Below are 70,949 nucleotides of genomic sequence, written 5' to 3'. Positions count from 1 at the left end.
CTTCTTTACTTCCGCTAAAGCTGTTCATTTCAGGAGAAACTCCCTCTTGTGGTGTAACGGAGGAATAACTACCCTTCCAGGCCTGTCTTATTGACTATGTGCACGTTAGCATATGCTACTTCCGGTGCGGAAACTCCTGTGGGGAGCTTTGTTTCCGGTGACCTATTCGCGCCCTGTTTACGTTCCAAAACAAGTTAAGCAAATGAATGAATCAAGCGGCGATTTACATTTCTATAGATGTCTCGGGCATTTACCCAATATATCTGTAAATGATGTTCATCGACTTGTCGATATTTTTCCCCCGCGCCTCAGAGCAAAAGAGAAAAGGGATTCAAATGTTATATTTCTCAGCTGTCCCTCGTTTATCACGGGTGTTATGTTCTAAAAATAACCAGCGATAGGTGAAATCAAGAAGCCAATTTTATTTTTTGACGGTGCAAAACGTTTCGTGGACATACAGCACTGCACTTCAGAGTCACACTGCTAGCATCGATGCAGCGATTCTGTACTGTACAGGAGAGACGTCACGGAGGAGATCGTCTGCAGCGATCAGGACGCAGGACACAATGTGACGTAAAAAAAAGCATGCAAACTTGCACTAAAAAACTCTGCGAAACAGCGAGGTGAAAGGTGAACCGCGTTATAGCGAGGGACCGCTGTAATTTTGAAGGTAAGTCACATCATTCATTTTTTGTGTGGCTTTTTTCACGGTTTGTTAACATGCTGTGTAGGTGTGTACTGATATCGACATAACGGGGAAACATCTGGTTTGACTATTCTTCACCTGTAGTTTGAATGCTGAACATTTGCCTGTTTAAATCATGAGACCAGTCACTATACAGAGATGTGCTTCTGAATGTGGACGATGTGTCTTCTGCTGCAGTGATGCAGTTCTGCTTGTGTTGAGTGATGTAAACAACTGATCGATCTAAACTCTTTAAACGTCAAAGTTGATCATTAGATTTTTTTATGACACAACAGTGGTGAGTGTTCCCACCTTCTCCTCTTTGTAACTTAACGCGATCTTTCCGTTTTCGAGTTTTGGACATGATTTTGGAGGATATCTTCGCAGTAGCGATTGACCGCAAAGTAAAGCTACCGGAAATGCACAACCCCACATCCGGTCTCAAACCAGGAAGTTAGCATTGTCTCGTGCACAGGGTCAATTGGAGACTGGAGCACACATTATTTTACAACAATCAAAGAAAATAACATATTTGAACAATCAGAACATTTTAAACAAATATATTATTGTAAATAAAAGATTATGGGGGTGTCTTGTTTTTGTCAATAATGCCTTCTTGTCCTTACACTTTCTTCCATTTGTGCAACATCTCTAAAGTTAGAAATATCCTGTCTCAGAGTGACACTGAAAAACTAGTTCATGCATTTATTACTTCCAGGCTGGACGACTGTAAATCATTATTATCAGGAAGTCCTAAAAACTCACTGAAAAGCCTTCAGCTAATCCAAAATGCTGCAGCAAGAGTCCTGACAGGGACTAGAAAGAGAGAGCAGATTTCTCCTGTTTTGGCTTCCTGTTAAATCCAGAATTCAAAATCCTGCTCCTCACATACAAGGTCTTAAATAATCAGGCTCCATCTTATCTTAATGACCTTGTAGTACCATAGTTCAAAGCTGAACTTAAATACAGCTTTAATGCTGGACGGCAAAACAGAAAACTGGCTGAAATAGAATACAAAACGAACTAACTCGGCAGGCTGGCAGACAAAACACACAGGAAGATGAGGGTAGATCGCGACCCGGACACAGAGAAACAGAGGGCTTAAATACACAGAGGGAGCAATCGGGGAATGGGAAACAGGAGGGAAACACAGCTGGGGCAAATCAGGCCTAACGAGGCAGGAGAAGCAAAACCAGATACATTAACACAAGACACGGACCTTCAAAGTAAAACAGGAAACATAACACAGAGATGCAGACTAGACACGGGGTTACAGCAGACAGGGGAGACAGCAACTATGGAACACAGAACAGAAAACAGAAGGCACAACTCTGACAAAGAAACCAAAAGACTAGAAATGATAAATACAGGCAAAAATCAAAGTACAATAATAATGAAAACTCAAAACTCTGGGTCAACGACCCAGGAACCCCAACATTGGCTTCCCTTCATTGGCTTCCTGTTAAATCCAGAATTCAAAATCCTGCTCCTCACATACAAGGTCTTAAATGATCAGGCCCCATCTGATCTTAATGACCTTGTAGTACCATATCACCCTATTAGAGCACTTCGCTCTCGCTCTGCAGGCCTACTTGTTGTTCCTAGAGTATTTAAAAGTAGAATGGGAGGCAGAGCCTTCAGTTTTCAGGCCCCTCTTCTGTGGAACCAGCTTCCAGTTTGGATTCAGGAGACAGACACTATCTCTACTTTCAAGATTAGGCTTCAAACTTTCCTTTTTGCTAAAGCATATAGTTAGGGCTGGACCAGGTGACCCTGAATCCTCCCTTAGTTATGCTGCAATAGACGTAGGCTGCTGGGGGATTCCCAAGATGCACTGGGTGTTTCTTCTTCACTCACTATGTGTTAACAGACCTCTCTGCACTGAATCATACCTGTTATTAACCTCTGTCTCTCTTCCACAGCATGTCTTTATCCTGTTTTCCTTCTCTCACCCCAACCAATCACAGCAGATGGCCCCGCCCCTCCCTGAGCCTGGTTCTGCTGGAGGTTTCTTCCTGTTAAAAGGGAGTTTTTCCTTCCCACTGTCACCAAAGTGCTTGCTCACAGGGGGTCATATGATTGTTGGGTTTTTCTCTGTATGTATTATTGTAGGGTCTACCTTACAATATAAAGCGCCTTGAGGAGACTGTTGTTATGATTTGCTGCTGTATAAATAAAATTGATTTGATGCAGTGAGAGTCAGTTTCAGATGATTCCAGGAGGATGGAGCTGCTACCGTGAGCTCCGTTTCTAAATGTAGTGCAAACTTCCAGGACAGGCAGAACAAAGACCGTAACTTCCCAGGCCCCGACAGCAAAGCAAGAGCAGACAAGCACACAGCTGAAAATGAATATCAATCAAAGGGCTCTGAGAACAAGTCCGTAAAAATCTGGAGCCCTAACTGAGACACCAGAGAGTCTGTTAGTCACGTCCAACATAAAGACAAAGGTCAGAGCAGTCCGAGAGTCACAGCCCTCCCGTACAGAGATGGATGGATTTGATGCGGTGGACAGACACGAGCTCAGAAAAGCAAAACAGGTTTAAGTAAAAACAACTTCCTTTCTTTGCTTATTAAAAGCTGTTAGTGTCTAATTAAGTGTGACAGGGCTCATGTGAGCTAACAGCAGCCTCAGGTTTGCAAGCACTGTGTGAGGTCCCAGGACTGGAGTGTTTCCCAGCTCAGACACACCATCCACTATCACAGCCACACATTCAGCCAGTTTAGGAGCAGTGATTAACCAGTCAGCTCACAGAAAGGCTCAGCTGAGCTGGAGGTGTAACTCAGATCCCGTTTCCTGTTTGGTGACGTCACTGACCGCTGCACCGACCTCGTCTCGGCCCAAATACTGCATTTTCTCCTTACTGAGGAGGCAGCCACACTGACGCTTTTTAGGAAACCCTGCCCCCTGGTGGTGAAAGCGTTTGTTACAGTTACACCTGTCCGTTACTTTCAGTTTAAAATAAAGGATTTTACAGAAAAGCTGCTAATAAACATATAAAAAATACATGTCATATCCTAACAACAATGCTTATGTCTTCATGTCGCAGCAGGGCTGGATGTATTCTCATATTTAGACTCCAGTCTAAGAGTTCAAACCCCAAAGATCCAGCACGGCGTCTTTCATTAGAGCCTCTGCCTCCAGTCTGTGACACAGGCTGCATGAAGGTTAACGCTGGAGGCGTGGACAAATCACGTGATCGGGATGCAGCAGCTTCCTGGCAGCCTGGCAGGGTCGAACTCTGAGCATACGTGTGGAGCTGTGAGATACCTGACCTCTGCCAGCAGAGCCAGGCCCCGTGATGCTGAGAGCAGGCTGAACATTATCTCCCAAACCCGACCTCACCTGAACCGAGGCTTCACCTTACAATTTTATGAATTTCATTGCAGCTGCCTGCCAAAAGGGAGGAGTTCTGTCCCTACAGCAGGAGTAGACAACATGCTCACAACACCATGAAGGCTCCTTATCCCAGAGGAAACACAGCTTCACCTCAGTTTGGTGGTATTAGGTGAAAATCATCCCGTCTGTGGTCGTCACACTTACATAAACGCACACTCAGCTTCTCTGTTGCTGTCTGGACCTCAGTTACACGTTCATGTTGTTCTTCTCCATCAGACAAGCAGCAGGAAACATAAAGAAGATCAGACTGAAGGAAAGTGACATCTGACCCATACCCAAAGGTCAAAGCTGTGAGCTGTGATGCTCGTCCTCTAAAAGTCCCCATGGAGGTTTAGGTCCTACTTACAAGAAGTTCTTCTGTTCAATAAGTCGCTTTCCTGGCAAACCATTCACCAGAACACTCAAAGACTCAACAGCTTAATATTAATCAAACTGAGGAACGTAGCAGATGAGAGCAGACAGGGTTGGGTTATTGCTCCACCTGGCCAAGGCTGCATCCATCCAAATAACTCAAAGAGAGAAATACCCAGTTCTAGTCACAGAGATCTGGTGTCTGAGTGGTGCAGCAGAAGTGTTCCTCTCCCAAAATCTAACAGTTGGTAGATTGAAACCATCCTGTGCTTATAGTTCCAGTACAGAGAGATGGAAAAATACAAGGACGATGGAAGACCTGCCCAAACTGCTCTGACTGCTGGGAGAAGAAAATAAAGAAGAAAGGGTCCTTCAAAGAAAAGCTGTTGGTGCAACAGGTGTGAAATAACTCCAAACTGACGAGCCTTTGCTCTTTGCTGCTTCTGTGCTACACTAGCTCTCTTGCTAGCACGTGCTCTCTGTGGAACGTGTTGTTACTGTAGCAGCCGCCTTCAGCTGAAGAATAAGTGCCCCTCATGTGTGGCTACAGCAAATAAAGAGTTTAAAAGAAGAAGCATCATCATCACACAGATGAGTCTGGTGTACAAACCACGTATGCAACACTTATGCCCCCCAAACCACCTTACCCCCCTCCACGCATCGAGTCGTGTGATCCCAGTGATTCCCACCATAGCTATGGGGTCGACCTCACCTCAGTGACGGTCAGTGTCATAGTATAGTTTGATTTGCTTAGAACCACAGCCTAAACCAAACTTTGGAAGATGTGACCTCATCTGACATCACATGGCCACTCTCTGGCCATGTGAGAAAGGACCAGAGCACTACTATTATTATCATTATTATTATTATTATTGTTGTTGTTGTTGTTGTTATCAGTGCTCTAATCACAACCAGCTGCTCTTAGAAGAAGTTGAGTATCAGTAGAAAGTAGTAGCTGTTTAACACCAACCTGAGCTTCAACCACCAAGCTCAGGTCGGAGGCAGCAGAAGTTTGCTGGGACCGTAACCCAGAGGTTCATGGATACAAAGGTTGTTGAGTCTTCAGGTTACACATCTCGTGTAGAATGAACCTTTAGTAGTTCAGTTAGACCGTGCCACGCCTGCAGCATCAGCAGTCACAGAAAGCGTGCTGACTATCAGACTTACTGGTCTCAGAGTGTTGGGCTGGAGTCATGGGACCAGAAGAAAAACAGATTACATCTTACTTAAAAGCATTCTTCAAAACTAGCAGTTTATTTTCCATATGCCAAACATGTCCTGTGTGAACGTGGCCGGTGAATAAGTCCACATGCCCTGGCCTCTAATGGGTAAGGAGCTGGTCTCATACATACACACTAATGTCTAAAGCCCATGAGATGAGTCCAGGATGCTTTTCGGTGTAGGCTGGCACTGTCCACTTATTAACTTATTAACTCACCTGTGATAGAGTCATCCTGAACCCAAATTTAACTCCTCACTTTAGTGTTTGCCTTATATTTGCTTCATAACGTCTCTATTATTTTTGTTATTAATATTTAAATAGTATAACTGTCTGTTATTGTGGTGATATGAAAACAAAGACATGAAATATGTGAAAATTTAGAGTCGTGAAATTCGCCTGAACCATCTCCAGTGTTGATGTTTTACAGCTGAAACTGTCTAAGTGAAAATATGTGAATAATATTTGTGCATCAGTGCCTGTGGTATGATTCTTGGCACAAATCACTGCTTCCTTACTGAAAATCACCCTTCCCGAAACATTGAGAGCGATCCTGTCGGTGCACATTCATCAAACAAGTGTGACCACTTAAACTGTCGCGAAAAACTTTTGCTTTTACTTTTAACCGATCCCACACTTCTAACATGCAGAACCACGCTCACATTTACTCACTCACTGTTTTTTTCTTAAATCATACATAGCTGCCCTGCAGGGAGGAGCAGCATAACAAGAAAGAGTGAAAAAGGACAGAAACAGAGTGAAGAACAACTGCTGCATCTGGAAGAAAACATACGATAAAATCTTCCTCTGGGTGTGTGTGTGTGCGTGTGTGTGTCTTTACAAGTCTTTACAAATCACCAAACACTGCATCTGTAAAGCTTTCCTGGCAGGTCGAGTGAGCTGCAGGATCTTGTATTCCAGCTGTTCTGGCATCAAATCCTGCAAATCTTTGTTGGCTAATGTTTGTTCCTCTCCAAAGGCAACATCAGCAGAGACACATCGGTGAGGTATAAAAACTTCCTCAACAGCAGAAGCTCTTTCTTTCATCATATGCTGTCCTCAGATCTAATAACAAAAGACGAATGCTGACTTTGATGACTTTGAAACATTTAATTAATTATTAAATGGTGTATGTAATTAATTCGTTTTGTCACTCCTGGCCCTCCATATATACATAGGTGTTTATATATAAAGCACTTATGTAGCAGGTTTTGTATAGATGCTCTTCCAGTGACTGACCAAACAGGTTCACGGGTATGTATGTACGAAAACTAGTCGGTTCTGGCTATAACTTCACTGGAGAAATAATGAGTTAACCTCAACGTATCAGTTAGAGTTAACTTTAACGCGTGAGGTGAAGTTAACAATATGTATCTTAAGGAAAAAAGAAGGCATGTCGCTGCGAGCAGGGTTCGAACCTGCGCGGGGAGACCCCATTGGATTTCAAGTCCAACGCCTTAACCACTCGGCCATCGCAGCTCACGTCACTTATGTCCTTCCCAATCATACTTATCCGGTATCAGCGAAAACATCACACGTGAACTACTGGAGAATGGGTCTTCTTAATATCAGCCAGGTGACATGAACCTTTCACGCGCCTTATCGAGGATATCAGGAGGGTTTAAAGTGAATTATTAGGCCTGTTTTTCGTCATCATCTTATCAGGTTTTCCGCAACGTTTCATATTTCGCTGTCGTCACATGCGTGTATTTAGAGCTCTTTGAGTGTGTTTTCACCGTTTAAACATTTAGAATAGTTATTGTAAGGAAAGCTTCAGATATTTAACATAGCTGAGGAAAATTTAAGTAGACCGACCTCCGATACCAGTAAATACTCCTGTCTGTCCTATGTGATCACACGTGTGGGGATGTAGCTCAGTGGTAGAGCGCATGCTTCGCATGTATGAGGTCCCGGGTTCAATCCCCGGCATCTCCATGTTTGTTTTAGGTTTTAATCGTTTGTTTCTCGTCTCACTGTTGAAATACTTGCCACAGCGTGCGACAGATTACAGGTGAACTGACTCTTCTGGTTTTCATGTCTTTATTCATGTCAACCTTATATTTGTTTTACGAATATTAAACAATAAATAAACAAACTATAAACAATAAAAAACATTGGTTTCAATTTTTACAAATCTGAATCCTTTCCTTTGTGCTACGTTAGAAAAATACGATTGATAGTCTTCGCTTTTATTTTGAAGGTTATCTGTCCAAACCGGATGTTATTCTTCATATCCTTTCGTTTTGTGTAATGAAATTACCGTCATGTAGTCCGGCAGGTATTAGAATATCTAGCATTTAATCTTCTTGGCGTACAGTTGTTTTGATCAACAGTCGCATTGATAACCTAAAAGCAAAAAACAATGATGAAAAGTGAGTGGTTCCACTGGGGCTCGAACCCAGGACCTTCTGCGTGTAAAGCAGACGTGATAACCGCTACACTATAGAACCCCACATGCAGCCGTTGTTCATATTTATGTTAATATTTGAAATGATACTTGAACAAACGATAGCAAGACATATATTTACACACTTCATTTAAACTTTAGTATATAATGTTATTTACACGTTTATGTAAATCTTGTTTATTTGGAATGCAATCGTAAAAAATGTTGTAATTATTGTTGTTAATATGTGGTAACATTTTTGTTTTTCTCAGTATTCATCCATAAGTTGATATGTTATATGCTTGTTAAAATGTTTAAATTAATCAGTTTACAAAGGAAACAACGCGGGAAAGCAGTACCTGTTATTCAGGTGTTGTTTTAACCCAATAGGATGTGCCGTTGACTTGATGGGCGGAGCACTAAACAGAGAGCTCGGGTGAGAGAGAGAGACCCTGGGAGAGAAGCAACTCCTGGGCAGCCCAGCCGGAGCAGAGGAGGCTCACTCTGCAGGTATGTTTACCTGTGTGTTTCTCTCAGCCAGTCAGCTTTTTATTCACATACTTTAGTTTTTCTTAACACACCTGCCTCCAGTGTTTGTCTCCATCCCTTTAACGGCCTTCAGGTGTATACTCTGTTTTGCTTGTTCCCTAATAGTTTCTTTTATGTTCCTGTTTTTCATGCAGATATCTTCCAGAACATTACCAGAAACCAGAATCTTCTGACAGGTAAACAAACACTTTTGTTTTGTTCATTTTGTAGGAGCAAAATTCCCACTGCAGCAGAGAGACCCCCCCCCCCAAACCACCACCACCACCACCACCTCTGGGGTCAAGAGGGCAAATTTTTCCTTTAATCTGGCCCACCAGTTGAAGCTGACCTGACCGTCTTTCTGTACCAAAATTTGATTCATTTGCTTCACTCATTCATACAAATCTGACATTAAAAAACAGTTGCTCCAACTTTAATTTGAATCTAAATCTGATATTTTATAAGTTTTATTTTCATTTATTTTATTTAAAAATATACATTTTATTTTATTTTCTCTAATTGTTTTTACTCAATTTCAGTTGAGTTTTTGTTATTTATAATTCAGAACAGTAATATATTTCTTCCTCTCATGTAGCAGTTAAATGGCATTCAATATAATATTATCACATTTCCGTTTTAATTAAATTTGTCATTTCACGTTTTTATTTTTTGTTTTATGTTCAATTAAAATCAAAAGTCCAACGAATACGAGGATTGAGTGAAGACTAAATAAGTGCAGAGTTTATATTGAGTGGATTTTTGCGCTGACTTCTTCATTATGGATTATTTCTAGGAAACGAGGCCTGCTACCCAATAAACAAATGATTTGGTTTTTTAAACGTACCCTCGGGTCAGAGCCGCTGTAGATAATGTAACTCGTAGGCTCATCTCTAACATGCTAAAATAGGAGGAAACAGGAAAATCAGCAGCCGGTGTTTTTATGGCTGATTTCTGTGCCGATTGTAAGCACGGAGCAGGAAGCTTCCTCGTCAGGCTGACAACGTGACCTTTAACAAGAAAGAGAGCAGTGTTTACTGCTTGTGGATCTGTCAGGAGAAGCCAGTGTGTTAGCTGGAAGCCCACGCTAACTGTCCTTCATTTCCAAGGCAAATGTGAGCAAGGTAAACAAATAAGCTGATGTCAGCATCAGCGGGAGTCCTGCACAGCACAAAGACAGAAATGTGTTTGTAAGAGTCGTTTTTGTTTCTAAGATAAATGAAAGCTGAAAGCAACGTAGTTTCATTATGAGTTTCACAGAGATGTAGCGTAACATGTGAAGCATTCTGGGAATTTTTCTCTGTGTCATGGTGCATAACAAAGACAGCAAACATGGAGAGAAAATAAGAAACTTTCCAACAAAATAATCAAAGTGTAACGTCTTTAAGGGCCTCGCTGTAGCCTTTCTCGACCTTAATGCAGCTCTGATGGTCCTGAGATGATAGTGACACTGACAGTTATGGTGGCGATTCTCATCCTCACAAATAAAACAGGAAGTGTGAGCTTCAGGTGAAACCTCAGTAAAGACTCTTGAAGCGGCCGTTTCACCACGTGAGGCTCTGATCATCGCTCCAGCCAGAGGTGAAGTGTCTTTGTGTCTGTCAGGTGATTCGGCTTAAACAGCTTAACCTCCTCCATCACAACATGTCTTAAATATTAATTTGCGGGTGAAAGGCTCACAAACCTGCACTCTGGCCACCAGGTGGCGCCGTCCAACTTTGTGCCCATCTTGCCCAACATAATGGCTTCCTGTCAGGAGTTTGAAGTGACCGTTCACACCTCACCTGGCCCCACCTGTGGAACCTTTAGCCACCTGTGGCTTAGCCTGATTGGCTCTGAGGGCGAGACTCCGCCCATCCGTGTGACCGACGGCAACAGTCATCTCCTGCCAGGATCGGTGAGTTTTGAGATTCATTCATTTGTAGCGTTCGCTGGGAGTACTGAAGGGCATGGTTTATGGTCAGTACTTGGAGTTTTATTTTGACGGTGTCTTCCTGTCATGCTCACAGGTGTGTCCAGTCCGGGTTCAGGCCAGCAGTCCTCTGGGTCGCCTGATTCTGGTTCGGCTCCGGCTCGAGGTTCAGACCAGATTTCCAAACCTGGACTGGCACTGCAGCAGAGTGGAGGTCTGCAGGCTGTCTAAAGGTCAAGGGTCAGACTCAGAAACACAGGTGTTCCTGTGCGACAGATGGCTGCGGCCAGCAGATGGCGACGTGGAGCTCCGGAGTGGAAAGTGTGAGTGACGTTTAATGACCGTTAGGAGGAAACAGAGACATGTGGACCCAAGCACAAAAACCTCTTTATTTCCTCACATCACCCTGCAGGTGTGCCCATGCAAATCACTTCCTTTGAATCTAAAAGCAGTTCTTCCTGTTGTTGGTCCACAGTGTGTTTGCTGGAGGAGGAGACAGAAGAGAAGCTGAAGCAGCAGAGGCTCAGACAGCTGCAACATCAGCAGCAGCTCATCAGGTACCTGATGTCACAGTGTTAGCATGCTGGTTTACCTTTGGTCCTCTTACAGCGCTCTGACTGGCCCCATCCTGGAATCCTGCAGAGGGGCAGCACGCAGTGTTTGTGAGCTGTACTCTGTGGGTGGCCGGTGTCATCCAAACACGATAACATGTTTACAGCACACTGATATCTGACCTTTGATCTATGACCTTGAATGCTAAAATGGGGTATTATATTATCTTTACCCATATGACTGGAGCAGAACTGGCTGAAATATCTAGAAGATCCTGCCGTTAATTAATTCTTCGATCTTAAATATGATCAACCTATCTCTAATAATCAGCTATGTACCACAGGCCTTCAAGCTGGCTGTAGTTAAACCTTTACTCAAAAAGCATCTCTAGACCCAGCAGTCTTAGCTAATCATAGGCCAATCTCCAACCTTCCTTTCATATCAAACATCCTTGAAAGAGTAGTTGTCAAACAGCTAACAGATCATCTGCAGAGGAATGGTTTATTGAAGAGTTTCAGTCAGGTTTCAGAGCTCATCACAGCACAGAAACAGCTTTAGTGAAGGTTACAAATGATCTTCTTATGGCCTCTGACAGTGGACTCAGATGGCCCCGCCCCTCCCTGAGCCTGGTTCTGCCGGAGGTTTCTTCTTGTTAAACGGAAGTTTTTCCTTCCCCCCGTCACCAAAGTCCTTGCTCACAGGGGGTCATATGATTGTCAGGGCCTTCTCTTACAATATAAAGCACTTTGAGGTGACTGTTGTTGTGATTTGCTGCTGTATAATTAAAACTAAATTGAATATGCTATTTCTGACATCATAGAGTATCATACTGAAAAAAAGAATGTTGCGCAGCGTCTCCATGCCTGCTCGTGTGATATATATATACATATATACAAGAGGCTAAGCATATGTATATATTAGGGGTGCAACGATACTCATATCGATATTGAACCGTTCGATACAGTGCTTTCGGTTCGGTACGCATATGTATGAACAATACAAAATTTTTAATTTATTTCATCAACTTTCCTTCTGACGATGCTGTCTGTGTTGAGCGCTCAGTGGATCTGCGTTTGACTACTCCGCCTAGGCTGCACTGTGGAGCGCAGATCCACTGAGCGCAGGGTAAGCTAGCAAGACAGAAGCTAAGCTCGTTGCAACATGGCAAATTGAACCTCCCCCACCCTCATTCAGATCTGGCGTTTGGAACTATTTTGGTTTTCATGTGACGTATGACCCTGAAGGTAAGCGCGTCATGGACTAAAGTAAAACAGTATGTTGGATGTGCCACGCAATGCTCAATTACATGGGTGGGAACTACTGCGTTAGCGCAGTTAGCTCGTTAACATGTTGACGCCGTCCAGCCCCACGCACGGGGCGATCCGCGGTAGCTCGTTAACGGAGATTTGCTGTGTTATGGCGTTAACGTCATTTCAGATTAACGCTGACAGCACTAGTGGGAACACAACGAATATGACAGCACATTTACTCCGACATCATCCTCGTGCAAAGACAAGTGGAAGCAGACAAAAACAACAAGCACGCATGCTACAAACTTTACCCGAGTCATTTAGACAGCCGTTAGCACAGGATTCTCCTTATGGGGACCTGATATGTTTAATATGCTGCTGAGAATATAGCCCAGAAGAAGCGCATAGTATAGCTTTTATTTTGGAAAGAGACATTTCTCTGTGATAAACTCTCTTTTCCAAAGATGAGTGATTCCTCAATCAGATAGATTTATTTTTGTTATTACTTTGTTGTTTCAGCAACATTAAATTTAAAAACTGTACTTTTGAGTTAAAATATATATTTATACTTTTAATAAATGACAAATTAAAAAAGCATGAACATTTTTTTGTATCGAAAAAATATCAAACCGAACCATGATTTTTGTGTATCGTTGCACCCCTAATATATTTATATATATATATATATATATATATATATATATATATAATATATAATATATGTGTGTGTGTGTGTTTGTGTTTTCTAGAATGATTCAAAAACACAGGGATGAATGAGATGTGCCATTTTTGGTGTGTACCATCCTACAAAATTTTAAACTGACAGCTTGAAAACTGGTTGTCTCTCGTTCAGGTGGCGAATCTTCGTTGATGGCGCTCCGCAGTGCGTTGACGTGAACAGTCTGTTTGAACTCGGGCCAAACCTTCTTTACACGCAGAAGAGGTGAATGGTAACAGTTGGTGCACATCGTGAATGAAATGTGGTCTGAACCAGCTGGCTTGAGCTGTGTTTGTCCCTCTGTCCTCAGTCCGGCTACTAACCTGTACTATCTGAACGGCTTCACCACCCGAGTCGAGTCCTGGAAGAGTTTTTCAGAGCTGGAGATGATTTTCACCTACAGCGCACAACAGAATGGCATTGCCAGTAAGAAACAACGCAGCACATCTCATTCATCTTTGTGTTTTTGAACCTTTCTACCTACAGGACATCTCTGCAAAGTTTTTATTTCCCCTTGTGGTTATTCTGGGTCTTTATTCTTGTATTTACTGTATCGTTCTTTCATCATTTGTATTTATATTTTAGTAGTTTTGTGTCTTTTTGATTATTTTGTGCTTTGTTGTAGGTTTCTGTGTTTTGTGAGCATCTGTAATTGTTTTTTTTTTTTAGCGTTGTGTCTCTTGTAGTGTGTTTGTGGGTAGTTCTTCGAGCCCGATCGCCTCTTTGGCTCTTGGCGAAGGCGATTGCACTTTTCTCCTCTCCCTTATCTTCCCTGCTTAGCCTCTTGTGTCCTTGTCTCGTGTGTGTTACTTTCCCTGGAACACTCTCTCACAGTCTCTTCTCTAAAACCTAAAGAGAATTATGGATTTGATCAACTGGTCTCTGAATGCTATTGACACCCTTTTCTCAACGAGAAGTCTGGGCTCGGGAGAGCCCGAGTGCCCTGGAGGGACTTTCCCTGCCGGATACACGATGGACGGGTGGCAGAAATGGAGGATCGTGTGCCTGGTGGGACTGTTGAGCAAAGACGCTGAAGATATCTACCTATTCGGAACCATGGTAACAGGGTTCTTGCTGATCGGAGCTGGCTTGGCCCTGGCTTATCGGAGAATTAAGAAAGCGGAACCGGCTGTTCAAACCCCCACAAGGCTGCCCGCTGGGATTGAAACGATGGGATGAGGTGTGGCTTCTCAACATGGGCTCATTGAGTGCAGCACGGATAAGATCTTCGAGAAGCTTACGGCTGCCGTGAATACTCAGAATAAGACCTCTGAGCGTACATTGGATCACATCTTGGAGCAGCTCACTGCGATCGTGAGCTCTCAGAATCGGCTCTTTGAGCACAAGAATGACAACATCACGGAGCGTAAGTTTGATAACATCGGGGTGGCTGTAGCTCAGGTGGCAGAGCAGGTCAGCCACTAATCAGAAGGTCGGTGGTTCGATCCCAGGCTGCCTCCTGGCTGCATGCCAAATATCCTTGGGCAAGATACTAACCCCATGTTTGCCTACTGGTGGTGGTCAGAGGGCCCGGTGGCGCCTGTGTCCGGCAGCCTCGCCTCTGTCAGTGCGCCCCAGGGCAGCTGTGGCTACAATGTAGCTTGCTATTGCCAGTGTGTGAATGGGTGACTGAATGTAGTGTAAAGCGCTTTGGGGTCCTATGGACTAGAAAAGCGCTATACAAATGCAGGCCATAACATCATGGAGAAGCTCGCGGCTCTCCAACGGGAGATTGAGAGACCAGTGTTGGACTGTTAGAACAGCTTTGAAATTCTCATGAGTTGTTCGCACTAAAGTAAAAACCACCATCATAATGCGGCTATCCCTTCGGCGCCAGCTGTGGGCTCAAGGCTGGAGCTGAACAACAACACCCTGATAACGACTGTGTTTAGTCTGTTCTTCCCATCCCATGCAAGGTTGGCTGGAAGACTGTTTACTTAGCCTGGCAGGGCGAAGGACACTGTCTCAGCTGAACTCTGGACACGCACACACACACACTGATAAGCACTCATCCCTCCCTTTCCAAACGCCTTCGATGCTTGTTCCCTCCTGGAGAACACGGCGGGTCTGGGCAGGATGGCTGTGTGTGCCCCGGCTTACACCCCCTACCCGACCCTGTTGCTGGTCATGTGCTCTATAATGTTCTGCTGTGGACATTTCTGTGCTTCCTGTGCAGAGGAGTTTTTTTGTTTCCTGTTCTCATGCTGTCCTCCCAGGAGCCCAGCATGAGTAGAGGTCTCTTTTTTCCCCTCCTTGTAGTCTATATTTCAGTGTTTTTCCCTAATACTACCGGTCTCCGACCTGTCTCCCCATGTGATGTCTGTGTTGTGTATATAATGTCGGGGGGGGGGGGGGGGGGGGGGGGGGGGGGGGGTCCCATTTCACTGCAGGGCAACTTGCATGTGACAAATAAAGGCTTCTTGATTCCTGACTCGGCGATCGGGCTGCGTGACACAGAATAATAAGGCGGTTGATTCTGTCTCTCAGGGTTCGTTAAGGCTCATTGGATGGAGGATTGGTATTTTGGCTACCAGTGTCTGAATGGCAACAACCCTCTCATGCTGCGTGAGACCCGCCACCTCCCTCCAAACCTGTCTGTCACCTCTGACATGCTCCGCCCCTTCCTGCCTGAAGGCTCCTCCCTCGAAAAAGAGCTACAGGTGTGTGCTGTTGTGACTTTCAGCTGTGCGTTATTTGCAGCTGCCCTTTTTAATCAGTGTGTTTGTTCGCTGTGACAGAAAGGCAACATTTACCTGTTGGACTACGAGGTTCTAGACGGTGTTCCAGCCAACGTGATCAATGAAAAGCAGACGTATCTGTCCGCCCCGCTGTGCCTTCTCCACCTGAACCAGCAGGGGCAGCTGCTCCCCATCGCCATCCAGGTTTGCTTCATATGTAGAAACCTGACTGTGACGATTGTCTTCAGTTGGAATCCTGTTGTCTAAGTTCAGTCCATTCACCCTGGGAATGTGGTCCCATCCTTCAGCTGCAGCAGAAACCTGGCCCTCAGAACCCGGTCTTCCTGCCCTCTGACTCTGGCTACGATTGGCTGTTGGCTAAGATGTGGGTTCACAGTGCAGACTTCCAGTGCCACCAGCTGATCTCACATTACCTGCGGACTCACATGATGGCAGAGCTGTGCTGCGTGGCCACGCTGCGGCAGCTCCCAGATGCACACCCGCTGCACCAGGTAAACCCCGCTCACCTGCAGCTCGCTCGACTTCACCCACAGGAGACCAGAGAACAGAATTGTTGTATCCAATCATTTCTCCTTTTAAATGGCTTGAGCTGTCTTTTCTCTCATTTCTTTTATGGACAGCTGCTACTGCCGCACGTCAAGACATCTTTAAAGATAAACTTCGGGGCCAGAGCGTCGCTGCTGGCCTCCAAAGGACTGTTTGATCAGGTAAAATGCAGAGAGTAACAGGAACCACAAAGAGGAGAACAAACAAGCATAGTAAGATCTGTTGTGTTCCCTGGTCTTGTCCTTCCAGGCTGTCGGTTCTGGTCTGGAGACATTACCCCTTCTCCTCTCCAGGGCATCGGCCAGGATTTCCTATCGAACCCTGTGCGTCCCTGAAGACTTGAGCGACCGCGGTTTGGACAAACTGCCGCAGAGCTTCTACGCCCAGGACGCTCTGAGGATCTGGGACACAGTGCACAGGTAAACGAGCACACCTGAGAAACACGAACACTCGTGCAAATGTTTTATCCGATGGCAACAGGAGATCCTCTGTGATCTGTGTGTGTTGCAGGTTTGTAACCAGCTGGGTGGATCTGTATTACCATGGAGACGACGCGGTGCAGCGTGACCCTGAGCTCCATGGTTGGCTCACAGACATCAACGCTCACGGCTTCAGTAATGGTGCGTTTTATGATGCTAAAACGTGGCACGCGAGCTAAACGTACAGCAGTTTCTCCAAATCACTTTGCACCGTTTCAAACGATTCTGTCAGCAAACTGTGTTTACACGTTAAGTTAGTTCACGATAATATAATAATGATAATGACTGCTAGTTGTTATTAGACAGAGCTGTGTCTCCTTTCATGCTGCAGTGGAACTTTTAAAAGCAAGCGTAAAGTGGAGATGGCTGTAGGTATAGAGGTGTAGGTGGGGGGTTGAGCTGCTGATGGAGAGCTGCACGCACTGGCAGAGCTTCAGTCGGTGGATGTAAGAGTAACAGGTCAGCTCACAGCATCACGGGGCTCTGCAGAGACGAGCAGAGTGACCCGACATCAAACTATGTCGACCTTTGGATCTGTGCGGAGGAGGATCTGAAAAGTTGCACCAATATAAAATTATATTGAGCAGATGTCTGTTTGACACTGTATGGTATTAAATATTGATAGTTTGATGTAATGATATAATGTTAAAAGCAAAACTTTTGGATTTTAGTGGTTAAATAATTAGAGATAAATATGTATATGTTATTATATAAAGATGACCACAGGATAGTGCTTGGAACACTGAGCAGCTCTTTTTGACTCCGCCCTCGCCCACAGCACACACATGTGCACGCATACATTCACCTGAACATTGTGACTATGATGCCTCTGCACAGGTTTCCCTCAGCGCTTTCACACCAGAGCAGAAGTGGCCAAGTTTGTCACCGCGCTCATCTACTCCTGCTCTGCTCTGCACGCTGCCGTCAACTTCTCCCAGGTGAGTCGGCCACTGCGAGAGACGGGAAAAGCTCGCAGCTTCCTGCTGAGGATGTCCCGCCGCCTCACGTTTGTCTCCTCTCTCTTGCTGTCCTCCAGCTGGACTTTGCCTTCTGGGTGCCAAACTGTCCGGTCGCCATGTTGCGCCCTCCTCCGCAGGTCAAAGGTGCCGTCACAGAAGATGACATCATGTCCTTCCTGCCAGATGTGAACACGACGTGCCGCGTCCTGATGGCGCTGAATGGGCTGTCGCAGCCAGCCATCGACTTTGTGAGGCTCCGCCCACTCCTCATAAAACATTTACACTCACTTCTTCCTCAACTCCTCCTCTTCAAAATCTTTGTCATCTTCTTCTTTTTCATCATTTACATTTTTTCTTCTTCATAAGCTTTTTCTTTTGTCTTCCTCCTCCTCCTCGGACACCACAGCCAATCACTGCCTCCATCTCCTCCTATCCCACCATCCTCCTGTCACTCCGACCCTCTGCACCTCCTCTGAGGTTCTTTTTCTGATCATTTTCATTTCAAATCATTGTAATGCGTCTCGTTATTTGTCACGTTTTTGAAGATTAAATCTGTGTGTCTCCCCCTGCAGGTTCCTCTCTGTCACTACAAGGAGGCTATTTTCAGGGACGACGCTCACCGCAGGCTGTTGGAGGAGGTGCAGGCACAGCTCCGGGACATCTCTGACGCCATCGCAGAGCGTAACAGCCAGCTGGAGCTGCCGTATCCGTACCTGAGCCCCGAGCGCATCGAGAACAGCGTGGCCATTTAGTAACTGTCATCGTCCTCACCTGCGATCATCATTTCCAACAGGAAAAAAAAAACCTCTCCATGCACCTAATTATCATAATCGTTCCTGTTTTTTTAAAATCTGATCATGTGATGGACCAATCGTTTCTGCTGGGATACTTCTCTTCAAACCGCAACATTTTTCACGTATTAACTTGTTTTTTTTCGAGGTGACTGTAACGCGCCTTAAACTCAGATGTTCTCCGACTCTGGTGAAGGACTCACGATGAAATTAATGTCTTGCTTTGTGAGCTCACCAAATTACTTTGTTTGGCGTCAATGAAGTGACTTGGTGTGAGCTCACACTGTGTTACATGAGTACACGAGTTTAAATATTAGAGTAAGTCTCTATTCTAATGTCTAAGGAGCTTGGAAAGAAATCATCTTGACCTTAAGAAGACGTTTCACCTCTCATCCGAGAAGCTTCTTCAGTTCTAGGGTCAAATGATGGAGAGTCCTAGATTTAAGCCCAGTGGGAGTTTCCCCCCACAGAGGGACAAAGGACCCCTAATGATCCTCTACCTAATCACCTGAGCCAAGGTGTGAAAACGGGTGTGGGTCACAATCAGCCAGGGTTTCAGGTGAGCTCATTGTGAAACCTGGCCCCACCCTATCATGTGATTTCCTGAGGTCAGATGGCCCAGGATGTGAGTGGGCGTTAAGGCGTCTGGGGAGGATCTCAAAGCTGGATTATAGATGGCAGACAGTTGGTGTCGTAAACCCCGCCTCTGTTCAAAGATGGTCGCTCACAGTGGACATAAATGGCCTCTTTTACTCCTCTTTCAAACCATCTGTCCTCTCTGTCCAAAATGTTAACATCGGTGTCCTCAAAGAGTGACCTTTGACCTTTAGATGCAGATGGACAACCAATCACAGCAGATGGCCCCGCCCCTCCCTGAGCCTGGTTCTGCCAGAGGTTTCTTCCTGTTAAAAGGGAGTTTTTCCTTCCCACTGTCGCCAAAGTGCTTCCTCATAGGGGGTCATATGATTGTTGGTTTTTTATCTCTATGCATTATTGTACGATCTACTGTACAATATAAAGCTCCTTGAGGCAACTGTTGTTGTGATTTGGCGCTGTGTAAATAAAATTGAATTGAATGGGCCCCTGAGTCTTGTCTCGTGGAGGTGGCTCTTCCATGTTGTGCCATTTGTTTATGAAGTCTCTCCAATGTAAAGGTCGGAGCATTCCTTGGTGCTCTCTGCTGCATACACTACGTTGTTAAGTTTGTGTTTAGGACAATCTTGTCGGAGGAAACATCTTCAAGGAAACTTAAAGAAGTCCAGACGCTTTTCTTTCCAAGCTCCTGAGACTACGATGACCTTCACAGGCATCTTTGTCAGCTGGAAATGAAGCTAGTCAGAAACAGAGGAGGCGCTGTCAGCTGTACTCCTTCTCATGCGCGTGGCTGAATATTCGACCAATAACGTCAGGCTTTGTGCATTGAGTGCCTCGGTGCCTGTTTTTGTCACAGTTAGATTTGTGGATACTCTGAGTTTATTTCTCCTTCAAGTACCAACAGAAACTCAAAGAAAGCTTTGAGTAAAAGTCCTGCTCTCAGAATTATGTCCAGAACTACGAGCATAAGAAAGAACTGAAGGTAACAATCTTTATGTAAAATGAGCCCTTTCAGGATTTTACATGCAGCCTGTTTTATTCTCAGGGGTTTATATGATAAAAGCCAATCCAAAATAGAAGCTAATCACACATCATATACATGCTGTTACAGGTCAGGATGTCACATGACGTCGGGCTTCACACTGCTCTAAAAGTCAGGTTTCACATTTTTTTTCTACTGTCAGCTCTGTGTGATGTCACAAAGAGCGGCGCTCCACTGAGGCTCAGTACAAATAAGGATTACTTTGAACTGTGAGTCATGAAACTCTACTCTCGTCCAATCAGAGAATAAAGGCGTGGACTTTAAGGATCCACATCCTGTTTTTGTAATCGATCTTCTGAAAACCAAATCCATCCACAGACCTGATGTTTCACTCATGTATTAAACACACTGTTCAAACTTTGCTGATGCTTTTCCACTTTTGTCTATCTTTACCCTCTGTATCTGTGTGTGTGGTGGCGGTCAGTACTGAGTGTCCCTGCAGGACGTCCACTGGTCTAAAGTCTTACTGCACGTAAAGGGAAGGCTTTTGTTTTAGTTAGTCTGTCGTCCATCACTGGAAGTCACAAGCTTTGCAGATTCTGGTGAATTCGATGGAAACTATCACACAGAACATGAAGCAGCAACAAGTACTAAGAAACAGCTTTTATCTCTTTTTGTTTGCATTATTTTCCTGTTTCAAACAGGCAAACGTGTGGTGTGAAGTGACAGTAGTGTAACAGCCAATCATCACAATGATGTCCTAACTGAATACAAATAGATAAAATTGTCAAACTTGGAACCAGAAGGGAAATAGAAGGAACACGTGTAAAGAAACATGTGGTTATCCCAACGGGGCTTTCATCAAATCAGCAAAGACGCACAGAAAACAAGATCAAACACCAACGAAGGAGGATCAGAAACAAACTGAACAATATTGTCAACCCCTAACCCATCTGCATCTAAAGGTCAAAGGTCACTCTTTGAGGATGCCAATGTCCACATGTTGGACAGAGAAGACAGAGGAGTGAAAGAAGCATCAATGGCTGTATCCCAATTCAGGGTCTGCAGCCTTAACGGTCCACAAGGGCCGCGTACTCAAAGACCGCTAAGACCGGAAGTGCGAGGCTTGTGAAATGGGCGGTCTAGCCTCCGTCGCGCTGCCCAGGTTGCCTAGCAACCATGATAGTAACAGCTGGAAACGTTTCGTACAGCTTTGTTTGACATTTGTTCATTTGTTTCTACATGAGCTTTGATCATTCGCTGTAAGATTAAGCTCAGCTATTGAACGGCGTATATTTTAAAGTAAAGGCTTTAAAACCAAGTTAGTACAAACGTCACTAATGTCACATAACTTTGCTGACATGTGGCCAACAGGAATGTTTTAATGTTCTTCGTTAGTAAACATTTGCACATAAATAAGTGACATACTATTCAGTACTTACTTAAAGTTTACTCTTCGGGCGCCCCTCATCCCGTTTTTTTTCGGCAAAATTATCCACACCCACCGCCGCGCTATGCATTCTGGGATATGTTGGGCCATGAAGTCTACACCGCCACGTCCTTAAAATTCAGGGAAATGAAGGACGCATTTGAGGGCCGCATTTCGAGCAGCCTTCGAGTTGGGACAGCCTTCGTCGCGTCGCAGTGACGTAATCGGCCTTAAAATGCGGCCTTTAAGGCTGCAGACCCTGAATTGGGATACAAGCTGTGTCCCAAAACGTCGGCTGCATCCTTCGGAGGACCCGGCCTTCCTAGTCTACGTGGGCCGGGTCCTGCAAAGACCAAGAAGGCCGGAAGTGCGAGGCTGTGAAATGGGACGGTCTAGCCTTCAGATTTGCGTCACCGCTGTCTCGGTGGAGTTTAATAAACTCGGCCGTCTGCTCCTTGCTATCTAACAGGACACTGGCGAAAATTCTCGACCGTCTCACACTTCTGTTTAATCAGTTTTCTGTTTAACGTTTATTCAGCTGTGTGAAAATCCCGGAGGAACCCACCCGATGGATTAATAAAGTTGTATTTAATCTAACAATCTAATAACTTTGATCTCAGCCAAACCGATTTACTCCGGAACAAATAAAACACAGAAAAAAGGCAAACAATAACAAGTTATCCGAGTGACTTATATATCACGTTTAACCTGAGTAGCGAAAAAGCGGGGGTCTGAAAACGATGAAGCCGGGAGTCCGCTGCTCTCGCCGGCTGGAGTGACCATTGAACCCCCCGGCTTGCTATCGAGCAGGTGGGTAACAGACGTCTCCGAAAACGTCGGCACACTTTTGCAAATATGCGATGTCTTGATAAACCAAGCAGATATTTGAAGTTTACACAGCTACTTTCTCGCCTTAATATATGTTAAAAGTTTATTTTGTGACCCAGAAAGATTAATAAGACTAATTTTAAAACTTAGTAGCGGCCGCCATTGTTGGCAGCTGAAATTTGGCTGGGCCGCGCTATGAATTCTGGGATATGGTGGACCACGAAGGACACACCCGACCCATCCTTCAAATTCGGAGAAATGAAGGACGCATTTGAAGGAGTCTACGAATTTGGACAGCCTTTGTCGCCTGGCTGTGACGTAATCGGCCTTCAAATGCGGCCTCCGGAGGATGCAGCCGACGTTTTGGGACACAGCTACAGCCTATGTCCACTGTGAACGGCCATCTTTGAACGGAGGCGGGGCTAGTGACGCCAACTGTCTGCAGTCCAGTTTTGAGATCCTTCCTGATCTGCAAAAGCTTCTTGGATGAAATGTCTTCAAGAACGTAGAAGTACACAGAGAACAGAGCAGAGCCAATCAAATGCCTGGGTGCATCATGTGACCTCAGACGTTAAAGAAACGCTCATTTCTTCTCATGTGTTGATTTTTAGCAGTGAGACAGCAGATACACTCTGACTACATCTGTGTCCTCGCTGGTAGCTTATTGTTTCACTAATGATAAACCAAGAACTGTGATAAATTAACGCAATGATGGTCCCTGTTATTACCTGGAGTGGGAGGAGCTACCACTGAGGCCCCAGTAGCCCCTCCCCTAAAAACATCAAGTATAGCCAGAGCCAGAAAAAAACAGTTTTCCCAGGTTGAGTGCTGGAGATTCCTGCCTGCATCCCAGCTGAATTCCTGAGTTTTCATGAGTTTGTCTTGCTAATGTGCGCCAGTTATAGTGATGCGCTAATCATGAACGAATCGTTCAATACTCGAGAATCACTTTACTGACTCATGAATCATGATTCACAAGCCCAACTGACTCACTGACTCATCCCTGTTGCTGTTAGCAGCAATGTATCTAGCTTATAATTAAAATTGTGGAGAAAAACACAACATCCAGTATCGTAACAAAAAAAATTCTGATCTGAACTGGAAGAAAAAACCCTGAGTAGAAGCTCACATCAAGACAATAGCTCCTCAGTTCACAGTAGCATCGCTCTGCTAACATGCTAACAGCACATTTGAGCTACTCACCCCCTCCCTCCTGGCTCACAGCTTCTTCTTCTTCTTGGTTGGCAACCAATGTTAAGGCGCATTACCGCCCCCTGGCTCACAGCTCAGTGGACATTTAGATGAGAAAATATATATTTAACACATTTAAAGAAAATACTAATAAAAATAAAAATAATAAAATAAAAATAAAAAAATGTTTATTAAGCAATTTTGATAGGAAACTGCTTAATTTTAGAAATGTTTTTGCTCTTTAAAAAATATATATATATTTTTTAGAATCATTCATCTTAGCAGTGGGATTTACATGACAAGAGAAACAAATTAAGCTTGAGTGAAAATGTACATTTTTTGCACTCTCTGGTCAACTGACTCAGTGAATCAAATGACTCAAAAAACCCGATTCACTTTGGTGAGTGACTCATTAAAACTCGATTCAGTAAAAAGAATCAAATTTAGTTAATAACCAGGATGAACCAGAACACCGTGAGCAAGGCGGCAGACTCATGCTGCTCTTTAATAAAAGGCTGAGTGTCCTCAGAGGGACGCTGTGAGGGAGCTCCGGGTGTCTGCAGACTCACAACAACAGCCTGGACCATTACATTCATTTTATTAGCAACATTCTGCTGAAGTTACCGTTTGTGACGCGATGGAGGAAATAACACTGAAAGAAAACGTTAACTGTGACTGTCCTCAGGTTAATACGTTTTTAACCTGTAATGTCTTTTACTCTGAAAATAACACAGAAGTAAAAAGCTAACACTTTATTTTGCAGGTTTGGCACTTTCCAGCTCATTTCCTGGAAACTTTACTAAACAATGTAAAATAAATTCTCAGTTCTTCAGCTCTTTGTGGAGCTGAGCTGCGTGTTTGCAGTTTTCATCCTGTAAAACACACCTGGAGCATAAAACGATTCAGTGGCTCAATCTGGACGATGCTTTAAAGATAAATATAAGATATAATTTTAAAGAACGCTTCCAGGAAACGAGCTGGAAAACCCAACGTGTCTTTAAATACAATAAAACATGAAATATTTCAGCTGAAGGATGAACTTCTTCCTCGTTGTTCTGATTGGTCAGCTGATCAAACACAGGAGTGTTTCCTGCAGTAACATGAAGTCAGGTTCTTTGTCATCTCTTCTCGTGAGCGTTTCTCTATCAAAATAAAAGCCTCTCCTCTCGCTGCCTAGCTGACAGGATCCACCACCAGGACTTTGCACTCCCTCTTGGCGATCTTGTCCAGCGACAGCAGCGACTTGTCCTGCGGCGGCAGGTAGAGCGGCCGACCGACCGGAGAGCCAACGGGAGGCGTGATGGCCCGTCGCTCCATGGCGCTGCCCGTCCTGTCGCACACAGATAAGATTAAACGACATACTCGATGTGATATGAAGCTGAAGTTACTAAAGTTACCTCATGATGTGGGACCGAGACGGCTGCTGGTGGGAGAAGGACTGAGAGCGCCCCAGACTGGCCTGGTGTCGGTCCAGGAGGTCTCGAACCGCCGGGCTGGACGGGCTGTTTTTACCTGGATGGTTTTGACACGACACAGAAATCAGAACAGACGCAGGTCAAAGCCTTTTGTGTTTGTTTCCTGCTCAGAGCTTACGTGACAGGGGCCGAGCGTCGGGTGGAGGGTTGGACACCGACGCTGTGAACTGGAGCTTTAACTTCATGTGCTGACTCAGCTGCAGAGACAGGAGAAAACATGATGTCCCGTGTGAGCGGGCGAGATAAGGAAGCATGCGCTCAAAGCTCGGCGTACCTCGTAGAGTCCTGGTTTGAGGATCTGGAAGGCCACGCTGAACGACAGAGTGCTTCCTTTGCGACAGTGACCCAGGTTACTGAGAGGGGTGTGACAGACCACGGCAGACAGCGCTGCGTCTTCCCCCTGACCTCGACCTGAGCGAGCAAGCAAACAACACATTACTCGGTCTGAACCACGACTGGCGGCGCGATACTCCTGAAACTGGTCCAGAGAACCGTCTCCATCCACGAGAAGAACACAACCAGAACCAGCTGGACAAAGCACCATCAGGGCCAAAGAGCCCAAACCTGCACTCCCCCTAACGTCCACTAGAGGCTCAGTCCCCATAGACTGCCATGCGTCCCAGAAATAAACCAGCTCACAGGTTTCCTTTCAAACAGCTGCAGGGTGGATTTTTTCAAAACATCAAACATGAATCAAAATACTCGCTGACCCTCTGGAGTCCAGACGAGCCGCACAGCCAGGAAGTCCTGCAGGTTGTTGAGAAGAACGTATTTGACCTTGAAGTGCTCCTTCACCCTGACGGTGCTCGGACAGCTGGCCGTCATGACGAAGCGCGGCCGGTCCAGACGGATACTGGGCAACCTGAGTGGAGGGGAGGGAGGACGGCGGGTCATTTAGAGAAGCAGCAGGAAAAAACACTAAACGCTGTGTCGTCCTGCTGCTGGACAGGAAATATGTCCGGATACACGGAGATATTTCCCGTCGCTCCTGGTGGCCACAGCAGAGGTCTGCAGCCCCGAGCCTGGATATCTCTTACCAAGACTAACACAGCACGTGTGGAGCGTTTCATCCAGCCTTACCTGTAGTGGGTGTAGATGCAGTTGGTGAAAGGCATCTTGGAAGTTGACCACTGCAGCACAGCGACCAGAGGAACCTCCAGCCCCTGAACACAAGCACACACATGCTGACAGCAGCGAAATAAGTAAAGGACGCATTAATCCAGGAACAAAGTGTGTCCGCCCTCAAAGTCGTAATAAAATCCTGCGTTGACACAGCTGTTCACAGAAACACGTCGTTTACTTTTCCTTCTTCAGGAAATCGTGAGGAGAACACAAACTGTCACGTCACCAGAGCGCACTGTGCACCAAACTATAAAACACACAACGCAACACGAACGCACCTCACTGGAGTCGTCCTGCGGCATGTCGTTGAGGTGCAGCTGGAACAGGAAGTCGTGCTCCTCCAAAGCGCTGAGCATGCTGGGAAGACGGCAGGCCAGGCTGTCCACCCGGCAGAAGGACGCCATGCCGACCTCACCGGACTGATGGCTGCAGAGCGAAGAACAACAAATACAGACATTCAGGAGCAACGCACAAACACACAATCTGACTGCACAACAACTCGTTTACGACTAACAAAGTCCCAGAAACTCAAAGTAATCGAGTACAACACAAAGTAGCATCATTACTAAAAACTATCTGCAATGATACAAATGACAAAAATCCAACACAGTGTAACAAGGTATACACAACACACTGTCATTAAATACAATGTAACAAACACAAAGTAATAACTAACATGCAGAGACAGGAGCAGCCACGGCAGCGCCTTCTGAACTCTGAGCAGAAACCATTTGAACGGGTCTCACTCGTATACGCACCACACGTTGTCCACCAGCAGCACGGAGCCGTCGGGCATCACGGGAAGGTAGGAGGCGTTGAGGTTCGGTAAAATCCGAACATCCCGAATACTCACCTCCTCCTGAGAAGACTCGTTCAGCACTGACAGTGGGACAGGAAACAGAATCACAGTTGGAATCAAACCACTGCAACCAAGCAACTGAATCTATTTTATTTTATTTACGGATTCGTTTCGGCCTTTAACGATGATTTAAAAAACAGCGCCCTCTGCTGGTGCTTTTAGATTAAATACCAAAATATTCCTACATCGTCCTGCTGATCAGAGTCACAACCACGGAGCAGAGACTCGACAGTTTCGGCCTTCACGGGGCTCAGCGACGCCTCGGCGTGCCGGCGGTGCGCTGGCGTGCTGGACGTCAGGTTAAAGGAGGTGATGCATCTATTGCTGATCGCCGCCCTGCTCAGCTTCATGTCACAGCACACAGCTGGGTTTATGTCGCTTAGCTTGGAGGCTTCCCTGACATGCAAACATCTGTCACCACAGTGACATCACAGTGATGATGAAGAGCGTTCTGTACCTTTTAAGACCGCGAGGTGTTTTCCAGAAACAGTCATCTGCTTGCAGCGGACGGTTGGAGGCGGCAGGACGGTCAGGGTGGTGCTCACTGTGGATCAGAAGCTGTGTTAAACCTCCCAGAGGACAACGTGACATCTTATAAAATCATTAAAATTCTGTTTATCAGGATAAAACAGTCCCGCCCTCAGTGTGAGAACCTCAGCGAGGCTCTCAGAGGCGAGGACGGAGAAGAACAGGAAATGGGTCCCACCCCATCTCAGGCGACTCAGGAGCCGAGGAGGCCGGAACTGAAGGAGCTGATTTAACTCCTGACTGATCAATGAAACTGATCATATGTCCATAACTGACCTCCATCATGGTTGGATTTATTGTCTTTTACTGTTACAGCATTTATCTTGATTTACTGAAATCTAGACGGATGCTCTGCTAACGACTCTGCGTTCAGGTTGTGGCACCTCGAGGAGCTTTACACTGTCAGGCAGAGCCTACAATAACACCCCACACTCATGTGACCCCCTGCTGTGGAAGAGAGCCAGACATCAATAATAAATAATAAATAAACGTCTCGTCATTCCGTTACTTTGATTCATAATTGTTCAGTACTTCCTGTTTTATTTTGAAGGTTACTTTCCTGTTGCATCTTGTTTGTTCTGCTTCCTGAGTGTCAAACCTGTTCTCATCGTCACCTGTGTGAGTCACTGTCAGGTGCGCGCTGTTCCCAGCTGTTTCCTCTCAGCCCTGGTGTAACAGCAGTTCCCTGGCTGTGGCTCATGTTTAATGGAGCGGTCTGTCTACCCACGGCGTTCCCATGAAGCATTCAGTGCCTACCCTGAGCCTTGAAGGTGTTCAGGTCGTGTCTGAAGGTGTGCGTCGGCTCTCTCTGCTGCAGCACGCTCAGGTAGCCGAGTTCCTGCACCTCCACTTTCTCCGCCTCCTTCTTCCACACCGTGACCATCACCTGAATGCACATGGAGCAAAATTACTGAGCAAAGCAGCTACGACTCAAAGTCTTCACACAACACCGGATATCTGCATCCAGAACAAGGCGGACCTTGACTTTAAGGGTGCTGACGGGCAGTTTGTCCAGAGAGACGGTGAGCGGGAAGATGACCTCATCCGTCAGGACCACCGGCTCATCTAGAGGAGACTGACAGGGAGGAGCAAACACATCATCGCACCTGAGAGGAAAGCATCGCCTCTGAGGACTGATCTTAATCTAACAGCTGGAGAGAGGAGCGCCGTATCAAAGACAATAAAGGTGCGCGTCTACCTGGACGGGCGCCCTGCGGAACTCCCTCGACGCCGTCCCAGAGGAGTTGTGGATGAGCAGAGGTTTGCAGTCCCTGAAGCTCCGGCACCGGGAGTCCACCCTGCTGCCGAGCGCAGCGATGGCGGCCTCGGCCGCCGCGATGTAGTCCTCTTCGCCGTCCTCGTTGGCCTCGTCCCCGCTGCTCTGGTAGTCGTGGTGATGCTGATGGTGGTTGCCCCGGTGACGACTGCTCTCACCCGGACTCACGCTCGCCACGGCGCACAGAGATCCGGCCAGCTCCCTCCACGCCCGGCTGCTGGCCGATTCCGTCCCAAAACCTGCCGCGGTGCCATCAGCGCCCCCTGCTGGAAAAGACAGCTCTGCTCCAGACTTAAGGAAGCTTTTTTACACCCAAAGAAACATTTTTAAGTACAAAAGTCTGAAGAGTTTGACTCTGTAACTCAGACTTCTGAGAAAATGACTAACAAAGTTAAGCGAAAACAAATTCCCCAAACGGTTCTTTGTTTCAGTGGCAGCGCTCACTCTTTGAACCTTCACATAATTTCCTGTTTCAGTGCTTCAGCCGTGTCAGAGCTGTGGGATTTTATCCCTGGAGGTGGAGCTGTGGTCCTACAGTAGCTCATGTTTGTGGCCCCATCTGTGCAGGTGTTTAAGGCAGGTATGGTCCTGTTTTATACGATATTTTATTCTATTTAAATGTGTTTTACTGCATCTTTTTGCTCCTTCGTTTCCCAGTAACTGAACTTGCTTTTTGTACAGTAGCATTTCAGCCCTGCGTTGATCCCCCATCATGGCTGCTGGGATTTTACCGTCTCAGCTCCAGTTTGCTGAGTACTGAGCGATCGTTCTGGTCCTGTATCAGTACGTGTCCCCCGGTATGGGCAGAAATCTGTGCCATCAGAAACTGAATTTGAATAAGTTAAATTTGAATCGCTCAGATTGAATCTGAATTGTAACTTGAATAAATGCTTTTGAAAACTGAATTTGAATTAGTCTAATTTGAAATTGAATTTATGGTTTGAAAATGATCATCACTAAATTGAAATTGAATTTTATATTTTGAAAATGAATTGATTTGCTTTGAAACTGCATTTTATCCTTTAAAAATTCAGCTCTTGAATAATTTCAGTTTCACTTCTCACCATTCAGTTTCACTTCTCACCATTCAGTTTCAGTTCCAAAATTCAGTTTTTTGGAACTTACATCCGGTTCCGGTTCAAGCGCAGATTAATAGAACTACGTTTTACTAGCGGACCGAAAGTGTTACTGACGGGAATCTACAGCATCTTGAGCTGAATTAAGACTTCAGAAGTCATTCGTCATGTCGAATGACCAGCGGATAAACTCTCAGGTTGGTAATAAATGTATTACATGTATAAGAACAAGCGTCATGTTAACAAATGATAGCCGTACAGTAACTTTTATGCTTATTGTAGCTGTTAGCTAAAAACGCTAATTTAGCGTAGTTTGCCCTGGATTCAGCTTTGACAAACAAATATGATCGACTGTTTCTAGTAGAATTCCAAAGTTGTCATCTTGGACCCTCTCAGAGTACCCCCTCTGTATGCTTGCAGAGACCCCTACAGTAGGGAAACATGCAAAACGGTGTCCAAACCTTTGTGTTTTAGCTTTATTTATGTCTTACACAGCATCCCAACTCTTTAGCTAGCTTAATAACTTTAGCTAAAGTGAATAGTCAGTCTAATTCATTAGTGCAGCATTACTGGATCACCTCTGTTTGAAGTGATATAATGTGATATACAACTATCACCGAAACAGCAAACTTTGTAAATAAACAAACAACACTTCTCATTCTCTAAACGTTTGGCCACAGCTGTAGATTACACTATCAGTGCTTGTTCACTCTTGACAATAATAACATTTCTAAATTCTCTTTGTGCATTTACAGGTAAACAATATCTAATATTTTATCTAAATGACTGCTTTGTCTTTGAAAAGGGTGAAGAGCCTGAGGCCAGTGACAGTCCAGTTCTACTCTAAGTACATCCTTACAGTGGCTCACAGGACAAGGCCACATTCCTGTCCTGCCAGAAGAGAAGAGAAACTTCAGAGTCTTCATGCAGTTCAGTCTCAATCTCCAGTCCTCAAGGGCCAGTGTCATGCAACTTTTCCATGCCCTCGAGGACTGGAGTTTGAGACCCCTGCCGTATGGTGTTCATGCTGTTTTCTACCCCACAGTTACAGCATGTCTGACTGCCTGTTCAGCATGAGATGACTAAGGCCTTCCATTATGGTGTTTGTCATCACATGTCACAGACATCTGGATGATCATTTGGAATAAACAAAAAACTAAAAACTTGTTACTTCATCTTTTATCTTTATTATTATTATTGTTCTTATTTTACATTGTTAGGCATTGGGTTTATTTGTAGTAGTCCTTTCCAACTTCTTTCCCTCTTCCATGTTACTGTGTCAGCTTGTCAGCATCTATTTGGGTTTGGAAGTGGAACAGAAAGTAAGGAAATCCAAAGTGCCATTAAAACCAGGAGAGGTTCTTATATTTCAGAAGAAGGGATTAATTCAAAAGAAATGACCTCAATGCCATATTTTATTTAGGAACCCTAGAGAGCACTTTGCAAAATAACACATTCTTATAATTTCACCCTCAGATGAGCCAAGCTACGACTGTCAGGGAAGGTGATGTAGGTACAGAGCATATGAGAGTGGTTAAGTTAATGTCTCTTGTCTAGATGAAGGCACAAGAGGGATCAATGGCAAGGCGTAGAGATTCAGTATCTTCAGTCTTCAGTGGACACTCCATTTCTGGCACAAAACACCTGTGAAAGATGGTCGATTTAGGAGGTGACCCGACAACTTCAGCCTATCAAACATAGCAATGGAGCAGTATGTTTTTTTTAAAAAAAAAAAATCTAATTAAGCACTCAGTACCCTAAGAATTATTATGGTAGTTAAACACAGTTATAGTTGTATATCATATTATATCACTTCAAACAGAGGTGATCCAGTAATGCTGCACTAATGAATTAGACTAACTATTCACTTTAGCTAAAGTTATTAAGCTAGCTAAAGAGTTGGGATGCTGTGTAAGACATAAATAAAGCTAAAACACAAAGGTTTGGACACCGTTTTGCATGTTTCCCTACTGTAGGGGTCTCTGCAAGCATACAGAGGGGGTACTCTGAGAGGGTCCAAGATGACAACTCTGGAATTCTACTAGAAACAGTCGATCATATTTGTTTGTCAAAGCTGAATTCAGGGCAAACTACGCTAAATTAGCGTTTTTAGCTAACAGCTACAATAAGCATAAAAGTTACTGTACGGCTATCATTTGTTAACATGACGCTTGTTCTTATACATGTAATACATTTATTACCAACCTGAGAGTTTATCCGCTGGTCATTCGACATGACGGATAACTTCTGAAGTCTTAATTCAGCTCAAGATGCTGTAGATTCCCGTCAGTAACACTTTCGGTCCGCTAGTAAAACGTAGTTCTATTAATCTGCGCTTGAACCGGAACCGGATGTAAGTTCCAAAAAACTGAATTTTGGAACTGAAACTGAATGGTGAGAAGTGAAACTGAAATTATTCGAGAGCTGAATTTTTAAAGGATAAAATGCAGTTTCAAAGCAAATCAATTCATTTTCAAAATATAAAATTCAATTTCAATTTAGTGATGATCATTTTCAAACCATAAATTCAATTTCAAATTAGACTAATTCAAATTCAGTTTTCAAAAGCATTTATTCAAGTTACAATTCAGATTCAATCTGAGCAATTCAAATTTAACTTATTCAAATTCAGTTTCTGATGGCACAGATTTCTGCCCATACCCCGGCCGGATCATCTCAGGAGTTTAACTCTGGTTCATTGTCTGTGACGCTGAGTCCCGCTCTGCACCTACATGGTTTCATTTGAAGCTCGTATCTACTGTTGGCCAAGCGCAGGTTTAATTAATGCATTTGTCTGGATGTGTTAGTTTCTCGTGCTCTGTTACCGCAGACGTTTAGCCTGCTTTGACCTAAACTGCGCGGCCATAACAGTCAGGTGGAGGTTTCTGGGTGGTGCAGGTACGACCTCCATAAATGCAGATATTCAGAGGGCGTGTCTGTGGGTCAACAAAGGGTTAACCGTGAGTGTGCGGCCTCCTTTGTGTGCAGCCGTTACCGCTGAGGCTTCGTTGTTTGTTCCTGACTAACGTGACTCATGCATATAAATACATGTGACGTATGTAAGACGGCATAACGAGGATATCATGTGCACACCTGCGGGACACGTCACGAAAACATCCTAACGTTACAGGAGGAGCCTCAGCAGGTTTCTGTGACAACTGCTCCCACACCAGACACTGCTCTGTCTCCGTGTTTTCATGGTTTCGTGTTCACGTCTGTATGACTATCACAGGCTCGTGCACTCATCTCTCCTCGGCCCTCCCTCACGTACCCGGGCCGTGCTCGGTCGGCGTCGCTCCGGCTTCCCTGCAGCGCAGCACCAGCAGGAAGCGGACGGTCTCGCCCAGGTACAGGTGGCTCCTGCGGGGCAGCGTGCGGTACCGGGCCGGGTCGGACAGGTCCGTGATCGGCACCGCCGGGAAATACATGAAATACTCGCACTGCGACTCCATCATCTGCACCATGGCGACGACGGGAGGAGGCTGAGCGGCAGCAGGACCACAGTCAACACGCTCTAACAATGAAACGCGCACTTCCTGTTGCGACTTTCAAAGTAAAAGCACGGACACCTGCCGAATGGGGAAAAATGAGACCGTTAGCGCCCCATAGTGGACGTCCAGGGTACTACGACACCAAGTTTCTCGCCGTTGCCAAACTCACATGAAATTTAAAATAATAAGCACCGAGAGGAGCGTCTGGGTTTTATTTAGCTGTTATTTAAGTGCAGCTATCTGGACCTTTTACATGATTTATTGCACTTAAGTGTGGCTCTGATTAGAAACGAGATAAAGTCACATCCATGTACCGATGCAGACATGTTTCCTTTGCTTTTTGACGTTTTGAGTTCACACACACGTGTTTACTTATGTGTGCATGTGTGAGGGTGTGTGAGGGTGTGTGTGTGTGAGGGTGTGCGTGTGTGAGGGTGTGCGTGTGTGTGTGTGCGTGTGTGAGGGTGTGAGGGTGTGTGAGGGTGTGCGTGTGTGTGTGTGTGCGTGTGTGAGGGTGTGTGAGGGTGTGTGAGGGTGTGTGTGGGTGTCTCTGTATGCATGTGTGTGGGTGTGTGTGTGTGTGAGGGTGTGTGTGGGTGTGTGTGCGTGTGTGAGGGTGTGTGTGGGTGTGTGTGTGTGTGTGTGGGTGTGTGTGTGTGTGCGAGGGTGTGTGAGGGTGTGTGAGGGTGTGTGTGGGTGTGTGTGTGTGTCACTGTATGCATGTGTATGGGTGTTTGTGGGTGAGGGTGTGTGTGTGTGTGCGTATGTGAGGGTGTGTGTGGGTGTCTCTGTATGCATGTGTGTGTGTGTGTGTCACTGTATGCATGTGTATGGGTGTTTGTGGGTGAGGGTGCGTGTCTGTGTGTGTGTGTGAGGGTGTGTGTGTGTGAGGGTGTGTGTGTGTGAGGGTGTGTGTGTGTGAGGGTGTGTGCGTGTGTGAGGGTGTCTGTGTGCGTGTCTGTGTGTGTGTGAGGGTGTGTGCGTGTGTGACGGTGTGTGTGGGTGTCTGTGTGCATGTGTGAGGGTGTGTGTGCATTGAATAGTCCATTTTCTCGGTCATCCATGTGAGTGAAGTTGCAATCGCACCTTCCTTAAATCAAACAAAATTGATGTCAAACATTTTTGTTTGTGCTGATTTTGTTTTAGAGATTTCACAATAAGTTTTCTATAGCAGTGATAACAAGTAGTCCCCTGCAACAATTTTGATGTATTAATATCTGATTCAAACTTTGTGCACATACCACTGATCGACATCTCCGACCGTTATTGTTTATAAAGCCTGGAGAGAAGAAGAGGGACTCGCCTTGGAGACATGTAGATTTTGTAAAGGAATGATTAGTATTTAAGTACAGTGGTGTGAACTGGTGATTGTAGAATTGTCAGTCACGTAACGCTCCAGGGCACCGTTACCAACCTTTGTATATGAGCTCCTCCGACTAATTGCAACCTTATCTTTTGCCTCTTTCAATGGCTGCATCAAGTTTAGGTGGACTCTCTAAACTTACTCTAGGTAAGTAATCATTTTTTGTCATCTTTCCTTGCTGTCCCACTGGACTGGACATTAGTTTAGCTTTTTAGCTACATCTGGTGAAGTTGTGGTAAAATGCTGGTATTAGCCTATTCGTCGTAGCAAGCTAGCCTGAAGCCAATATTTGCTAAATTTAGGGACACCCGTGTCTCTTTAGCAGTTGGAGGCCGGTGTTTTAGGAACGGCACAAGATCTCATCAACAGGCAGTGTTGGGGAGTAACGTAATACATGCACCGGCGTTACGTATTTAAAATACAAAATTTGAGTAACTGTATCCGTTACAATTACCCGTTTAATCGGTGAAATAAATGGATTACATGGTGGTATTTTCCTGTTTCATATGTTCGGCTATGGTCTCTCTATTTTTGGTAATTCCACGCCGGTGGAAACCCAAACAAAACACACAATAAGAGGCTCTAATGCCTGTGTCTCTATCTCGCAGCCCATGTCACCTCTACTTACGGCTCGTGGGTGAAGAAATATTTTTAAAAATTATTATACAAAAATTATTTAATATGAAGGCAATAGGCAGAGTGTTACAGGCATCGCCCTAAATAATGTAGCCTGATGGGCAGTGTAGTCCGTGCTGCAGGGAGAATGGACTGCTGTACCCGTTATGTGTCTGTGAGCGAGGGAGGGAGAAAAACAAGAGCGGAAAAGTACGAGCTGTCACGGAGCAGAAACGGGAGCTGGAAGCATGTAAATATAATAATAACCACTGCAGCCAAGAAGAGAGCCTGACGAGCCCAGCTGTAAGTAAGCTATTAAGACTCGACTGTACGCTGCATTTGTGTTTTCCTCCGAAACAATAAGTTCGGTTGGAGCAGCCTTTCAACACCTCTCTCTGTCTCTCGCTAGCAAAGTTGACCCAGACAGTAAAGCCGACATATTAGCCAGAGGTCCCTTTACTACGGTTCGGAGCTGCGGACCTGTTTTATATACGCGTGGAATAGTTTTCTATACGAGATCGCTGCAAAAAGTGCAGCCTTACCTAATGTCCACCTACTGTTACTCATTTATATTAAGATTTAAACATCTAGCTGGTGTTGGTGTGGAGAGGAACCTTCAGTAATAGTAATAAATCACACAGCAATCGGACATTCATGTAGTTGTAAAGTATTCAGAATACGTTACTTCTATAATCTGTACTGGAATACATTCTAAAATTAACCTTCCCAACACTGTCAACAGGTTAGCGCCTCATACCACAGTGCAGCAAAGCAGTCTCATGAGCGCTGGGAAGGACAAGCCCAGAGCCCAAAACAGACAGTGCAGGAGATGACAAGGTTAGCAATTGTATGGTGAAAATTATATTTTTAGTTATCTTGATTGGCAAAAGAAAAGTAAATACAAAATCTGCTTCTCACATATAGGGCATTTCCAAGATTTTTTTCAAAACTTCTTCCCTTTATTTCATTACAGCTGTGCTGTGCCAGATGTTCTGTTGACCCACAGTGAGAGGCATCATTTCACAAACACCAGGAAGACTGAAACTCATCACCGGGATCAAGCAGGGCTCGTGATCTTCACCAGCAGCTCCCTCACAAGAAGGATAAACCCAGCATTTCATGAACACTGATGGAGACCTTTGCTTTGTGTAATGTTAGAAGTACTCAGATAATCCTCAGAGGGTCTGGACTTTTACATAATATCATAGCTTTAAGTCCTGTAGAAAGTTAAATATATGTTGTGCTCTCTGGTTACTCTGGTATGAATGACTCTGAATTACTTTATGATAAATAACACTATTGTCAACAAACAGTGAAAGAATTCCAGATCACAAGTTTTTAGTTCAAATACAAGTAACAACCTTTGACTTTAATCAGGTTTTATTTAATTGTGTCAGAGAAAACATCATGTGCTCTTCATGTAGCTGAGTACATTCAGTGTTTAAAACAGAAGCTGTGCAGGTCTGAGATCAGCAGTTTTCTGCAACACCAAACTGAGGTCCTGTTAATGCTGATGTAGTGACACAGTTACATGGGTGATTAATCCTTTTGACTTTTTGTCTTTAAATTTATCAATAAAACAGCTGCAGCTTTCACTGACAGCACATGTGGTACTTTAACCTTTGTACTGTTTCCTTCAGTTAATTTTGGAGTTACTACAAAGATTGAAGATATAGGATGATCTGTCTGCTGTCACTGGGTGGTGCTGAGGTCTGAATCTGAGGGCAGCTCCTGTAATCACAAAGAGAACAGAACCATCACAAACTGAAATATAAGTTTATCTCTCAAATCTGAAATAGAGCTGATCCTTCTCCGTCCTCACACACTCGGGATCTGAAGTTCTACTCTTACATTTTTTCAGCCCTACAGTTCTGCTGACAACTGACATATGAGCTGTTTATTTATTTATTTTTTTAAAAGGTCTTATATACTAACATATTTTCCAATATCAGGTTTACCTTTGAGTTGTTGATGCTTTATAAATGGTCATCTGCAAAGATGAGATGATGGAGCAGGTTTCAGTCCTGGTTCAGTCTGCTGGTCACATCCTGGTCACAACATACAGCGGTGTTATCAGCAGTGGTATTGAACAAGAAATATTAATGCTTCATATTATTTGTCTTAAAGGATGCAAGCTGTACAGAGTACTGCACATGTGACTTTGTGAACATAACTCATTAACAATAATTTGGACAGTTTTTAACCTGAATATTTGCAACAAACTCAGTAAAAAAAAATAGAGAGAGTCAGTGCTAAAAAAATTTCATCCATCCATCCATCTTCTTCCGCTTTATCCGGGGCCGGGTCGCGAGGGCAGCAGCCTAAGCAGAGAAGCCCAGACCTCCCTCTCCCCAGCCACCTCCTCCAGCTTATCCGGGGGAACACCAAGGCGTTCCCAGGCCAGCCGAGAGATATATACATGTTCAGAAACAGCTCCGATGATGAGGTCAACGTGTTTACGGAAGCGGTTGTGGGATTCATCGGGAAACTAGCGGATGATACCGTGGAGACAAAGACTATCACAACGTTTCCCAACCAGAAGCCGTGGGTGGATAAAACCATCCGCGACGCTCTGAGATCCCGCACCGCTGCCTACAACACGGGACTCACGACGGGGGACATGGACCCGTACAAAGCCGCGTCATATGACGTGCGGAAGGCGGTGAAAGAGGCGAAGCAGCGCTACGGGAGGAAACTAGAGTCACAACTCCAACAGAGTGACTCTAGGAGCCTGTGGCGGGGACTAAGGACAATAACGGATTATAAAGCACCAACAACCGGTATGACGAACGCGGCCGTGACTCTGGCAGACGAGCTGAACACTTTCTATGCTCGCTTCGAGGCTGCAGCTAAGGACTCCAACGATGCTAGTGCTAGCGGTGCTAACGGCTGCAGACAGGAAGATACTGCCAGCACCGGAAACGTGCTTGTCATCTCCAAGCATGACGTGAGGAGAGCCTTCAAGAGAGTGAACACCAGGAAAGCAGCAGGACCAGACGGCATCCCAGGTCGTATCCTCAGAGACTGCGCAGCTAGCTCCTGTGTTCACTGAGATATTCAACATCTCTTTATCTCAGTCGGTGATCCCCACATGCTTCAAAGAGTCCATCATTGTTCCTGTCCCGAAGAAACCCCACCCTGCTTCTCTCAATGACTATCGCCCTGTAGCCCTCACCTCAGTAGTGATGAAGTGCTTTGAACGCTGGTCAGAGACTTCATCATTTCTTCACTACCAGACACACTGGACCCGCTACAGTTCGCTTACCGTCCAAATCGTTCCACAGACGATGCCATCTCTCATCTCCTCCACACATCACTCACTCACTTGGACACTAGAAGGGGGAATTATGTTAAAATGCTCTTCATCGACTACAGCTCTGCATTTAATACCATAATTCCCTCCACACTCACCACCAAGCTGGAGCATCTGGGACTCAGCTCATCTATGTGTCAGTGGATCTCCAACTTCCTAACTGGCAGACCACAGGCAGTAAGGATGGGCGGACATGTCTCAGCCTCCACCACTCTCAGCACTGGAGCCCCCCAGGGGTGTGTTCTGAGCCCCCTGCTGTACTCTTTGTACACATATGACTGTGTGGCCACTACCAGCTCCACCACCATCATCAAGTTTGCTGATGACACCGTCGTGGTGGGCCTGATCTCTGATAACAACGAGACGGCCTACCTGAAGGAGATTAGGAATCTGGAGAACTGGTGCCAGAGGAACAACCTCCTTCTAAACGTCAGTAAGACAAAGGAGCTGATAGTGGACTTCAGCACTAAGCAGGAGAGGAACTACCAGACCCTCGTCATCAACGAGTGCCCAGTGGAGAGAGTGGACAGCTTCAAATACCTCGGAGTTCACATCACGCAGGACCTGTCATGGTCCTGTCACATCAACACCGTGGTGAAAAAGGCCCGTCAGCGTCTCTACCACCTCAGACGCTTGAGAGACTTCCAACTGCCCTCCAAGGTGCTCAGGAACTTTTACTCGTGCACCATAGAGAGCATCCTGACGGGAAACATCTTAACCTGGTTCGGGAACAGCACCATGCAGGACAGGCGAGCTCTACAGAGGGTTGTGCGTTCAGCTGAGCGCACCGTCCGCTCCGAGCTCCCTGACCTGCACTCAGTCTACAGCAGGCGGTGCTGGACCAAGGCCAGGAAGATCGTGAAGGACCTCAGCCATCCCAACAACGGACTGTTCTCTCTGCTGAGGTCAGGAAAGCGATTCCGCTCCCTGAAGACCAACACAGAGAGACTGAGGAGGAGCTTCTTCCCGCAGGCGATACGGTCTCTCAATCACACCACCACACAGTACTGACCCACACATATAGTTCTTACACACACACTGGACATTCTGGACATTTGTTTTCACTTCATCACTTAAATCACTTTAAGCATATTTGCACTGCACAAGACACTTACACATGTGGCTTGCACAACACTGGTCACTATATTCTTCATTTCCAGTTAATACTTGTACAGCTGCTGTTATTGTGTATATATATATTTATATTTCTCATACATTCTTATATATTTCTATACTGTGTATTGTGTATTTTGTTGTACAGTTATTTTATTTTCAACTTTAATTTATATATTTTATCTTATTCTTTCCCAGTTAAATTTACCCTTCATTCTAATTTGTGTTGTACAGTTATTTCATTTTTAACTTTAATTTTTATATTTTATTTTATTTTATTCCTTCCTAGTTAAATTTACCCTTTTTAATTTTCATATTTATTTCCTATCTTATTCATAGCCTTTTCTTTTTTCTTCAGGTCACGAGCAGTTGTGTAAGCATTTCACTGCATATCGTACTGTGCATGACTGTGTATGTGACAAATAAAATTTGAATTTGATTTGAATTTTAACCTCTCCAGCATGTCCTGGGTCTGCCCCGGGGCCTCCTCCCGCTGGGACATGCCTGGAACACCTCACCAAGGAGGCGCCCAGGAGGCATCCTTGTCAGATGCCCGAACCACCTCAGCTGGCTCCTTTCGATGTGGAGCAGCAGCGGCTCTACTCTGAGCCCCTCCCGGATGGCTGAACTTCTCACCCTATCTCTAAGGGAGAGGTCAGCCACCCTTCGGAGGAAGCTCATTTCCGCCGCTTGTATCCGCGATCTCGTTCTTTCGGTCACTACCCACAGCTCGTGGCCATAGGTGAGGGTAGGGACGTAGATTGACCGGTAAATTGAGAGCTTCTCTTTTACACTCAGCTCTCTCTTCACCATGATGGACCGGCGTCCGCATCACTGCGGCCGCCGCACCAATCCGTCTGTCGATCTCCGGCTCCCTTCTCCCATCACTCGCGAACAAGACCCTGAGATACTTGAACTCCTCCACTTGGGGCAGGAACTCATCCCCGACCCGGAGTGGGCACTCCACCCTTTTCCGGCTGAGAACCATGGCCTCGGATTTGGAGGTGCTGATCCTCATTCCCGCTGCTTCACACTCGGCTGCGAACCGTTCCAGTGCGAGCTGGAGGCCTTCACCCGATGAAGCCAACAGAACCACATCATCCGCGAAAAGCAGAGACGAGATTCTGAGGCCACCAAAGCGAAAGCCCTCCGCCACTTGGCTGCGTCTAGAAATCCTGTCCATAAAAATTATGAACAGAACCGGAGACAAAGGGCAGCCCTGGCGGAGCCCATCACCCACCGGGAACAAGTCCGACTTATTGCCGGCAATGCGAACCAAGCTCTTGCAACGGTTGTACAGGAATTGAATGGCCCGTAGCAATGGGCCAGACACCCCATACTCCCGCAACACCTCCCACAGGACACCCCGAGGGACACGGTCGAATGCCTTCTCCAAGTCCACAAAACACATGTAGACTGGTTGGGCAAACTCCCATGCACCCTCAAGTATCCTCGAGAGGATAAAGAGCTGGTCCAGTGTTCCGCGACCAGGACGAAAACCGCATTGTTCCTCCTGTATCCGAGGTTCGACTAGCGGACGAACTCTCCTCTCCAGCACCCTGGCATAGACTTTCCCAGGGAGGCTGAGGAGTGTGATCCCCCTGTAGTTGGAACACACCCTCCGGTCCCCCTTCTTAAAGGTGGGGACCACCACCCCGGTCTGCCAGTCCAGGGGTACTGCCCCTGATCTCCATGCAACATTGCAGAGGCGTGTCAACCAGGACAGCCCTACAACGTCCAGAGCCTTCAGGAACTCGGGGCGGACCTCATCAACACCAGGGGCTCTGCCACCAAGGAGTTGTTTAACTGCCTCAGTGACCTCGCCCCCAGAAATTGGCGGGTCATTCCCCTCATCCCCAGACTCTGCTTCCTCCTCGGAAGACGTGTCAGTGGGATTAAGGAGGTCCTCGAAGTGTTCCTTCCACTGCCCGACAATTTTCTCAGTCGAAGTCAGCAGCGCTCCGCCAGCACTATACGCACTATACCCTGACCAAACGCTGCAGCAGCTGGACCCACCACAACAACCTGAAAATATCAGCGGTGCTGCAGGAAAGGGATCTCACACAGCGGAGACTGAGGGCGCTACACCCAAGGCCCGTTTCATTACACGGTTGAAATTCCCAGACAGCTTCAGCTGACAGAGCTGTGATGAGACGTCCATTAAGCCCAATGAAGAGTGAGGCCGAGAAACAGAATGCTGACCTTGATAACTCTGTATTAACACTGTGCAGGGCAGTGATGGACCAACACAGATGATCGCGCAGCAGAGAAAAGGGCATGGCAGAGACAGAAGGAGCAACTGAGGCACCTCAGAACGGACAACACACAGAAGAAGATGCAGGTTTCACCTGCGGCGAGCATGGACACTGGAGAAAGGACTACCCAATTAGTGTCAGAACCATGATGGACAGCACTGTGAGCAGCAGGAGCAATGGTCGCAAACAGACTGAAAAGGAGGAGCGCAGGACCCCAGGGCACGCTTCAGGCCGTGGTTTACCCAAGACACCAGAACAGGAAAGTGATGAACACACACACACACACACACACACACACACACACACTGACTCAGCATGAAGTGATACACACACATGAACACATGTGCACTTGTTGATTGAGTGAGAAATGACACACACACCTAAACTGGTATGCTGATTCTCTGAGAAGTGATCCACACACAAAATACACATGCACAAGCTCGTGTAGTGAAGAGTGATGCAGACACACACATGCTGATGCAATGAAGAATGCTTTGCTAACAATTGCTTAGGCTGATACGCAAAGTGCTGCATACACACACACACACACACACACACACACACACACACACACACACACACACACACACAGACTCTGTTACAAGAAGCCTTTGATTACACAGAATGCATTTTATGTCATCCAGAGGGCACTTATGTACATTTAAGAAACAAGGTCTGTAATTAGTACCATTGATGTTAAGTTAGACTCTTTTTCTCCAATTGATCTTTCTGAGTTAACTTCAATAATTACTTCCCATTCTACTTTTAAATACTCTAGGAACAACAAGTAGGCCTGCAGAGCGAGAGCGAAGTGCTCTAATAGGGTGATATGGTACTACAAGGTCATTAAGATAAGATGGGGCCTGATTATTTAAGAGCTTGTATGTGAGGAGCAGGATTTTGAATTCTGGATTTAACAGGAAGCCAAAACAGGAGAAATCTGCTCTCTCTTTCTAGTCCCTGTCAGGACTCTTGCTGCAGCATTTTGCATTAACTGAAGGCTTTTCAGGGAGTTTTTAGGACTTCCTGATAGTAATAATAATACATTTAGTGTCCTTATTTTCCTCTGACTTATGGGTCCTTTCACTAGTGAGCCAATGTTCTGTGCTGGCAGAAGGTGGGACTAAACATGTTCTAAATAATACTACTAAATATTAAATCCAGCTTCACAGAGAGTGTTACAACTGAGACAGTTTTTGAGAGTTACAAAATTGACCAATTTATAATTCTTTCCTTTAGTCCAAAATATTATCCTTTTAAGAATAAATTAAAATGCCTGATGGTCATGCTTTAATTTATCTATTTAGTACATACAATGACACAAGTTGTCATTATTATCATAAATTTTGGATACCACAGGTTCCAAAAGGTATTTTATGCAGTGTTGTTAAATTATGTTAGGTTAGTGGTTTAGGTTTCATTCTAAAGTTTTGTAAACACCAGCATTAACAAAGGAAATGAACAATTATTTGAAGTAAGAGCTGTGAGTAAATCTTTGATTCCTACTAAACTTTCCAAATAATTATGTTTTTTTCTCTTGTAAACTTTGTTTTTAGTTTGATGAAATACTCAGAGGTATAACAGTCCCTTGATTATTTATTTCAGCACATTAATTATTCAAATGATAAATATTGAATTATCCTGTTGGCATCATTAATCTTAATGGAGTGTCATGTGTATCCCTGTAGGGACAGAATTTAACAAGCACAAACAAGTTTAATATGATTGGAGAAAACTTTAATCTCCACTGCCTTTCCTAAAAACTTCCTTAACTTGCATCTTAAAGGTTGAAACTTGTTAACAATAATAAATAAATTAGCAATGAAGCAGTGTAAATATATGCTATGCCTTCTAATAATACTGCCTAAGGGAGTAATAATAATAAAAAAAATAATAATAATAAACTTTATTTATAAAGCACACTTAAAAACCAAGGTGCTTAACAGGTAACATAGAGAATAAAAGGAAGATAACAGAAATAGGACCAAAGCAAGTACTAGGTATGCAAGCAGATAGCTGTCACTGACACATAGGAAAGCAACAGATGCAGAACAAACAAGGAATTAAATGAGCATAAAAGTGCATAATATAAAATCATAAAAGAAATATTAACTAGAGGGAAAGGCAAGATTGAATAAGTGGGTTTTTAGTCGTGATTTAAACAGTGCTACAGAATGAGATGCGCGGATATCAAGAGGAAGGGTATTCCACAGTATGGGGGCAGCCAGAGCAAACGCACGGTCACCTCAGGACTTCAGCTGAGATCTAGGCTGCGTCAGAAGTAGTTGAGTGGCAGATCTGAGTGTTCTAGCAGGAGTATGTGGCTTGAGAAGTTCACTAAGATAACTTGGCGCTAATTTATTAATAGTTTTGAATGTAAGGAGTAATATTTTAAATTGAATACGGTACTTTATGGGCAGCCAGTGCAAGCTAGCTAGAACAGGAGTAATAGGGCAAAATTTCCTGGTACCCGTCAAGATGCGGGCTGCCACATTTTGGACTGTTTGCAGTGTAAGAAGAAGAGAAGAGGGAAGATTGTCGTGCAAGGAGTTACAATAATCCAGCCTGGAGGTCACAAAAGCGTGAATAAGCTTCTCCAGGTCCTCATGCAGAACATAATGCCTAAGGCGCAGTTGGTGGAAGCTAGATCTCACTACAGCAGACACTTGCTTATCGAGTTTGAGCGAGCTATCCAGCAGTACACCCAAGTTACTGACATAGTCACAGGAAGAGCTAGCAAAGGAACCCAGGGCAGCATACTGTTGAACACCACAATCTCAGTCTTATCAGGAAAAAACATCTGGCAGAGCCTGACTCAGGGAGGGGCAGTCATCTGCCGAGACTGGTTCATAGTCAGATAAAGTTGGGTGTTATTTGAATAGCAGTGAAACTGTATAAGACATAAAAGATACCTCTTTACTGTCATTGCTCAGTCATACCTAGTACAATAGTACAATGAAATTGGAAACTGTCCCACATCGGCACTACACACTACACAATGGTTGTAGCACAGGTGAGCCTGTCCAGCATCCTTCCACATCTGCTGAAGTCTCAGGAGAGCCCATCCAGTATCCTACTTTGGCAGCCGGGTGTTCAGCCAAGCCTGCCCATTCTCCTTCAGCCTCCACGCCGCCTGCCATTGCCTCCACGCTACCACCTGCTATAGTTACCAAGCCAGTGGGTCCAACTCCACCTGAGCCCAAGTGGCACCAAGGACTGGAGCCAGCTGTGAACCCTTGGCAGCCCCAGCAAGAGCAACCAGAGCCTGTTGCGAGCGCTGCACAGCCTCAGCTAGCTACGTCTCATCAACAGGTCAGTGCGCCATCTGGCCCACCCATGTCTCAACCAGAGGTTGTTGTACTGTGTGGCCCAGGAACACTTAGTCCTGCCACGCCTGAGCCAGAGGTCTGCACGCTGTCTGGACCTGCTCTGCCCAAGCCGGAGGGCCTACACACCATCAGGGCCTGTACGTCCACGTCCTGCCAATCCATGTTCTGCACTACCTGCACGTACACATGCTGCCAAGCCACCGTCTGCATGTCCACATTCTGCCAAGCATGACATGCACTACCTGCATGTCATGCACCTACCAAGCCATGATTGAAGGAAAGTTTTAATTACTTTCCGGCAGGATCCCCTTCAGTTTGTTTACCAGCCCTGCCTTGGAGCTGAGGATGCCATCATCGGCGAGCACTGTGAGGGTCATGTTTTTTAACTTTTCAAGTGCATTCAACATCATCTGGCCGACCCTCCTGGGTGATAACAGCGATGCAGGTCGATGCTTCTTTGGTGTCCTGGATTGGATGACAGGAAGACCATAATATGTGTGTCTTCCACATTGTGTGTCTGACAAGGTACTCAGCACCACAGGGGCACCACAAGCGACTGTCCTCTCCCCCTTCCTCTTCACCCTCTACACCACAGACTTCAGCCACTGCACAGAGACCTCCATCTTCAGAAGTTTTCTGATGACTCTGTGATGGTTGGATGCATCAGCAGGGATGATGAGACAGAGTACCGGGCTGTGGTCGACTCCTTTGTCACGTGGTGTGAGCAGAATTAGCTGCAGCTCAACGTGGCAAAGACCAAGGAATTGATTGTGGACTTTAGGAAGCCAAGGAAATCAATCCAGGGGGTCAACGTTGACATTGTGGATGACTGTACATACACTTTGCAGTTATTTATTTGTAAAAAATGTTTGGAATCATGTCTGATTTTCGTTCCACTTCTCACGTGTGCACCACTTTGTGTTGGTCTTTCACGTGGAATTCCAATAAAATTGATTCATGTTTGTGGCTGTAATGTGACAAAATGTGGGAAAGTTCAAGGGGGCCGAATACTTTTGCAAGCCACTGTACCTCAGAGTACACATAGATAATAAACTGGGTTAAAAACACCACTGCACATTTCAGGAAGGGCCAGAGTCGTCTCTATTTTCTGAGGCAGCTGAGGTCCTTCAACATCTGACGGACAATGCTCAGGATTTTCTATGAGTATGTTGTGGTCAGTGCTATTCTCTATGCTGTTGCATGCTGGGGCAGCAGGTTGAGGATTGCCAACAGACTCAATAAACTGATCTGCAAGGCCAGTAATGTTGTGGGGATGGAGCTGGTCTCTCTTAAGGCGATGTCGGAGAGGCGAATGTTGTCCAAGATAAAGACAATGTTGGATAATTCCTCCAACCCACGCCATGACACGCTGGCTAGTCACAGGAGCACGTTCAGTGAGAGATTGAGATTACCAAGAAGCACCACCGAATGACACAGGAAATCATTCCTACCTGTGGCCATCTCTCTGTACAACTCCTCCATCTAACACACTGTAAACATTGCAATAATTACACCCTTTTGCACGCACTCTTTTCTACTTTGTAATATTCCTGTCAACATTCTTGATATTTATTTATAATCACCTATATTAATCCTTGATATTTATTATTGAGCGATTTGTATATATTAGTGCTATTTCTTAAATTTCTTAAATCTAGAACATATTATGATTTAGAAAGTATGCTGATTCTGATTGATTGCACTGTAAATACAACACGTTCTCACTCCTGAGACGTAATATTTTACGCTAGGTGACAAATCGTCAACATGTTACGCTTCCAGGCACCCAACATGTTCCTAAATGATGAGATCGGAAAAATGAGGAAACATGAGAACCGTTTGGAATCAATCCACACATGTTCGTTCATTTTCCTTAAATTGCTTTGGAAAACACTATATAATGTAATATAATAAGGTCAGGGATAAGGTTATGGTTAGGGCTGGAATACATGGCTTGAACGTGTTTACTGCGGCACCGCCATTTTACTGTATTTCACACATAACCCAGCGCCTACCATAAAAATGCTGAAGGTCACCTTTTGCGTTCCTCGTTAATGCCGCAGGACATGACAAATCGTAAGGGTGTTATACCTCAGGAGTGAGAACGGACTGTCTCCAGGTGGAAAACAGGAGAAGTGATACACCTCCTGTTGTGTAGACCTGCAGGGTTCAGGCCTGTGATGTCCTCCTCTGTCTTATAGTGAACAGTGAAATAATTTCTGAGCCTTCTTATCTGATGCAGAACACGCAATTGTTCTGTAAATAGTCTGAAATGGTTGTATAAAAAACCTCTGAGGCCTTTGCTGCATTTTTAGGTGAACAGTTTATAAACTGGTGCATTTTTTTAACTTAAAAATTCCATTTACGTTTCAAGTTATGTTTGTGATTTTTACAGTAAAAAATGGAACTTTTTTCTACTCTGATTTTATGTTTTTTGTCTGAATTTAGATCAATTGTGCTAATATGGTGAGGTTGTGAAGAAGAGAATGATACCAAACAAGGCAAGGTAAATAGTTTTTAAATGTGAGCTATATAGGTAAAATCAAAAGTAGTCAAAAATGGCCAATTACACCTTGAACCCCAGAGGGGAACATAAAAGTTGTATATTAATTTTCACACATCTGAAAATTAAATGCTGTACAAACATCAAACAGAAAACTCACTGGATGCTTGCTGATTAACCTGGTTGTGTTAGATGGTAGTAAACAAAATTTACTGTCCTGTTATATTTTAGGGAGCAAGATGAATGAATACCTTTTCACTGGTGCAAAAAACCTCAGCCACTGTTGCTTATAGTATGCAGTTTGTAATCTGATAGGCATGAGGGAGAGTGCTTTTCTTTCTTGTAGTTCTAAGTTAATACATTTTGCTGTGGATGCTGTTCAGGGATTAACACGATTGCCATGTTCTATGATTTTCTGTCTGTTAGGGCATGCGGGGAAAAGTGACCTCTTTGCAGAGTGAAAAAGAAAATTATCCAGGGTCAGACGAGGGAGTGAGTGGGAAGCCCACTGCTGCTACATGGCCCTTGTTTCCAGCTCATGGATGAGGGTTAGGACAGAGGCCCTTCACCAGGCCTCCACTCCTAATTGCCTCCAAGAAGGATGGCAAGACCCACACCCCATGCTTCACTTTAGTTTACTTTGCATTCAAGACTTTAAATGTATTTTACCCATTGTCCAATATATAGTTTCTTTATTTAATTCGTTTATTTTTTCCATCACACCATACAATGTTTATCTGGAGTATACACATATCAACACTGCAAGATCAAATTTCTGTTTTGTTGTATTAATACATCTTGCTTTGTTTGAGTTACCTGGGGTTTCTCCCTCCTGGTTGGCAAAAGGTGTGACTAAGGGCTGAGGGATCTGAAGTACTGCTGACAGCCTCATTGGGCTGAACCACATGCTTTATTGCCTGGGGGGTGTTTGGAGTTTATTTAATTGTTGTGTGTTAGTTGGTTATATGGCAGCCTTTTAGTGTTCCACTTGTGTGTCATATGACTTAGCTAAACCAGTATTTAGGTTCCCTGATGTGTCGGTTCAGTGGGTGAATTTGTCTTAAGTTTGTTTAAGGTTTTGTTATTTTTTATTTTGAGTTTAGTTCATCGAGTTGACCTCTTTTATTGGTTTGCCTGTGTAGGTTTTGGATTTGTTAATTATTTTTTATATTTTGGGGTAAATAAAATTAAATTAAACACCTGTGTCCTCTATGCTTTACTGTTGGTCCCTGACAAGGATGCGCAGGGCCCAGTTCAGCAATGGGCAACCAGGAGCAGGCTCAGGAAGAGCAGGAGGATGAGGATCAGCTAGAGCCAAGAAGCCAGAAGAGAAAGAAAGAAAGGGAAGATGAATTGTTAGATTTGATTAGAGAGGATATCAGACTGCAGAGGAAAATACAGGAAAGAAGAGCAGAGGAAGTAAGAGAGAGAATGGACTGATAGCTCTACTTTTGAAAGCTCTAGCAACCAACTGAATTTATTAAAATTCTATTTTAGTTACGTAGCGCCAAAGTACTGCAACAATTACCTAAAGATGATTTATAAGGTCAATCACGGTTAAGAGCTTGCAATAACACAGAGAAATCCCCAACAATCAAACAACTCTCTATGAGCAAGAGCTTTGGCGACAGTGAAAAAGAAAAGCTCCCTTTTAACAGGAAGAAATCTGCAGCAGAACCAGGCTCAGGGAGGGGCGGCAATCTGCCGCAAATGGTCAAAACACAGCCATATGGCAAAAAAATATGTAATAGTCAACAAAAAAGTTTGTCACGAGTATGGGAGGACTCGGGCACAGGCAGAAATTCATAGTTCAATTTAACAGTTTATTTACACTTCACCAAGTGCAATCAATGTACAAGTGGGGGAAGAATCCATGGGACCAGGGGTCCAAGGATGGTTTGAGAAAGGGAAGATCTCCTCACACACTCGTACTCCAACACGCTACTCCAAACACCTGCTCCAAATGGGAAGTAAGGCAGCAGGTCTGGGGAAAACTGTTCACAGAAACAGTCTGTCACAAAGGGGAAACTCACTCACGGAAAAACGTTCACGAGAACCAGAAATTAACACTAATGTGTCTCACTCAATCATCCAGCGAAGACAGGAAAAAAAAAAAAAAAAAAAAAAAAAAAGATCTTTAATATTACTGGACTATAAAATATTTTGGGTGCAATGTATTTTTGCATACAACACAATAGCTTTAGTGTTTTGTTTTGTTTTTTTTAAACTTGAGTATGAACTTATAGAAAATGCAGCAAGATATTTAAAAAAATGTTTTATTCATTATAAAATACACTAAATCTGATTCATATCAGTATCTGCAGATATCGACATTTATGATATCGGTATCGGACATAAAAAAGTGGTATCGTTCCATCTCTACTGACAGGTTCATGCTCAACTGAAAGGTTTTCTGGTTGCAAAATTGTGAGCCAATTTCTCACTATGTCCTTTAAAAACTTTTATTGGCATTATAATAATTCTAGAATATCTTGATGTTAATGCAGGAAAAACAGTGAGAAAATAAACTACTTCTTTTTAAGTGTCAGGAATATATGTCAACGTTTATTGATTGAATCTTTATTTTGAAAATGCTGAAAAGTATAACAAGATAGAAAACAAAAGGAAAATGAGCAACCACAACTACAAATAACTTTCATGTTCAAAAAGGAGCAGGAAGAAGCATGAGCTTAGTTAATCCCACCCCCTTTTCCACTATCGAGTAATCAATTTTTTTAAAATGTATTTATTATATTTATATCTATCCATATAGATATATATACACACACACACACACACACACACACACACACATTTTCAATAACCCCAGTGACACCTCAAAGGACAACAACCTACAGATATATATACCCACACCAACATACCCGTGCACCCGCACACACATGAAAGTATTGGACAAGAACACCTGATCAAATCTCCACCTCCTCCCTGTACGCTGTAAAATCCACATCCTTAAACCGCTGTTTAAACTGCGCCGTGCTCGGACTTTGCTTCATATCTTTACTTAGTCTGTTTCACAGCTTCACTCCACACACAGAGATGCAAAAATATTTTAAAGTTGTACGGATACAAGGATTTTAAGGTTCTTAATCATCAAATATCAAAAAATGTTTATATTACTGTTGTTCAAAATGTTTAAAATTGGTATGAATCATGTAAATAACCATGTTGTTAGCCAAACCCTCTGAATACTCAAACAGAAATTTTGCCATGAAAATCACAATACAGGTGCCTTGTTTTTTGGGAGGCGGGGAACTACATGGCGATATTTCCTCATAATATTTGTCTTGAGGAAAATTGTATAATTAATATACATCAACGGAAAAAATAACAGCAAACTGGAAAATGTGACAAAACAACAAATATTTATTAATAACAGCCTAAATATTGGACCTGTGATGATAATTTTTCTATTTATGATGCCCTAATTCACAGTGTAATATGCAATAATAATCCATTCGAATAAAGCTCTTTCCTGAATGTCTCCCTAAACCTCATGTAAAGTCTCTCCTTCCACAACTCATTTCCATAATAACATGTGCAAATAGAGAACTTAAATTACTCCAGTGTGTACACAGTTTTAGAAACAGGAGATGGAGGAGCCAGGATTTCATCAAAAAGTAAACCCTCAAATGTGGGAAATAATAGTACAGGGCTATAGCTATGTAAGCTTGGTCTCAAAATAATACATGTTGGACACCAGTTTACAGTGCCTTGAAAAACTCTCAAATATGCAGCTCAACAAAGGCCTCCATCAAAACTAAACATGTCATCCCTTGTCTTCTACCACTGGGCATTTCAATTGACAGCATAGATGATATATGAGGACAGGTCTGATAGTCTGATCCCTTAGTCCATAAATGAGAGAAGTCAGACACCTGGGTAAGATGACAAAGAGAAGATAAAAAACATTCTGAATGCGAACAAATACTATCCTTGTAACAGTCACTGAAAGAGGCACAAGCAATGGGTAGTAAATAGTTGAGGAGAGGCTGAGGAACAGCTGCATCAGATTCAAGAGCAGTGTGTTACGAGCTTTAAAGGCTAAGGCTTTGTCTGTGGAGGCTGACCTGGCTGCTACAATCACACCAATGTAAGAGAAAATGACTGCCACACCAGCAGCCACAACCACAATACAAGTGAAAGCTTTGTCAAAATGATCAGACTTTGTCCCGAGCAGAATAGCTATCTCAGAACAAAGGTATTTCACCTCAACTTTACCCAACTTTTCAAATAGTGATAAAAACAATAGAGTACGAATAATAATGTTTAAAAAACTGATGGCCCAAATCACAGTGATAGCTGCCCCTGTGTTTCTGATGGTGATGATGGTTGCATGTCTCAGTGGGTAGCACACAGCAACATATCTCTCAAGAGGCATCACAACCAGCGTGAGAGGAGATATCACAGATGTGAGATGAGTAAAGTTGACAAGAAAAGTACATACAGGATATGACACTGTAATTCTAAGAACTGCAAGAAGAAAATTAATCTGACTCTGTGCCAGCTGCACAGTGTCCGCAAAAAGGAGGTTATACAGAAGAATATAACGGCAGGTCTCACGAAACACAGGTTTACTCCTCAGAGTGAACAACATGATGCCATTGATAAAGAGAAACACACAGGTCGGAAGTGTAGTTAGAGTAGAAATCATGACTCGTTCTGCTAATGCCTGATACCCAACAGTGATGTTATTGAAAGTCTGAGATATACTTGACATTGAAGAAAATTAGGCAAATATTACAGAGTAAAAAAAAAGCACAATACCAAACATTTACAAGAAAAAAACTAAACAGCACACAAGTACAGTTAACCTGTGAAGAGTTAGCAGCAGAGGTTCAGTTCTTGTTCTCGTGTGGGCAGAGCTGTTCTGCAGGGTTTTCTTAAACTCACAAACAATTTATGTTTTTCGTAGTCACGAACATGTTTACCAGATCATTAACTGGTGATGTAATCCTTCTTTCCCTCTTGTAGGTTGAGGTAATAATATATGTGTTGTACTGTTTTCCATTACTGTTACTCTCGTTATGAAGCACTTCATGCCCATTAGTTTGAATGCTGTGTAAAATGTAAATAAAAACAGAATGCCATGATTTCCAAACATGTGCATGTGTCAACCAGCGTGCAGCCTGTTACAGTTGCTCCTGCTTTTTCTCTTTAGCTTTGCTTTTTTTCTTATTTATTCTTTTTTTCTTTACCTGGACTTTGGTCTGTTTTAATAACTTTCCTTCAGCCATGCGGGTTGAGAGAGTTGTTGTTCTCATGGACGTCAAGGAACAATACAGCTCCTTCTCCCTCCTCCCACTATGTAGGTCAGATCACAACCTGATTCACCTCACACCCCCCGATATGTGCTGATTGTGAGAAGAAGCATTAGGGCTACAAGGCCCTGACTGCCAGACACTCTGTGAGCCTCACAGTGAGGACATCAATGGGCTTACTGAGTGTACACTGACTACATAACTTTCTGCACTGACTCCATTGTTCCAGCTCAGACTGTCCATTGTTACCTAAATAACAAGCTGTGGGTGACAGTACACGAGTTACTAATACTGGACATTGGCAACTCGCACAATCTTCCGGACTTTACCCTTCCACCAGAGCTTCAAGTCGTTGTTCGCCCCAGTAGACACCGCCACCACCACCCCCAAAAAGGCCCCAAAGCACCGAGCCCTAGTTAGTCAGCCAACCCCAGGTGCACTTGGTGATGGCAACCTAAGCGAGGCAAAAGCTCAGGCTAGCCAACCACTGCTACCCAGCCTCCTACTGGGCAATGTGAGGTCCCTGGAACACAAACTGGACGAACTATGAGCCAGCATCACAACACAGTGGGAAATTAGAGGATGCTGCGCTCTTATTTTCACCCAGACCTGGCTCTCAGACAAAGTCCCAGAGTGCACCATTCAGCTCCAGACTCATTCCGTACACCGAGGAGACCGAACTGCTGCCTCTGGTAAGGCTATTGGGAGAGGTGTGTGTGCGTACATTAACAAGTCGTAGTGTGGAGAAGTGCAGACTGTCCAGAAGCAATGTTCGCTAGACAATGCTGCCCTTACTATTTGCAGCGGGAGTTCTCAGTTGTGTTTTTGACCATTGTTTACATCCAGCTGTGTGCTGACTCTGCGGCAGCGCTCAGCAAACTTCATGATATCATCACTGCATTCGAGACAACTCATTGAGATGCTGTTTTTATCGTCGCAGGTGACTTTAATACGTGCAACTTATGGACTCATACATCAGGGTACTTTTTGTTGATTACAGCTCTGCCTTCAATACTGTCATCCCACACAAACTCACTCACAAGCTGGCAACACTCGGCCTGCACCGCACCCTATGTGACTGGCTACAAGACTGCCTTTTTGACTGGCAGGCCACAGTCCGTCAGGTTCGGTAACAGGACTTCAACCAGCATTATTACTAACACTGGTGTTCCACAGGGTTGTGTCCCCAGTCCCATCCTCTACACCCTGTACACCCACGACTGTGTCGCTTCCAACAAAGAGAGCCTCCAATAGGGATAACACCATACTGAAGTTCACGGACGACACTTCAGTGATCAGTCACATCACTGGGGGGGACGAAGCGGCTTATAGAAGAGAGGTGGCCGGTCCGGTGTCATGGTGTGGGGACAACAACCTCACCCTCAACACTGATAAGACTAAAGGCATGACAGTGGAAACGAGGAAGATGAGGAGGCCTCACCAGTGACTGTTTATCCAGGGGCTTGAAGTGGAGAGGGTGAGCAGCTTTAGATACCGTATTTTCCAGACTACACAGCACACCTGAATATTAGCCGCACAAGCTAAAATCAGGGAAAAATCCTGTTTTGTACATACATTAGCCGCACCTGACTAAAAGCCGCAGGTGTTTCAATGTTTACTTACCATATGCAAGAGAATATGCACAAAGGGGATTGTCAGGAAAGAGACGGCTGTTTGGGAACACATCTCTTTTATTAATGTAGCGAGTAAAAGCCACCGAGTAACCGCTAAGGGCCTCTATACTACTTGTGCAAACTTTCAGGCCCAAAGCTCTTACAGGAACGAGCCCAGAATAAACGGGACAAGAGGGTCAATATCAGTCAGATATGTTAAAATTTATTATTTTAAAAGAACACAAAGGGTTTGCAAAAGGCCTAAAACATCAAAATGGGAAAGGTCACTAACGACCACAAGATAGTCTTATTGGTGCAACCTGCCAGCAATGCAGCTATCACCTGAGGGCTTGCTTTACCCCGGTGGTCCCAGATGCTCGTTGCTTTAAAAGAAACAAATCCACCCCAAATAAATACGAGCCCAACAGAACACTTATTGCATGCACTAAGTGTTTTAGTTCAGGCAATAATCGGTGGCACTAAAATCACTCTTAATAAAACTTATTCACTGCAAATCCACACGGAGCACCTCTAAAAAGACCTACTTCCCCTAAGGTAAGAGCCCAGCTCAGGGATTGCACATTGCCCGACTAATATTGCACCAGCCCAGTAGAAATAAAAACAAACCCGGCATAAAAAACAGTTTTAAAAGGTGACCCTACTAAAACCAAAAACGCAACAAAAAGGAGAAGGAGGAAAAAACAGTGACAAATTCACATGTGCAGCCTGCCCTGCAGGAGGCAATACAATATAAATTAGATTATAGTGCATAAATATACTTTTTTTAATGTCAAATATATTAAGTTAACATACCTCCAGCAGACAACTGTGTTTGCTGCACACCTGGCTTATCTTGGCTTATCTTCTAAAATCACTACTAAAAACATAAAATACAATAAACATCAAATACATTTCACCAAATTTAAAAAAAGCACTAAAAGAAAAACAGCCTGTACCTCGAACCTCTGCTGTAGAGGTTTAAAACAACTGTTTGTGTAGCAGACAATTAAAACTTCTCAGGCTCTTCACCTACTCACACAACCATTGTTCACAGCTGCTCGTCAGTGGAAATGAAGAGCACCTGCTGCTACTTCCTCTTTTATACCCTCCATCGGGTCCCCTGGGTCATAAAGCCTTCCCCATTACATTAATATTTTGAAAAACAAGTTACCGGTACATATTTGCACAACTTTTTACGTATATGTACAAGTACCGGTAGACAGGTAGAGTTATATGGTTGTTTCAACCTTACCGTCACACTGTGTAAATGAGCTCTGTCTCCACACCCCTTCCTGTGGCACATGCCTGCTTGGTAAACAGCTCATGAGTATTCTATTTATTACTTTATATATGAGACTATTTCATAATGTATACAGTCTACGCATCCACAATTTATATATATATATATAAATTGTGGATGCGTAGACTGTATACATTATGAAATAGTCTCATACAATAGGGCATACATGGAACGCCATAACCAAGTGGCCGGCATAGTATACAGAAACATCTGTGCCAAATATGGTCTGGAAGTTCCGAGGTCAAAATGGGAGACGCCCCCAAGGGTGGTGGAGAATGACCGAGCTAAGATCCTGTGGGACTTCCAGATACAGACGGACAAAATGGTGGTGGCTAACCAACCGGACATAGTGGTGGAGGACAAACATCGGCTGTAGTGATCAATGTAGCGGTTCCGAATGACAGCAACATCAGGAAGAAGGAACACGAGAAGAGAAATACCAAGGGCTCAGAGAAGAGCTCGAGAGGATTTGGAGGGTGAAGGTGACGGTGGTCCCCGTGGTAATCGGAGCACTAGGTGCGGTGACTCCCAAGCTAGGCGAGTGGCTCCAGCAGATCCCGGGAACAACATCGGAGATCTCTGTCCAGAAGAGCGCAGTCCTGGGAACAGCTAAGATACTGCGCAGGACCCTCAAGCTCCCAGGCCTCTGGTAGAGGACCCGAGCTTGAAGGATAAACCGCCCGCAGGGGTGAGCTGGGTGGTTTTTTTTTATAAATTTTCAGTAACACTGGTGCAGCATAAAGAAACAAACAAACCAACAGAGACACACAAGAGAAAAAAAAAAAGGGCCACATATATGGGGAGAGTTCCAGAAAGGAAGGGGGAAAAAGAATAGGGTAAATATGGCATATATGAGTATGTCATGGGTCCAAAAAGGACCGGATCTGGAAGTACCCAAGTGTACCCCAGATTTAGACAAATGCAACTGAGTACAGTGTTTAAGCAACGCTGAGCTGCCAGACTCTTCCGAGGATCCTTATTTGCCACTTTACTGGACTAATTATTTATTATAATAATATTTTTTATAATTATTCTTGTTATTATTATTATCCATTTATCCTTTGTTATTAAAATATATACTTTTACATATATAGTTAAATTAATTTGGGTCAACAGAAAAGTCAGCTGCACCAGTGCCACTGGGCCTAGAGGTCCCCCCGAAATCCATGTATCACTCGTACTTCCAGAACTTTACAAAAAGTCAGATCTCATTGGTTTAACATATTCGGTCCATTTTGACCATTGCTCATAGAACTTGTCACTTTGAATCCTTAAAGTAAATCATAGTTTTTCCATAATGTAGATTTCGTTGACTATATTGATCCAGTCCTCCTGTGATGGTGGTTCAACCTTTAACCATTTCCTTGTAATGGCGTTTTTGCTAGCAATCAATAGAATTGCCAACAGTCTCATATCAGACTTCTTCCAATTTTGCATGTTTACATCTCCCAAATATATACACTCAAATGCACAGGGGATTTTGGATCCAAAAACACAATATATATATCAGTGGTTCCCAAACTTCAAACTTCAAACTCCATTGCGGAAAACGCAGCTGTTGAACATTTCATCCACACGTAAACGGCGTTTCGAATCACTGAAAACGGAGATTTTTTAAAACTCCGTTTTTGCATTTACGTGTGGACGAGGAATACAGAGTTCGTCACGCAACGTCAAAGGTATGTGTCTTTTTTCACGTCACGCTGTGCGCCACGTTATTGTTTACATGAGATGAATTGCAGAATGGCAGATAGAGACGAAATACTGTTACTGTTAATCTTGCTATCTTCAGTTTTTGCATACTTACATATACACACGCAGTTACTGTCCCTCCATTTAGAAAGTCAGAGGCGTCACGGTGTGATTATTATGACATAAACAACTGTGGGACACTGTTTGTCAGTGATTTGAACCGGGGGAATAAATTACGGCAGGACCAGCCTCACAAAATGTGAGCAATTCTATCTTGTCCAAGATTTGCAGTTGATGCACCTATTGAATATCAATTTGACACACGTCGTTTCTTCTTGAGTTATCACATTTACAACATTTCCAAAAAACTTGACTTGGACGTTTAGATGAGGATCACAGAAATTCACACTTGTTTGAGATCTTGTGTACCTTTGCTTTGGCTCTCTGCGGTAGAGTATCCCTTCCAGTTCCTGTTAAAATGCACAGTGGTGTTTTTGTGTAGCATATTTGTGTAGCCAATTCAATTAAAACTGTAGTGTTCTGTTGCAGAGTGTAGCAACTCTGATCAAACACCAAGCTAAACCTCTGTCAATGAATACACGAGTCCGAGTAGAGTTGACTTTTTACTCAGAATCTTCATTTGACAAGCGGTGAAAACTGTAATTGAAAAGAAATGCAGAATAGAAAAAATGATTGTTTACATAAATATTGCATCACGAAATAACTCAAAATGTGACCTTACACCTTCGTGTTAGCTTTAGCAACAGTAATGATCATCAAAACTGCCTTTTTTAACATGTACAAATCAACCTCCATGAATCACAAATAAAATATAATTTTTAACAAATACCGCTAGTTATGCCTTTTTAACACCTTCATCATGAAATATATACACTTACGGCGTTGCCTGAACAATGTTCCCAAGTGGATGGCTGTGGATAAGCCTCAGAGCAAGACCGCATGTCACTCTCCCTCTTAGAGAACCAGGAAGAGGAATTAAACAGGAAATGAAGCAATACAGGTAACCCATCAGGAAGTGAGGTTATTAGCAAGTTCACCTTCAAAATTAAAGCTTCTTGACATTTTTAACTCTTTTTACTGTTCTTTTTTAACTTAAATACATACAAAAGAATTATTTGAAAGCGAACATTAAAGATAAATGACATAAATGCCTTTGAGGCATCACAAAAACGTTTAGATAATGTATTAGTTCATGGATATTCTTCACGTTCTTTACCCAAAGTATTCTCTGTTGATTCACTTGCTAATTATATTTACAGAAGTCACTCACTGTGTCTTTTGGGATTCACTAGCTTAGCTCACCTTGTAGCCGACTCAATAGAAGCATGGCCTCTTCACTTGTTCACTTTGTGTGTAAGATTTTAGTTACTCCTCAGCCTCCTTTAGTAATAACTGCAGTACGCTGGCAATTATGGTAAATGGCCTGTATTTATATAGCGCTTTTACTAGTCCCTAAGGACCCCGCTTTACACATCCAGTCATCCACCCATTCACATACACATTCACACACTGGTGATGACAAGCTACGTTATAGCCACAGCCACCCTGGGGCGCACTGACAGAGGCGAGGCTGCCAGACACTGGCGCCACCGGGCCCTCTGACCACCACCAGTAGGCAACGGGTGAAGTGTCTTGCCCAAGGACACAACGACGGAGATTGTCCAAGCCGGGGCTCGAAAGAGCAAACTTACGATTACAAGGCGAACTCCCAACTCTTGAGCCACGATCGCCCACAATTATCACTCTAATCATTGACTCTGCATTGAATCATACCTGTTATTAATCTCTGTCTCTCTTCCACAGCATGTCTTTATCCTGTCTTCCTTCTCTCACCCCAACCAATCACAGCAGATGGCCCCGCCCCTCCCTGAGCCTGGTTCTGCTGGAGGTTTCTTCCTGTTAAAAGGGAGTTTTTCCTTCCCGCTGTCGCCAAAGTTCTTGCTCATAGGGGTTCATATGATTGTTGGGTTTTTCTCTATATGTATTATTGTAGGCTGTACCTTACGATATAAAGTGTCTTGAGATGACTTTCTTTGTTGTGATTTGGCGTTGTGTAAATAAATTTAATTCAATTCAAAGAATTATTAGGAAATGATCAGACAAGAGAGGGTTTTCAGAAAACACTGTGAAATGTTCAGTTTCTATGCCATTTGTCAAAACAAGATCTAAATTGTGATTAAAGTGGTGGTTGGGCTCTTTCACATTTTGAGAGAAGCCATTCGAGTTTAATTAAAGATTAAATGCGGTGTTGAGGCTGGCATTTTTAGCATCTACATGGATGTTAAAATCACCCACAGTAATTATTTTATCTGAGTGTGTCGAGACAGGCAGGTTGGACTCAAGCGCAAACTGTAAATTATAATTAAACAGTTCTTTATTTGCAACACCCCGTGCAATATATACAAGGTGGGGGGAGTGGCCAGGGGTTGCAGGGATCCACAGGTAGGGTTACGGAAAACAGGTTCTCCACCCTCATACACTGATCAACGGTCCTCTCGCTCTGCTCTCAGCTCACTTGTTCCGCTCGGAGGATCCACTCCAAACTGTCAAACACTCATGCTCAGATATCCAGGGTATAGGGTTACAGGACAAGTCCAGGGAATCTATGTACAAGCAGATGAGATGATCACAATGAATAAACTCAGGAGATTATGAAGCCAGTGTTCTAACCTGGCTCAAAAGCCGCAACATAAATAAGGAGACGAACACCAGAATTTATTTGAGAAGAGGTTTTAATCTTAAAATGCATTGCAAGTTGGGTAAAATAGCTGGTATTACCAAAGCAAGGGCTAGCAAGCCTCCCTGAAAACCTGCCTCAGGTATCCTTTTATCCACACCTGCTTTGTGTTCACATCTTTATGCAGAATCCGTGGACCTGCTCTCATTTACTGTTTTAGCTGTTTGGTGGTTGTTGAAATTTTTTGAGGTTTAACCTGAGATTCTGGCGTTTCGGGCAAAAATAAATGTATATTTAAAAAACGATTCAGGATTGTAATGAATCAATATTACGTTATCCAAGCTAGAATCGATTTTAATTGATAAATCAATCATCAAAACCCACCCCTAGTCTCCACCACACAAACGGTCACATACAAGTGGCCTCATACCACAACAAGTTACTTTAATATACAAAATTCAGTAAAGCAAGCGTACCAGTGACCACCCACAGGTTTTTTGGGGTTTGTTTGCTCACAGGTGGAGAGTGCTCTCGAGCGTTTTCCTTCCTTTTTACCGTTTCTTCCCGCAGTAAATATAAACAACGATAGTATTCCGGAAGAAAACCAAACATTGCAGATATTTTTATCATAACTCTGGTTTTACGTGGCCGATCAACGCAATTTAAAAACTGGTATAAAGTCCACACGTTTTCCGTCAATTGTTCCGTCTGTCCTGCTCACATCTCCAATGGTTGTACACGTTGTCATTAACATGGCTTTACTCCACATCAGCCGCTTTGCTCGCTAAAACACCGGTGTCGGCACATAAGGACGCTGTCATAGACTGTCAACCACGTTGATTAGCTGCGTATATATGAATGTGAATCGCATCATTGGCTGGACTATGGGATAAGGAGGCATCATTCTAAACACATACAGGAGCAGCCAGTCACTCACTGACTAACACTGCAAAACAGAATTGTTAAAGTTTTAATTTTAATTTCAATTCAGGTTAGATTTTTTTTGTGCGCAACACAGATTTTCTGTGCGCAGTGACCGTGCCAGCAGTGCGCAATTGCGCACGCGTGCAGCTTAGAGGGAACATTGCTCAGCACCCCACAGTGTTATTGCCATCACCTGGCCAACAACACTCACAAGTGACCTAACCAAAGTAGCCAAATCCTCCACAACACTAAAGGTCACAGCACAAAACATTCACCTCATGAGGATCTCATTTGGCATCCACTAACATTGATATTTTAACAGTGCACATATGGTGTACAGCCTATGCCAACTTAAAAAGGCCTTCCTGCCTCAGCCATAAGACCATAATTCACAAATGGCCTCAAACCTCCTGTCAAGTGTGGTGCCACTGATTTACTGGTATGCAATTAAACTTTACCTACCTACTTTTCGGTGGCGTGCCAGGCTCGAGGCAACTTTAAACGCCAAATCAAGAGTAGACAGCAGACCAGAGATACAGTCTCCTATCACACTCTGAAGCGTACCCCCACCCAGGATAACCACCAAACGCAACAAATTAAAACAACAAACAAGTGCCACCCAGCTGAAACACACTTACTAAAGGGAGTTTGCCCAATTACAGTGAACACCATCACTCACCCACTTAAAAGTAAAACAAAAACTGATATTCAGTCTTCACAAAAAGGTCCAAATGATCCTGGACGAGTCCCCACTTATATTGCCACCTGGCTCAAAAGCCTCATCACAAATAAGGAGACGAACACCAGAATTTAGGTGAGAAGAGGTTTTAATCTTAACATTCGTTGCAAGTTGGTTAAAATGGCTGGTATTACCAAAGCAAGGGCTAGTGAGTCTCCCTAAAAGCCTGCCTCGGGTATCCTTTTATGCACACCTGACTAGGTGTGGTCAATTTGCAATAGCTGAACCCACTGAAGAGATTAGGGGCTGCAGAGGAACGTAACACCAGGATTTACTCTAACATGTTTTACAGCAACGAGAAGCTCTGAGCCCCTGCCTGAAGTAGTGGGTGGGAAAACAGGATGATGAGTCACAGATGCATGATTAGTTTTAGGTGCATGGGCCAAAGGCGCGAGCCCGCAGTGAGCTCCACCCAGGCAGAGCAATGCAGGAGAGAGAGAGAGAGAGAGAGAGAGAGAGAGAGAGAGAGAGAGAGAGAGAAGTCTGTCTGGGTCTTTGGTTGCTTATTAGGCTGGTGTGAAAAATTGCCACCACACCACTGTTTGTTTGTCAAACTTAGATTCAGTAGGAACAATGCGGTTTTTGTCTTGGGTCTAGATGCTGAGACCAGAGAGTTTCTCTCTGAGCTTTTTAGATTCAGAGAAAGCATTTTACTGCATCCCTCAGGGATCCTTTGGCGTGTCTTTTGGAAATATTGGGTATTAAAGCTGTTTTAGGTTATTAGCTCCCTAGAGAACCACAATGAGACCTTAGTTTGCATTGCTGGCAATAAGTCAGATTCATTCCTGGTGGGTATCTGCCAGTGCTGTCCCGTTGTGATTGTCATTCTGTTAATTATTTCCTTGTCTAGAATCCGGCCCAGGCGTAAATGATGTTTAGCTTTGCAACCTCAGGATTTTGTCTCTGCTTTTTGCAGGGGTTGTTGACTTTCTTAAGCATGACCTCCAGTTTTATCTAGGGCAATTTTAAGCCAATGTAAAGCAGCTGGAACAGGAATTGGCACCTCAGGGTCTGAGGCCATGGTTCTCATTTGAAAAAGAGTAGAGTGTGACAGGGTTGTCCAAACCCAGTCCTCAAGAGCTACCTTCCTGCAGCTTTTAGATGTATCCATGTTCCGACTCACCTGAATCAAATGAATGGCTTGTTATCAGGCCTTTGCCAAACTTGATGGCATCCTGAAGAGATAATTTGATTCAGCTGTGTTGGAGTAGGGATGCATCTTAAAGCTGCAGAATTGTAGCTCTCGAGGACTGGGATTGGACACCCCCACTCAGTTTTATTTAGGCAGTACCAAATGACAACAACAGTTGGCTCAAGGCAATTCATATTGTAAGGTAAAGGCCTGACAATGATACAGTGAAAACATAAAAAGACCAACAGCTGTATGACCCCCTTTGAGCAAGTTCTTTGGTAACAGGGAGAACTTAAAAAGAAATAAGAATGACAAATGATTGTTTTAAAACTCATGTAATGAGTATCATAATTTCTATTTTCTGTCCTATTCATCACATATTTCATAATATAAGCTTATATAAGCAGAGAGAGAAGATATGGAGACTGTAGAAAACTTTAGAAAAGGACTGTGCTGTAACTCAGATGGTGGATACATTATTGAAATCTAATAGGTAACATTATTGTAATGTTGTAAATGTAATTAAGTTTTTTTTATATAGCACCAAACCACAGCAACAGTCATCTCATGCATTGACAAAGCATCATTATTTAATGTGAACATATGTTAAGCCCTGCAAAGTTAGCACATTATAACTTAATTTCCCACCTCATCCAATGGCAGCAACCTTTCTCTCATTGTTTTTTTGTTTTTGTTTTGTTTTTCAATTTTGAATCCATAGTTTTCAGTCACATGACTGACTCACACATGAACTGTCCAGTAGAATAAAAATCTCACCTGTCCCGAATCAAGACCACTCAGATCATCTGTTCATGGAAAAAAAGCTACGATACAAGGAGAAGCTACACATTTTGGGGACTCGTGATCCATATTCTCCCCCAGCAACTGTCCCACAGCCCCTGTTTGGTGACATCTACATGTATCTTGCAGAGAATCCTTCACCTCACACTGCTGCCTGAATAAAAGCTTTCAACTGCAGACCTGTAAGGCTGGGTTATTTAAGGTATGCTCACATGTTGACGGTATAATCTATGCCATTTTGGCAGCTGTAAATAAGCAAAGTACAGCTATATATATATCACAAAGTCACAAAAGTCACCTCAAGGCGATTTATGTAATGGGGTGAATACCATACAATATACAGAAAGTCTGTGATCAAACTATTTAAGACTTTTTGTTGATTGAAAATTCACCAAATTATTCAAGACTGATAGCAGAGAACAACTTTACCAACACAAAGCACCTTTAATTTTCCAAAGTGCTGAATTTATTTGCACAACTTGGAACTGAAAGAAAACCCTCTAGGACACCTACAGTAATTCCAAGGCTAAACTGCAGGTTTAGAAGTAGGACAAATGTAGGCCAATTACATCTAATTAAAAATTGCTGCAATTTCTTTGCCTGAGCAGTGCTTGAGATAGCGTGGCTGTGCACAGATTACGGGGTTAAACAAATGTGACGCTCTTTCCTGTTTTACCAAAGCATGTAATAATTTGAGAGAATTATAAAGAATTATGTTCCTTTAGTAAACAGCAGCAAATAATTCCTCACTTGTGTCATTTGACAACTGTATGGTTTTCAATAAAAATTCAAAAGTCAAGTCAGTAACAGAAGGAGTTATCCTAAATTGCAGTACGGTACTTTGAGGTTTGTATGCTTGTAAGCGTGGTGTATACTCTGACTAACACTCTACTTCGATCACAGCCTTCAGTCTTGGCTGTATGACTGAGTATTTCAGTCGACAGCAAAGATAATATATGAGCACAGGTCTGATGCTTTGATCTCTGATACCATAAATCAGTGAACTCAGACATCTGGGGAAAAGGAAAATACAAACATAAAAAACATTCTGGATGCGCACAAACACTATCCTTGTTAAAACTCTTGCAAGTGCTGTGAGTAGTGGGTTACAAATGGTTGAAGAAAGACTGAGACCCAGCTGCACCAGATGTAGCAGCAGTGTGTTACAAGCCTTACGGGCTGAAGCTTTATCTGTGGAGGCCGACCTGGCTGCTACTATAACACCAATATAAGAGCATGTGATTGCCACACTTGCTGAAATAAACAGAACACATGTGAAGGCTTTGTCGTAATCATCAGACATAGACCCACCAGACATTGCTATTTCAGAGCAAAAGTCCTTCATCTGCAGACTATCAAGGGCTTCAAAAGGAAACTCTAACAGCAGAAGAACTCGAGTCAATATATTTAGTGAACCGATGGCCCAGATCACAATGATGGCCACACCTGTGTTGGTGATAGTGATGATGCTAGCATGCCTCAGTGGGTAGCACACAGCGACATATCTCTCCAGAGACATCACCACCAGCGTGACAGGAGAGACCACAGTTGTAAGATTGGCAAGCATGGTGAGAAAACCACATACAGGATATGTTAGTGTTATCCTACAAGCAGCAATAATATACAATAACTGACTCAGTGCCATCTGTACTGTGTCTGCAAACAGAAGGTTATACAGGAGAATGTATCGCGACGTCTCACAGAACAAAGCTTTACTCCTTAAAGTAAAAAGCATGATTCCATTAATGCAGAGAAATAAACAACATGGCAGTGTAGTCAGAGTGGAAAATAAAACTCTTTCCAAAACGCCTTGATACTGCTGGTTAGCAGTGACATTGGTCAGAGACAGATTGGCAAGTAACATTTCAATAAAGAAATTCAGTTTTTAACATCTTCAGTGGAAATAAAACACAAAAAAGTATTCCAACATTTAAAACAGAAAGATCCACAAAGCTCTTTTCAGGTCATCCTCCTTCTGCAGGAAACTAATAGGTTAGAGGGCTGTGGCTGCTTTCAGCTAAACGGCACTGGACAGCAAGATTTTCTTACCCACACATTGTGTATATACGCTCTGTAGTCACACCTTTTCATGTGACTATCACATGTCTGCATTATTTTTTCCAGTTTACTTACAACCCCCCTCCTCGCCCCAGGGACATGATAACTTGAACATTATAGTATAGGAGTAATACATTAATAGCCTGTTAAGTTGATTCCATATTGTTTAAAGCATTTTTTTCTGACATTGCCATGAACATATTGAGCATGAGCATATTTGCACTGCACAAGACACTAAATAATGTGGATTGCACAACACTGGACATTATATCTCTTCATTTCCATTTAATACTTGTACAGCTGCTGTTATTGTGTATATATATATATATATATATATGTTTATATTTCTCATACATTCTTATATATTTCTATACTGTGTATTGTGTATTTTGTTGTACAGTTATTTTATTTTCAACTTTAATTTATATATTTTATCTTATTCTTTCCCAGTTAAATTCACCCTTCATTCTAATTTGTGTTGTACAGTTATTTCATTTTTAACTTTAATTTTTATATTTTATTTGATTTTATTTGATTCCTTCCTAGTTAAATTTACCCTTTTTAATTTTCATATTTATTTCCTATCTTATTCACAGCCTTTTCTTTTTTCTTTAGGTCACGAGCAGTTGTGTAAGCATTTCACTGCATATCGTACTGTGTATGACTGTGTATGTGACAAATAAAATTTGAATTTGAACATCATTATTACAATAACTAACATTTACTGTATGAAATGATATGCAACAAATAAGAATATAGTTCATAATTAAGAGTAGGAGTTAAGAGTAGGAATGCAGATGCTGGTTGCAGCTTTCCAGCATCTTTCCACCTACCTCTTCATGTTCCTATGGACATGAACATGATATTAAGGCACTTTTTATTGTAAGGTAAAGACCCTACATTAATACAAACTGAGCTTGCCAGTTCCATCCAGAAAGGAACTGGCAGAAACATTATGGGAGCAAAACCCCTGATACTGGTAATCAGAGCAGTCACTTAAGACTGTAAGACCAGACTGACCAACCTGTGCACTGCCTGGATTAACTAAAATAAAGCCTCTGACTCAATGTCCACACGTGTCACCAGGACCCTGAGAGCTTTCATCGAGAATTTTATGAAGACGTAGCAAACAACACTACAGGCTAACTTTAAAACAATTGCACTGGTGCCAGAATTACCAAAGAGATCTTCTGTCCCCACTGCTTATCTGCACAGGCCTGAACATCCCCAGTGAGATTATTAACAAGATGGCTACGTATACCAACTGCAGAATGGAGCAATCATTAGCCACCTCTTCTATACCTCTTCTACTGGATGACATCAAGCTGTATGCCAGGAGTTAATGGCACATTGATTCACTGATGCACAAAACTAGGATCTACAACATCGACATCAGAACGTCATTTGTACTGGAGAAGTGTAAAGAGATGGTAACAAAGAGAGCAAAGGTAGTAAGAACTGAGGGGATCGCACTACCAGAAAGCAACATTGCAGACATTGAGGACATCTACAAGTACCTGGGAATCCCTTAGGCAAATGGGAACCATGAAAACACTGATAGAAAAACTGCAATAACTGAATAATTGCAGATAGTAAGTCCTGAGGAGTCAACTGAATGGGAAGAATAAGATCTGGGCAATCAGGACCTATGCCCTGCCAGTTGTCAGATGCCAGAAGCCATGTTTGTTGTCGACCACATTTGTTGTCAGTGCATCAACATTCAACATGTTGAGCATCAACATGTGTTATCATAGATAGAGCTGGGTGTCATCAGCATAGCAGTGTAAATGTATGCTATGTCTTCTGATGATACTGTCTAAGGGAAGCATGTATGATGTAAACAGAATTGGTCCTAGCACCGAACCCTGTGGAACTCCATAATTAACCTCAGTGTGTGAAGAGGACTCTCCATTTACATGAACAAACTGGGGTCTATTAGATAGATATGATATAAACCACAGCGGCACAGTACCTGTAATACCTACAGCATGTTCTACATTTTTTCTACAGGCTAAATGATGATCTTCTAAATTAGTGACACACCATTTCCTCTCCAGCTTACGAGTCATCTGCTTTAGGCTACGTGTTTGAGAATTATACCACGGAGTCAGGTACTTCTGATTAGAGACCTTAGTTTTCACTGGAGCTACAGTATCCAGAGTCGTACGTAGTGAGGAGGTGAAATTATTAACAAGATAATCGACCTCTGTTGGAGCAGCGTTCAGATAGCTGCTGTGCTCTGTGTTGGTACAGGGCATTGAAGATGATAACAGTGGGTGGATTATATTCTTAAACTTAGTTACAGCGCTTTCAGAAAGACATCTACTTTGATAAAGTCTACTCTCCACTGCTGTGTAATCAATTATTGTGAATGTAAATGTTATCAGGAAATGATCAGACAGGAGAGGGTTTTCAGGAAACACTGTTAAATGTTCAGTTTCTATGCCATATGTTAAAACGAGATCTAGAGTGTGATTAAAGTGGTGGGTGGGTTCTTTTACATTTTGAGAGAAGCCAATTGAGTCTAATAACAGATTAAATGCCATGTTGAGGCTGTCATTTTTAGCATCTACATGGATGTGGAGATCACTGATATGTGCAGCAAAAAATTAGCTTCCTTTGAATCGTGATTGGCTTCTCCCCAAGGATTAAGAGGAAGGGCTCAGAGTAGAGGCACTTCTTCTCCACATTGATAGGACCCAGCTGAGGTGCTTTCAGATATCTGACAAGCATGCCTCTTGGGCACCACCTAGGTGAGGGGTTTCAGGGCAGATCCAGGACACACTGGAAAGATTGTAACTCTTGGTTGGCTTAGGAACATCTCAGTGTTCTACTAGATGAGTTGGAGTAGGAAGTAAAGCATAGAAAGATATGGGCACCTCTACTTAGACTTCTGCCACTCCGATGCAGAGAAGTGGCAGGAAATTGAATGGAATGGGTAAAGCATGTGCACATATGACTATCTAAGTCAACAGTGTTTTTATTTTGTTTTGTTTTTTTTACATTAGCAGTCTGCACTTCTCAAAAAAGGCCAAACAAGTCTAAAGAGTAGCAGGATACAATGTTAACTCAGGATAAATTGTTGTTTCTAATATTACTTCTGGTATCTAAGTTACTCAGTCTTGTAATGTAAATGGAATTGAAAGCTTTGTTTATAGCAAAATCTACAATTTTTGTGTTGCTGTAGGAGATGAATTAAATACAGTTCACAAAAATATATCTTTGTTTTTATTTTCATTTTTTTCAGTTTCTAAAACATTTCATTTTGTACGTTTTGTATTTGGGTTTATCTTACAAAGACAGAAATTGAAAACGTGTGCTGATTGCACTACATAACTTGCTAAAACAGGACCATGCATAATTAGCTTTTACTTCACTACACTCTAAAAACTATTGTTTAAGCTCAACAAAAAAAATTAACGCAAAGAGTTTACTCTTTTTAAGTTATGATAACTTATGTTGAAATTAGATTGAACCAACAAACTATATTGAGTTAGGGGAATTAACTTTTCCTCCATAATCAAAGGTAATTTTAATTACCACTTACGTAATAATTGGTAGCTTAAAAACATATTTTTAAGTTGTTTAATCATAAAACTTATGTTCCTCCAATTACTTTTTTCACATTATTTAAAATGATTGTAATTAATTACAGAAATTACAAAAACATTTTTTTAAAGTTCATTATTTAAAATATTAAGTTGCTGATTTTCATCATTATTATCATCATTTTAGCTTTCTCTTTTTTTTTAATCTTTTTTATCTTTTTGCTCTCTTTTTTTTTCTTTTTTATTGTAATAGCTTTTAAGAAAGGAATTCACTCAACATTTTTTTTTATCAAATAACTGTTTTATCTTTTAACTGTAGGCATTTCAACACTTTGTATTTAAAAAGTGAAATAAACCAGAAATTTAGATTTATGCCATCACAGCCAAGTTATACAATATGCCTTTATGTATTTAAGACCACAGAAACAAATGTGTTCAAATGGCAAAAAATCTACTTAGAAAACATTTTGTTACAGTAATACTTCCACGCAAGTGTTCAGTAAATGTTAACTTTCAATGCCTGCCAAACTTTACAAGATCTTGCATCTTTCTTTTACACAATGCAGCAAACACCTTTGTTACACATACAGGATTCAAAACAGTTAACAATTTTTGAAACAGAGTCAGCATCTTTAACATAATACTGGTTCCATCAAGGTCAATGAACAGCTTCTGAACAACTTCAAAAGTATATTTCAGATCCTTGCATTAGCTCAGACTGACAGCATATATTATGCCCATGAGTAACACACAGCACCTTGGGATTTTTGTTCCCTCCACCACAATGGTTGCAATCTTATGGTCAGATCCAGGGGTGTACCGGTCACCGATGATGGCACTTTTCATCACCTGCCTTTCAAGGTTGGCCTTAAGTTCTTTGGTGTCCTTGTAAAGCAAATTTTAAAAATAGGTTAGTGAATTATAGATTAGACTTTTATACTTACTGAATCTTAATGAATTCAGATGATCAATGGAACACACACACACACACACACACACACACACACAATGCTGGATTACTTACACCAAACTCCATGAAAAGGTCCTCTTCCTTCTCTCCAAGGAATGTGATAAGGCAGCAGATGGCTACTTCTCTGCGTGTTTCAATTGTAGTGTACTATTTAAGAAAAAATAAAGTATGCGTATAAACTACATGGGTGACTGCCAACAAAGTGCATTTCAAAGATACCCAAAGTCTAAAGAGTTGTCCTACCTCAAGAAGCATGTCCTTGAGCTGCCTGATTCTCACTCCCTTAGCTCCTCCCCTTGATAAAATGACATAATAATGGATTGGATTTATATAGCGCTTTTCAAGGCACTCAAAGAGCTTTGCAATGCCGCTATTCATTCACT

The 70,949-nt window shown here is 43.4% G+C and overlaps 4 protein-coding genes, 1 long non-coding RNA gene and 3 other non-coding genes across 9 annotated transcripts; 3 read left to right on the top strand and 5 right to left on the bottom strand.

Moving 5' to 3' along the window:
* Positions 1-7,050: 7,050 nt before the first annotated feature.
* trnas-uga (transfer RNA serine (anticodon UGA)) lies at positions 7,051-7,132 on the bottom strand. The gene has a single exon. It is a non-coding gene; the product is annotated as a tRNA-Ser (tRNA).
* A 384-nt stretch (positions 7,133-7,516) lies between these two features.
* trnaa-cgc (transfer RNA alanine (anticodon CGC)) lies at positions 7,517-7,588 on the top strand. Its single transcript has one exon. It is a non-coding gene; the product is annotated as a tRNA-Ala (tRNA).
* A 442-nt stretch (positions 7,589-8,030) lies between these two features.
* Positions 8,031-8,103, bottom strand: trnav-uac (transfer RNA valine (anticodon UAC)). The gene has a single exon. It is a non-coding gene; the product is annotated as a tRNA-Val (tRNA).
* Positions 8,104-9,254: 1,151 nt separating this feature from the next.
* On the top strand, positions 9,255-21,462 carry LOC146379752 (hydroperoxide isomerase ALOXE3). Its single transcript, XM_084941255.1, has 15 exons — positions 9,255-10,145; positions 10,267-10,461; positions 10,574-10,799; positions 10,952-11,033; positions 13,132-13,221; positions 13,307-13,422; positions 15,484-15,656; positions 15,735-15,878; positions 15,983-16,186; positions 16,316-16,402; positions 16,491-16,660; positions 16,752-16,861; positions 17,558-17,658; positions 17,757-17,927; positions 18,252-21,462. Exons 2-15 carry the CDS (start codon positions 10,306-10,308, stop codon positions 18,429-18,431), a joined length of 2,010 nt encoding a protein of 669 aa, XP_084797381.1. The 5' UTR covers positions 9,255-10,145; positions 10,267-10,305; the 3' UTR covers positions 18,432-21,462.
* Positions 21,463-24,075: 2,613 nt separating this feature from the next.
* On the bottom strand, positions 24,076-33,363 carry LOC146379751 (trafficking protein particle complex subunit 14-like). 2 transcript variants are annotated; one of them, XM_084941158.1, is made up of 13 exons: positions 33,102-33,363; positions 28,677-29,020; positions 28,458-28,553; positions 28,235-28,364; positions 27,408-27,494; positions 26,850-26,970; positions 26,370-26,517; positions 26,050-26,132; positions 25,680-25,831; positions 25,244-25,380; positions 25,088-25,166; positions 24,892-25,006; positions 24,076-24,824 (listed from the first exon to the last, which is right to left on the bottom strand). In XM_084941158.1, exons 1-13 carry the CDS (start codon positions 33,292-33,294, stop codon positions 24,668-24,670), a joined length of 1,842 nt encoding a protein of 613 aa, XP_084797284.1. In that variant the 5' UTR covers positions 33,295-33,363; the 3' UTR covers positions 24,076-24,667. The 2 variants fall into 2 exon arrangements, with proteins under 2 accessions (XP_084797284.1, XP_084797285.1); XM_084941159.1 differs by having other exon boundaries at positions 28,677-29,017.
* On the top strand, positions 33,364-36,918 carry LOC146379750 (uncharacterized). The gene is made up of 2 exons (XR_014801461.1): positions 33,364-36,136; positions 36,273-36,918. It is a non-coding gene; the product is annotated as an uncharacterized LOC146379750 (long non-coding RNA).
* Positions 36,919-51,176: 14,258 nt separating this feature from the next.
* On the bottom strand, positions 51,177-52,672 carry LOC146379749 (odorant receptor 131-2-like). The gene has a single exon (XM_084941203.1). The coding sequence runs from the start codon at positions 52,548-52,550 to the stop codon at positions 51,600-51,602; it is 951 nt and encodes a 316-aa protein (XP_084797329.1). The 5' UTR covers positions 52,551-52,672; the 3' UTR covers positions 51,177-51,599.
* Positions 52,673-64,870: 12,198 nt separating this feature from the next.
* On the bottom strand, positions 64,871-65,854 carry LOC146379748 (odorant receptor 131-2-like). Its single transcript, XM_084941130.1, has one exon. It carries the CDS (start codon positions 65,852-65,854, stop codon positions 64,871-64,873), a length of 984 nt encoding a protein of 327 aa, XP_084797256.1.
* Between the last annotated feature and the right edge of the window lie 5,095 nt (positions 65,855-70,949).

This window comes from Perissodus microlepis, chromosome 10 (assembly GCF_051167445.1).
Source record: "Perissodus microlepis isolate ML-2025 ecotype Zambia chromosome 10, ASM5116744v1, whole genome shotgun sequence".
Classification (NCBI taxonomy): domain Eukaryota; kingdom Metazoa; phylum Chordata; class Actinopteri; order Cichliformes; family Cichlidae; genus Perissodus; species Perissodus microlepis.
The sequence above is the reverse complement of the archived record's forward strand: the minus strand, read 5'-3'. Positions and strand labels throughout refer to the sequence as shown.

Excerpts from the sequence above, each read along its gene's own strand:
- LOC146379749 (XM_084941203.1), bottom strand. The coding sequence starts at position 52,550 with ATGTCAAGTATATCTCAGACTTTCAATAACATCACTGTTGGGTATCAG.
- LOC146379752 (XM_084941255.1), top strand. The coding sequence starts at position 10,306 with ATGGCTTCCTGTCAGGAGTTTGAAGTGACCGTTCACACCTCACCTGGC. Across the intron at positions 10,800-10,951 it reads GGAGCTCCGGAGTGGAAAGT|TGTGTTTGCTGGAGGAGGAG; the intron begins GTGAGTGACGTT and ends GTTGGTCCACAG. Across the intron at positions 17,928-18,251 it reads CGCAGCCAGCCATCGACTTT|GTTCCTCTCTGTCACTACAA; the intron begins GTGAGGCTCCGC and ends CTCCCCCTGCAG.
- LOC146379748 (XM_084941130.1), bottom strand. The coding sequence starts at position 65,854 with ATGTTACTTGCCAATCTGTCTCTGACCAATGTCACTGCTAACCAGCAG.
- LOC146379751 (XM_084941158.1), bottom strand. The coding sequence starts at position 33,294 with ATGGTGCAGATGATGGAGTCGCAGTGCGAGTATTTCATGTATTTCCCG. Across the intron at positions 28,554-28,676 it reads TCCGCAGGGCGCCCGTCCAG|TCTCCTCTAGATGAGCCGGT; the intron begins GTAGACGCGCAC and ends CCTCCCTGTCAG. Across the intron at positions 26,971-27,407 it reads ACACCTCGCGGTCTTAAAAG|TGCTGAACGAGTCTTCTCAG; the intron begins GTACAGAACGCT and ends TCCCACTGTCAG.